This window comes from Choloepus didactylus, chromosome 6 (assembly GCF_015220235.1).
Source record: "Choloepus didactylus isolate mChoDid1 chromosome 6, mChoDid1.pri, whole genome shotgun sequence".
Lineage (NCBI taxonomy): Eukaryota > Metazoa > Chordata > Mammalia > Pilosa > Megalonychidae > Choloepus > Choloepus didactylus.
Genome location: NC_051312.1, coordinates 14,819,245 through 14,891,333, shown reverse-complemented (window position 1 = coordinate 14,891,333; position 72,089 = coordinate 14,819,245). Strand labels below are relative to the sequence as shown.

The 72,089-nt window shown below is 37.7% G+C and overlaps 2 protein-coding genes across 2 annotated transcripts; both read left to right on the top strand.

Moving 5' to 3' along the window:
* Window positions 1–14,811: 14,811 nt before the first annotated feature.
* MS4A12 (membrane spanning 4-domains A12) lies at window positions 14,812–32,167 on the top strand. Its single transcript, XM_037839443.1, has 6 exons — window positions 14,812–15,078; window positions 18,247–18,384; window positions 18,976–19,032; window positions 20,626–20,742; window positions 29,961–30,065; window positions 32,063–32,167. The coding sequence occupies exons 1-6, from the start codon at window positions 14,812–14,814 to the stop codon at window positions 32,165–32,167; spliced, it is 789 nt and encodes a 262-aa protein (XP_037695371.1).
* Window positions 32,168–41,296: 9,129 nt separating this feature from the next.
* MS4A13 (membrane spanning 4-domains A13) lies at window positions 41,297–70,530 on the top strand. The gene is made up of 7 exons (XM_037840736.1): window positions 41,297–42,794; window positions 44,752–44,892; window positions 48,187–48,243; window positions 49,209–49,328; window positions 53,599–53,694; window positions 69,946–70,013; window positions 70,396–70,530. The coding sequence occupies exons 1-6, from the start codon at window positions 42,741–42,743 to the stop codon at window positions 70,000–70,002; spliced, it is 525 nt and encodes a 174-aa protein (XP_037696664.1). The 5' UTR covers window positions 41,297–42,740; the 3' UTR covers window positions 70,003–70,013; window positions 70,396–70,530.
* The last annotated feature ends 1,559 nt before the right edge of the window (window positions 70,531–72,089 follow it).

Below are 72,089 nucleotides of genomic sequence, written 5' to 3'. Positions count from 1 at the left end.
AGTTAAACCTCAGAACTTATTCAGATACTACCAGTTGTTACATGCAGTCACTATGTTTTTGGTATGTGTGTATATAGTCCTATCGACTTACCACATGTAGAGAATCATGTAACCACCACCGCAATCAGAATTCAGAACAGTTCCACCACCCCCAAAAACCTGCTCCCTTAAGAAAATCAGAACTCTTCCATCACCACAGAAAAACTCCCCCGTGTCACCCCTTCACAGTCACAGCCTCACCCCTAACCTCTGAAAACCACTAATCTGTTCTCCATCATATGTTTTGTCATTTTAAGAACATTATATCCAAAGAAGATACACAAATGACCAAAAAAATACTTGAAAAGATGCTCAACATCATTAGCCATTAGGGAACCACAAATTAAAGCCACAATGAGATACCACTTCACACCCACCAAGAAGGCTATTTGTTAAAAAAAAAACAGAAAATAACAAGTGTTGACAAGGATGTGGGGAAATTGGAATGCTGGCGCATTGTTGGTGGGAATGTAAAATGGTGCAGCCATTGTGGAAAGCAAAATGATGGTTCCTCAAAACGTTAAACATAGAATTACCATTTGACCCTGCAATGCCTCTTCTAGGTACGTAACAAAAGACAGTAAAAACAGGGTCACAGGTACTTGCACACCAATGTTCGTAACAGCATTATTCAGAACAGTCAAATGCTGAAACAACCCAAATGTCTATCAACAAATGAATGGGTAAAGAAAATGTGGTACACACACACAATAGAATATTATTTGGCCATAAGAAAAGTGGAATAAACTTGAAAACATTGTGCTCAGTGAAACAAGTAAGACAACATAATGACAAAAATCATATGATAAGACTAACAAGAGATGACTAGAAATAGCAAATTCACAGAGGTTACCAGGGGAAGGGGGAGGATAGATGGGGGAAGAGAGAGTGTTTGTTTAAAAAAAAAAAAAAATATATATATATATATAAGAAAATAAAGACTATTCCACCTCCTTTTTATTAACACCCAGGGTACAAAGTGGCCCCAGCCTGGACCCAACTAGATCTCCCATTACAGGCTTAAAAAATGATTTCCTGGACAGAATTTTGCCACCTTATTTTTCACAGTGGTGTGTTTCTTGTGAATGGAAGCCAACTCCCTCTGTGCTGCTCACTTTTTTAAACCTTGATTTTCAGCCAGACTTTTCTTTTTTAATGTCCAGGATTACTTGCATGATTCAGTGAGGCTAAAGCTATAGAGAAGAACAAACTATAGGTGGGGCTCATGAGCACTTGAGCTCTGGATGACATTCCTCTCACACTCACCAAATCCCAGTCCCATGATTATTTACACAGCAAAGAGCAGGATTGTGATGCAAGAAGGAGAGGGCGGGAAGAGCGCGTGAGAACAGAGAACACTTTGACTATGTACCATACTACAGACACACTGAACACATCTGGCCTGTGAGAGTGAGGGCAGTAATATCTGTTATTAGTCAAGGAACCCTAGATCATGCTTCACCAACAAACCCAACTTTCTATAGCTTTACACAGTAAAAGAAAAAGGAAAGAAGAAGTAAAAGAAGGAGGAGGGGGAGATACAAATAGAATCATTTAGTACATAGTCTTTGAGGCTGGCATTTTTTACTCAACATAATGCTCTTGGGATCTATCATTTGGTGTACGTATCTATAGTTTTTCAGTTTTTATTGTTGAGTAGTATTACATGGAATGGGTAAAAAAAAAATTTACAGTTTTTTTTTTTAGCCCCCAATGCTGCTTCTACCAGGAGAGCCCAGTGATTCTCAACTTTTGGTGGGAGGACTTCCTTCAACTTGGCATAATTGTTACAAATGCAGAATTCCGAACCCCACTTCAGATCCACTCAATATGAATATCTGTGAGTAAGGCCTACTATTACAATATCTGTAGTTTTAAATATCTCAATGTAGACTGCAATATTGGATGTTTTTTACTTGCACTAAACTAGAAACCAATGCAGCCTCTATTTACACTAGGAATGATGATGGTTAACTGGCATTCTAATCAGGAAATTGACTCTCCAAAGGCAATTAGTATTATTGATGCACATCAGACCCTTTGCTAATTAGCCTGATGGAACGTCATGATTTTTATTTTGAAAATGAGTGGCTTATTACATAGCCCAGGAATGGTAGAAATCAGCTCTCACTGGCAAAATTAAAGGTATTCAAGACATTTTACAGATGTTCCTCACCATTGCATGACACAGTATAAGTAGCTAACAATGTCTGCAATCTTTATCCTTATGTATTAAACTTACACCAGTTCCCCTGTCCAGCCATGAACTTGAACTCTGACGATAGGATCTTTTCTTAGGAAACCTGCCTGCCCAATTGAACCTTTCATGCCAAGTAGTAGGAAAAGGAGCACCCAAGGGACCCAGGCCTTAGGGGTGTGGCCAATCACTTTCTGTCATGTTCACTCATCAGAACCTAGAACAGTAGCTGGCAGAGCTGGCCCTCAGTAAGTATTTAAATGTATTTAAATTTAAAAATACCCTCTTTTCTTTTTCACCTTCCTAGCACTAACCAGAATTACAGGACTAATTTAATCCTCAATGAAGGGAATTAAATAATTGGTCTTCAGCAGACAAACAACTTTCTTTTTATTCAAAACACTTGACCCCAAATAGACATTACTGTACAAGTATTGTTATAACATTCTGTCTTATTTTGCCAGGGCTGTTATGACAAATACCACACAATGGGTGGCTAAACAATAAGGATTTAGTGTCTCACAGTTTTGGAGACTGATGTCCAAAATCAAGTGTTCAACCAACCATGCTTTCATCTGGAGTCTGGCATTCATGTGCTGGCTTCCCGCAATCCTCAGGGTTCCAAGGCTTGCATTTCTGCCTCCATTCCATGGTGGTCTGTCTCCTTGGTCTCCTCTTGTGGTTTTCTCTGACTGTCTCCAAATTTCCTCTGACTTACAAAAACTCCAGTCATAGGAAGTAAAGCCTACCCTGACTCAATTTGGGCTCATCTAAATAGGACCTTAGAAGGTCTTATTCACAAAAGAATCCACACCTTAATTAATAATAACATCTTCTAAGGTCCTGTTTACAAACAGGTTAGGACTTGAACATGTCTTTTGTGGGGACATGATTCAATCCCCATCAGATTCTGTGGTGGTTTGGAGCTATGTACTCCAGAAAAACAGGTTTTAAACTTAATCCATTCCAATGGGTGTGAGGTTACTTCACTTAAGGTGCAGCCCAACTGAATCAGGATGGGTCTTAATCCTATTACTGGAGGCCTTACAGGGAAGGCCACAAAGAGAAAAAAAGCCACACAGGTTGCAGCCAGAAGCTGGAAGTCAACGGAACCCAGAGATGCCAGAAGAGGCCACCATTTGCATTTCCATATGACAGAAAAGCCAAGGACCATGGATCACTGGCAGCCAGCCCCAGAACCCCACACTCTTCTGGAAGAAAACATCACCTTGCTGACACTTTGGTTTTGGACTTTACCTAATCTCAAAACCATGAGCCAAAAATTTCCCATTGTTAAGCTGACCGATTGCATGGTATTTGCTTGAGCAGCCAGAAAAATTAAAACATACTGTCAACCTTTTGTTACTTACTTGGGTTGCATAGTATCAAGGGAAGGAAGATGCAGAAGGGTATGTTCTCTTGCCTCTTCAAAGTTCTAACATTAACTTCCTGATATCTCAAAAAAAAAATAAAAATAAAAATAAAAAAGCCTAATTGCTCAAAATAAGCAAGAAACTTAAAGAAGCAAAGATTAACCATGAAGGACATCTGGTGGTGAAATCTGTCACTCCTCTCACATCACAAAACCTCTCATTTGACACTTGTGGCCACTACTCAGGCTCAGACACCATACAAACCCAACCAGAGTTTCCAGGCCTTGTGAAAAGCCAAACCATGGAATCCCCCATGCGTTCATTCATGAATGCACTCCACCTCTGTTTGACTCTGCTCTTCCAGGATGGCCCATGTTGACCTACAGACTTGGTCAGGTCCAGTTCCCTGTAAGTGCCCTGCTGTAGCAAAAAGAGTACAGAGTTTGGACTCAGACACACCTGGACAGAAACCCTGGGCACTTCCTAACTACTTGACCTTGATCAGATTGCTCACCATGCTGAGACTCAGTTTCCCCAAATAAAATGTATAAAAATTGTATAAAATGGCAATTAACTCTACCATGGGATTATTGTAAGAATTAAATGAAAGCAATTTATGTCAAGCCAACTAGTGTCCAATAAATGGCACATGCTATTATATCTAAACCAATATTAAAATAATGTGGAGTATACTAGCATCCTTTACACACCAGCGATTGAGTTTCACATTTATCTTAGTTCCATGGACTTGCTAGGAAGCTTACACAGGCTGGCTGTCCCTCTCCTATCTTTATTCTGACCCACTGTATATGACTGGGCCTTGGTTTCTCTACTGAGCCCTCCAGCCTGGGTGACCTAACCCTCAGCATTCCCCTTCCCAGAAAACTGGATCTGGTGCCCTGTACCTCCAGCTGTAGGATGGGTCCTTCCTGGCAAATGTAGAGCTACGATGCTTGACATAGGCTGGTGCTACTCAGACTGTGGACCACATACCAATGTTGGAATACTACCTCTCTCTTTTATTGTTAACCAAATTTTAACCAATCCATGAAAATATAAATATAAATAACCAATCCATGAAAATGAGAGTGAATCATTTAGTGACTTCCACTTCTTTGAATAGGACATAGACCATTTCAGCTATAGCCAAGCTGTAGCAAGTTGCCTATGGTATGAGTTGCATATTGGCCAAGCTCTAGAGGACCCTGTTACAACACGTGATGTTTTAATTTTGGCTGGCCAACTGTAAACCCCCCAAAATATATAAAAATTTGAGAAAATGTAAACATCTTTAGAACCTATTATTCAGTGGGAAAAGAATATTTGAAATGGGCAGTGAGCTGTTTGTGTTTCCTCAAGATAAAAAGCCAATTTGGTCTCAACTTTTCAAAGATGCAAATATGACCAGACTTGCTTATTTGTATGACATCTTCAATAGTTTAAGATCTTATTGATTCCATGCAAAGAAGGACCGCAACATGTTTTGCAGTGACAGTTTAAAATAAATGTTAGAGCTTCTAAAAACAGATGTTTTTACAGGTAACAATGACCTGTAGTGAATTTAACAAGAACTAGCAAGGAGATAGTTGATGATTTAAGTATTACACATCTGTGAAAAGTTATTACCAATTACCTTAGGAATTTTATATTCCATCAAAAGAAGACCCACAAATTGGAAATTAATCTGTCCAGATGCCATTTTTAATCAAAAGAAAAAGTTATTCTATAACTTTTCAGGATAAATAGTTGGAACTGACTACTGATGGTTTGAAGATATGTTTTTAAAATACAGCATCACTGTCTTATTCGGGATAAAATTTTAAAATGAATATCCTGTGTTTGTGGAAATTATTTTAAAATTTCTTCTTTCATTCCTGTCAACATAACTCTGTGAGATTGGTTTCTCTTCTACAGATGCTATTAAAACAAAACATAGAAAAGTTTAAAAATACACTATCACCTACAAGTAGCATTGCCACCAATCCACTTCAGATTAGACAAATTAACAACCAAGAAACAAGTCCTTTGGCCCCATTATAAAAACTTTAAATAGTGGAACTTCAAATAATGACATATTCAAAGTGTGAGTAAAGACTTTTAACAAGAAAAATCATTATTTCCTTCGTAATTTTTTGTTTACAATTTTGAAAGGATGGCAAGTCAGAAGTATAACAGTGATTATATTAATTGCCTATCAAACAACGTTTTCAGTTTTGTAATTCTTTTCTATTTCCCCATGTTATGTTTGTTCAGATTAGCATTTATTACAACATAATTTTGTGCCTGCTGAGTGTAATAAAAAGTTGGACTTGAATTGCTATGACTTTCCTGTTTTATTTTTTCTAGTAAATCATTTTTATCATATTTTACAAAAGCATTGGCCCACATGCATTGGAACTTTTTAAAAAATGCTGGTAATCCTGCACAGATAGTTTGAGAAGTACTGAGTTGGAAGACCACGTCCTAGGGCCAGTGCCCCTGTTCCTTAACCTCCCACAGAACCAGCCCTGTGGAACCCCAGATCTGCAGAAAGGAACCCATAGGTCACACTTCTCTGGATCTGGCCCGAACTTTGGACTGCTGGCTGATCTCTTAGGAACCCCACTCCACAACTGGGCCAATTTCTCCAAGCCTGAAACCTTCTAAAACAATGATTTAATTAGGAAAGCTAACAAGAGAAGTATTGTCATGGTATTTAAGTTACAATAACAAGATACAATGGTTACAATAGATCATTCATAAGCAAACACCCATATACACACCCTAAAATTTCACTGCCTAAAGGAGCAAATCATTTTTTTCCAAATTATTTTTCCCATAGAAGTTCAGGCGATTGTATGTATGACTATCCTAGAAGAATAGAGATGTAAGTATTTTAAAAAATGGAACTATTTATCTGTTAATACATGAGACCAAGTAAAGTGATAAAAGTGATAACTCAGTGACAATATAAAGCCAAGGAGATGGGTCATTTATTTGTGACAGTAAGCTTGGAAGATTGAATCAGGCCCCCCACAAAGTCTGTCCTGTCAGTGTGAACTCATTTATAAATAGGGGCTCTGAAGATCCTATTACGGTGAGGTCAAACTGAATCAGGGTGGGCCTTAATCCAATATGACTCGAGTCCTTATGAGGAGAGGAATTCTAGACAGAGCCACAGATGACTGAGCAAGAGGAGAAGCCAGAGGAGGAGACAGACTGTCGTGTGATGGAGGTAGAAACTGAGCCACCACCAGAAGGCTACAGACTTTGGAGAAAGCATGGCCTGCAGATACCTTGAGTTCAGACCTCTCACCTCCAAAACTGAGACAACAAATTCCTGTTGTGTAAGCCAAACAGTCTGTGGTTTTTGTCATAGCCACATATGACATGTCATAGCCATGAATCAAACTAAGACAGCTATTCAGCAAGCAAAATTGGATGTAACTCTGTCCACAATTTTAGAGAAATGGAGGAAGGGAGTACTTTGATTTGACCAATAAATTAATACAGTTTCTGGAAACGACATGATCTTTGAAATTCTAGTGAAAAGTCATAGGAAAACCTTGCTGGTAAAAGGGAATTAACTTTTCTTTTTAAAAAGCACATTGGCCTCTGATTTAATACCAACAAGACATAAATCAGTAATTCATGCAGCAGCATTTCACTGTCCTTCTAAGAATCACAGATGTGAGTGAGAAAACAGTAAACAAAAGAAATATGGATTATAACAGAGTTGCCCTTGTTTACTAAGATAGGGAATCTGTTCACAGGTTTCCATCCAAAAATGTTGAAAAGAAATAGTTGCATGCTTAAGGGATTAAAGCTTACTTTTCTGTAGAAATTATCATAGTCCGAGAATGGCCCAATTTTCCAATAATGCTATGAAAAGCAGATGTTGCACTATAAAAAGTGGTACTTATGGAGCCTGATTCTTCAGTACTTACTAGCCCTTGTCTCAGAACTCAGAATTCTGAATATTGTGCTCTTTACTGGTTAAAGAGAGTTTTCTCTTTCTTTATAAAAAGGAAGCAAGCATTATTTCAAAAACTAACGTTTAAAGGTGACATCTGCCGTCTTTCTTTAATATTCAACTAAGTTTTATTAGTATGTACTGAAGACAGCAATACAAAAAAATTATGAAATTATGCCATATCTCCTGCTCTCCTGGAAGAGTTAAAGAAGTAAGAATTAAAAACAAATACTGCATGGAAGAATCACATCGGTAAAGCCACCAACCAACCCCATGGTTACGAGACCGGGAAGGAGAGAGAACACTTTAGCAGATTAAGAAAGATTAAGGTTAAGAAAGCCACTCGGAGAAAGAAGTGCACACTAGGACAAAGGCCAAGAAAGAAAACAATCTCCCCAAAGGGAAAAGAATGTAATCACCAATGTAAAGGAACAGAAGCAGGATGGCACTAATTTTAACTTAATAGAACATCAGGTCTTAAGCCTCTTTAATCATTATACTAGAAGCCCGATGTCCTCACCCTATATGGAATGGCTTTGTTCTAAAATCACGTATATATTTCCTTTTGTACTCCTGCCCCTCTGTGGAGCACTAACCCTCAAGAATGCTGCCACTGGAGACCCTCTCATTTTTCTTAAGTCCCAATAAATCTGTCTACTTCAGTGCCTGGCATGTTTTTTGGTCTCGTGGCAAAAATGACTCGTGTGCTTCACGAACTTGGTCTAGACCCAAAAAACAGTGATCACTTTCAACTTTCTCTTTCTTGGATAACATGAATCAGGTCAACCAGGTGGTAATTCACTGGACAGTCACCCTGATTCTGTGTTTTTTCCAAAAGGACATTGATTTCTTGTTACCTTATTTATTGTCATCCTTTGAGCAACGTTACTGCCTGAAATTGTCACTTTCTTAAACTCCTCCCATTAATACATTTTTATCATCTTTTCTTTTTCTATTTTAGAAAAAAATACATAGAATTTTAAACCACAAGAAAAAGAAAACCTTCAATAATACATAAGGAAAAAAAAACATGGAAGAGGAATCTGGACTCACCCCACTAATTCATTTGGCATACATTTAATGAATCATTGTGGGGTTGGGTGTGGGGGATAGATGTGGACCCCTGCCCCAAGCATCTCTGCCTTCAAGGTGCTTGTTTGTACCTGGTGAGACAGAGCTGAAAATAATTGGAATGCAATAGCACACATCCAAAAAAATGGAATAGCATGCAGCTATTAAGCACCTTAAAAGGATGATATTGACTATGCTTTAAAACTTCAACTTCTGTGTGAAACCAAAGGAAGAGATGTTTATTTGATGAAAAATCTTTATTTTCTGTACCATGCTATATAATTTAATTTGTATGGTCAGTTTATTCAAACACCATAATTACATGGAAACTTGAATAGGGAGTGAGATCTGGTTGGTTTGTACAGGTTAGTGTGAAGCTCCAAAAAAATCCCAGAGTAATTTGGGCAGAATAAAAAAGTATTTGAAAAGACCCCTTGAGGGGTTGGAGGAAAACGTAGAAATATTAAACTTCCCCACCTGGGGAACTACTGATATTCTCACAGCATTGGGGACTACCAGTTTAGTAGGCCAAGCCCTCAATCTTGGGGCTTGCCCTTATGAAGCTTGTTACTGCAAAGGGGAGGCTAAGCCTACTTAAATTGTGTCTAAGAGTCACCCCCAGAGAACCTCTTTTGTTGCTCAGATGTTGCCTTCTCTCTCTCTAAGCCAACTCAGCAGATGAACTCACTGCCCTCCCCCTTCATTGGGACATGACTCCCAAGGGTGTAAATCTCCCTGGCAATGAGGGACATGACTCCCAGGGATGAGTCCAGGCCTGGCCTCTTGGGATTAAGAAAGCCTTCTGGACCAAAGGGGGAAAGGAAATGAAATAAAATAAAGTTTCAGTGGCTGAGAGATTTCAAATGGAGTTGAGAGGTCATTCTGGAGGTTATTCTTATGCATTATATAGATATCCCTTTTTAGCTTTTAGTTTATTAGAATAACTAGAAGGAAATACCTGAAACTGTTGAACTGCAATCCAGTAGCCTTGATTCTTGAAGACAATTGTAAAACTATATAGCTTATATGGTATGACCATGTGATTGTGAAAACCTTGTGGTTCACACTCCCCTTATCCAGGGTATGGACAGATGAGTAGAAAAAATGGGGACAAAAAAGTAAATCATTAATAGGGGGATGAGGGGCATGGAAAGTTTTGAGTGTTCTTTTTACTTTTATTTTTATTCTTATTTTTATTTTTGTTACTTTTTGCAGTAATGAAAATGTTCAAAAATTGTTAGTGATGATGAATGCACAACTATGTGATGATACTGTGAAGAACTGATTGTACACTTTGGATGATTATATAGTATGTGACTATATTTCAATAAAATTGCAGGTAAAAAAAAAGAAGCACCATAAATACATTTATTGACATGAAAAGGTGTTTATAATACATTAAGTTAAAAAGCAGATTCCAAATATGTGCACAATATGATCCTAATTAGGTGATTTTACAAAACCATATGCCTATGTAAAATCCATTATTTACATACAAAAATTTAAAAATCTGTAAATGAAACTATTGTCCTTAATTATTGGGGGGGGGGGGTAGGAGTGTGGATGTTTTTCTCTTTTTTTATTATCTGCATTTCCCAATTTTTTTATCTAACTAAAAAGGCATTATAATGCAATATGATGTTGCACTAGTGAGTAGCACAACATGCAAAGTGGCTGAGAAAGTCTTGGGGGACATCAGGAAAAGTTTTCCAGTACAACAGAGAGGAAGCATAGCACATACTAAAATTTACGAACAGGCCTATATATCCATTTGGGGTGGAAGAGAGCCAATGACAAAAGGACTTTGGACCATATAAAAAAGAGATGGGATGGTTTAAAATGAGGAAGTAAAATGTACCTATAAAACTTGAGACCAGCACAGAGCTTGGAGCAGAGACAGAGAGAAGACACAGAGGTGCAAAAGGAACACGGTGGTAAGTCCATTAAACTATCTCCACTATCTCGTGACCTGAATCAATGGGCATAAAGAGTGGGGCTGCCCTATCTGTATGGGTTCTCTGCTGTGTTCCCTTTTCTAGTCTGGAGAGATGAAGCCAATTCTTGACTGTATGTTGAGATCAGTGGATTATCTATGTAAGGGAAAGCCAAACCAAGAGGAATGAAAAGAGGTGAAAAATGAAACAGGAGAGCAATTAAAAAAAAAAAAAAAAAAAAAAACAGGAACGTAAGGAAAAAGAATATCAGCTATTAACAGGTAAAAGTTACTGCAAGAAAAGAATCAATAATTAATGCTAAAAGTGATGACATAGTTGGTTCAAATGTATGTCAGTTTCATGAACATCAATCAACAGGAGGAGGCATTATCCACTGTAAGCATTTGATGTTAATGCAGCTACCACATGACTTTCATAGCACAGTTCTTATAGCATTTGGTTTTGTAATATATTTTAATCATGGTGCCTCTTTCTGGCAAGAAACAAAGGTGGGGAAAATCACACGTTATCACTAGGTCAGCATGTTTATTTGTGGAAAATTATATACCTGTATACCTGTAGGTGCACTGAATGATAGATACTATGGAAATGATTCAACATTTTGTTTCACTATATATTCAAAGACCATGATCATCAACATTCAATAGTCAGATTAATGGAGAAGGAAGATGGAAAGAAACTAGCAATTTCTATTTGAAACCAACTAATCAAAAGGCAAATTGTGAGCTCTTGTCTTATTACCATGGCCCTTTCCTTTTGATCTCATCAGACTTTTTTATTTTTTAATGTGTTCCTTGTGCTGAAAAAATGATTGTGGTTGCTCTAATTTTTAGATAAAAAAGATAACTACTGGTAAATATTTTGCCTATACCCAAGAGAAAAATTGTACTATGTCAATGGATGGAATCTACAAAGAGAGTTTCTTCATTGGGTTCCCTTTTCTTGTATCATTTCTAGGAATATCTTCATTTTAATCGGCTAATCATTTAGTTATTCTCCGAGCATTTTTCCCTCCCTTTGGACCAAACTATGCAACCAAAAAAGTTGCTTATACATTACGTCATTTTTAGTATAAATTAAAAGGACATAGATTGGCTAGACTCTTTACTCATTTTTTTTTAACTAGAACTTAATCCAGTAAATATGCATTCTGAGACCAGCCATAATCTTTACAGAATTGCTAAAATTCAAGGTTCTATATAAAACTCATATAGCTATATAAAACTATATATATAGCTATGGCTATATAAAACTCATAGCCCAGAAACTAAATAGTAGATATGAAATCAGAAATTGTTGATAAATAAATGCAAACTCTTGGGTTTTTCTTATCAAAATTTTCAATGAGACAAAAAGTTTTCCAGTGATCAACAGTAAAAGAAGGGGTAATGAGATCACATACATGCAGAAACATGGGACAAACATTTAATTGTATACTTTAAAAAAAACTCAAGAAAATTCTCATTCTGGCTAATTACTATACCCCGAGCCCCCATCTCTTATCTATTTACTCTTTGCATTGACCTCTTAAAATTCAATCTCTGCTACAAGCTTTCCTTTTGGCCACATCCACAGCTTAAATTGGGAAAGAAGACACTTTGGGCTCTTATAATAAAGTGATAGCTATCTTTCATTGAGCTCTTGCCATATACCAGGCACTGTTCCAAAGGCTTTATGGAATTACAATCATTTGATCTCCACACCTCCCCTATTTAATCTCATTCCACAGTTGAGACATGGGGACTAACAAGGATTTAGAGAGGTTAAGTAATTTGCTAAAGGCCCCAGAGTTACTAAAGTAGCAGACTGGGGATTAGAAAACAGGGCTTGTGCATAAATGGCCAAGGAAACCAGATCCTTGGGCTGCAACCTCATGTTCTTCAAGAATCACAGCCACAAAACTTTAATTTTCTTTGTTTAAAAACATTAACATTTGTTTCCTTTTTGAAAAAGTAATCGCTTTGTCATCAGAAATTTCAGAGACGTGTTTGTCCTCTGTCTGTTGAGCTTCCAACCTTTTGCAGTTGAATCTAGCATTTGGGCAGCTTAGAGTAGTGGTTGTGAATGTAGGTTTTGGATTCAGTTCTCTCATCTATGCAATGGGGATAATACTAGAACCTACCTCATGGGGCTTTGCAAAGACTAAGAGAGATAATGTCTCCCATCACTTAACATAGCTTATTATATTAAAAATGCATTTCTAAGAAGTTTGCATGGAATAATTCTTTACTACTCAAAGCAACCCTATAAGGAAACTACTCTTATTATCTACATTGTACAGACAAGAAACTAAGGCAAAGAGAGGTTAACAAACTTTCCAAAGATGCATAGCTGATTTTAGAGCCAGGATTCCATGATTTCATGCTCCTGATCACTACACTGCACAGCTCCTACTGGGCATAGAATAAGTGTTCAGTAAATGATAGCTCTCTAGACAGCCTACCTGAGGCTCACTACCCAAGAAGAGGCTTTGCTGGCTTAGTGTTTGAATCACTAAGAAACAAGTCTGGCTTACAAAGTCCTCGGCACAGCAGCAGAAGGCAGTAGTTTTGTCTTTGCGTAGTTGTAGGTGCATGGTCAATTCCCCATCACCAAAGTTGGCCTGGAAGACAAGCTCTTTAAGCATCCACAGTGAACAATTTTAGTAGGGAAACACTGGACCAACAGTCAAGAGCCCTATTTTCTATTCTTGGCTCCACGACACATTTTCTATGTAAACTTGAGAAAGCCATTTAATCTGCCCGAGCTTCAATTTCTCATCGGTAAACCAAGAGGAATGGGGAAGGATGATTGGAAAGACTCTCCAACCCCCAAATTTCAGAATTCTGTGAGTACATGGTCTGATAGAAGAAGCAAGGTAAATCTCCCAATCCAAAATAAATGTGCTTATGAATATGCCAGTGGTGAAATGCACCAGTCTGCTATTCAGACTTCATAACCGAGGGTGAGGGGGTTCATAGCTCATACTTTCTTGATATCCATGAAGTACAAGAAAATGGTTTGGGGAGAAGGGCTCAAAAAAGGGAATCTGGGACACTGAAGACCAACCTTTTAAGTGTCATGATTTTTGCAAGGGTCATTAGGGATTGCTGGCCATATTTAGTTATGATTGTTCATTTCCAACAAAATTTCCCTTGGCCACATTGGGCCTGAGAGTATCCTGAGACACTCTAAGCTTTTGGGGAATCTCAAGAGGATTTTTCTCAAAGAACAAGAGAATCAACTTAATGGGCCATACGTGAATTATTCACTTTTCAAGTTACTAACAAATAATTTTAAATCTTGGACTGCGTTACTTGCCATTCAGTTGTGTTCTTGGCCCTGTATTTGTCATCTATTTGATGCTGTAACAAACTACCACGAATTTAGTGGCCTAAAACAATACAAATGTATTATTTGACAGTTCTGTAAGTCAGAAGTCTAACACCAGTCTCACGAGGTTAAGGTCAAGCTGTCAGCAGGAACAGGTATGTTTTGCAGTATTCAGGACACAATGATATCATCCGAGCCAACAACCCACCCTGGAAACCTTGAAACCACATCCAATCCTTACTTTCCAGTGTTCTTTTCTGGAGATGGTAGGGGAGAATCCATTTCCTTGCTCTTTTCAACCTCCAGGGTTTCCCACATTCCTTGGCTCATGGCCCCCTTCCTCCATCTCCAAAGCCAGCAACATTCTATCTCTCTGACCCTACTTCCATCATCACATCTCTTTTCCTGATTCTCTTTTTCTGCCTCTCTCCTCCACTTTTAAGGATCCTTGTAATCCAAGAGGGCCCATTTGAATAATCTAGAATAATCTCCCTATTTTTAGGTCAGCTTATTAGCAATCCTAATTTTATCTGCATCCTTAATTCCCTTTGCTATTTAAAACAGAATTTTCACAGGTTCGGAGGATCAGGGCATGGACATCTTTATGGGGTCCATTACTACCTTCCTTCCTTCTGTTTCCTTCAGATGCAGTGAAATGGGGGAAGATAAATACATATTAATACCTCATAAAACCAAATAGGAATTGGAAGATAAATCTATCCCCATTTCCCCTCCTCTACTTCTTCAAACCACAGAACATTCCAAAGTCAAATGAGAATTGTGTTTATATTAGCTGTCATTACCCATTACCCGTTATTTGCTCACTTGCAAATAGCATTTAACAAAATTTTCTTCCATTTGTTTTGTGGGTAATTGTACCATTTTGGTATGTTTTGCAGTATTTAGGGCACGATGTTATCATCTGAGCCAACAATTCACTCTGGAAACCTTGAAACCACAGCCGATCCTTACTTACCAAACTACACTATGGTTCCTGAGCCACAACAACCTGACAGTTTAATAAACCCAGTAAGCCAAATTCAGAGCGGTCAGCCCCCTTTCATCATTACCTCAGGAATCATCACTAATGGTCAGCAGGGACAAGGAAATATACAAGTGGTAAACTCAGCTATAGAAACAAGTATGAAAGACTTCACAGAAGAGGCCAGGATACTAGGGGTAAGTCTACTTACTATTAGAACTTTAATTTCACATGTGGGAGGTTGTGTTGCACTTAAAAATTATAGGTGGAGGGAAGTTTATGATCATCATGACATACTGTCCAATCTTTCTACCTTTTAAGGTAGAAATAATTTGTCTGCAGACAGACTTGACCCTGAGTTAATTTTATTTTACATTAAGGCAAGACTCTAATGGGTGACAAAGGACCCCTCCCAGCAGGACAATGCAAAAATTTTGACATTATGGCAGCACCACTACTTCTAACTTGATCTCGCTTCTGCAAAGGACATTTTGGGCACCCTCAGTACTGTCTCTGGATTGGTTATATGCCTAGTATTTGCATACAGGTGAAGTCACACTAAAATAAGCAATGGCTGCCTCAAAATGGGAAGGAACTATAAATGGAAAGGATGGGAAAGGATGGGTATGAAAGAATTAGAGGCCATTCCATCTGCTGTGCCTCTCACCCCAGTGCCCTTGGACGTGTTATGACTTAACTGTCACCTACTAATGTAAAGGACACTTTGAACACGTATAATCTTGTACCTGTAGGTGTTGTGAAATACGCCCTACCTGCAGGTGAAGATCCCACCTGCCTAGGCAGAATCGTTAGTCTCTTTTCTGGGCCTCCCAGGTACTTCGTTCATACCACTAACTCCACCAAACTATATTAAACCTCTCACTTTTCCTTTGATCATTTGGTAAACTATTTTGCATGTCCATTAATTGCCAGGCACTCTTCTAACAATCTTACTACTTATTTCACGTTTTGATGCTTTAGGAAGGTAAAAATGAGCATCAATTGCCGTCCAGCAGTCAGATCCAAACTCTGGACAAAGAGGCAGCCCTTCAATCATTTAGGCAAAAAAGTATTTCAGACAGATCCTCTTCCTGCCAGATGAGGAAAGTAAATGACACACTAGGATCTCACGCAGCAGAACCCACACAGGTGTTGGGAATATCACAGTGAACAAAACAGACACAATATTTGCCCTCATGGAGCTTACAGCCTGGGTGGAGCGGGGGTGGGTGGGAGTCAAACTACACACATAATAAACAAGTAAACTGCTGAGTGTGTTAAAAGGTGATAAATGCTATGGAGGGAAATGACGTGTAAAAAGGACAGGAAGTACCAAGCAGTGAGGGGGTAATAATTTCAAGTTGATCAGGGTAGGCTGTCCTTAGAAAGTGACATTTAGGCAAAGATAAGAAGGAAACGAGAAGCAGGTCATGCAGGTATTGGGGGAGAATTTCGAGGAAGAGGGAACGCCTATGATAAAGGTCTTTAGATGAACATCACGGGAGGTGTCTGAAGAATAGGGAGGAGGCCAATAAAGGAGAACAGAATGAGCAAGGGAGGGAGTAGACGGTAGGAAGGCAGAGGGCCGATGGAGCCTGGAGAACACAGGCTCTGGCTTTACTGTGAGTAGAATGGGGAGCCTTAATGCATTCTGCCTGGGACTGAAGAGGTATGCAATAAAAGTATCTTAAAGCAATAAGTGCAGTTTTGATCTTTAAAAGCTCCAGATGGCAGAAGCTAATTCCTCTCCCTGAAGATTGAAAATCTCTGCCATTAGCAGTCTTCAGTCACCACCACAAAACAGGTGTCCTCACATTTTAGGGCGTGAAGCATCTGCACCAATCGACTCAGAACCTTAAAATGATTCTGCAGCAAAAAATACAGAGCAAGTTATACACCCAAATTACTAAGTCTGGCCTATAGACAGTTTTGACCAATAAATGGTTCAGCCAGTGCTATCCTAGGAGAAAGGAAGGTCAGTGTTAATTTAGGACCAAACTACTCTTCCTCAAGATGACAGCAAGGATGAGGATGGGGTGTTTGTACCAGATGATTGGATTGCTGTTTTGGAGAAGAGCTGAAAACCCAAATATATTAATGCTAATGCAGGACTTCAACTGAGGTCCATCGGCTGGCTAAATGAGGCCCATGACCCCTCTGAAATGATATGCAAAGGTGTAGTGTGTGTACATGTAGATATGCAAGAACTTTTTTTTTAAGGTGAGAAGGCTCATAGCTTTTATCAAAGTCTGAAGGACCTTCATTATTCAAAAAAAATCAGTATTAACCTCTGAGCATTATTAAATTCTTTTTTCTAATTTTAATTCAATTTCTAAAGATAGTCAGTAGCTATTTGTTGAAATAAACACAGCACTCACCATCAAAAAGTTTGCAGTCTTTCTAGAGAGAGAAGACATAAACTTAAGAAGAAACAAATTCTAAATCTACAATTGACTTTTAGTCCAATACACCAATAGTTATTTCTCACAAATACAGGTTTATTCAGGACTAATAAAGGGTACAAAGATGTAAACTGTGCATCCCCTGCTATGGTGACTATTTCCAAAAAAAATGTGCATCCCATTTTGGGGACTTTCTCTTTGCTGATAAGAAAACTTAGTTCCTACAATAATAAAAGATCAATATAAATGAGTACAAAACCATTTAACAAGGTGAGTGGTTTACAACATAAGATGCATCAGAAATGCATACAGTAAAAGGTAGCTTAATTTGACTGGTGTATTCGAGAAGACTCAATGGAGAAGGTAGGGTTGAGCCGAGCTCGGAACATGGACTCAGGAGTCGATTTTCTGCATTCGAGTCCCAGATCTGCCTTTTAGTAGCTGTGTGATCTTGGACATCTAATTTTTCTGCCTCTGATCCCCATCCAGTTGTTGGGAGGATTATATGAAATAATAAATGGAAAGTGCTTAGAGCAGTGCCAGTTAATGTCCAATAAATGCTGTTTTCTTCATGAATCTTTTCCTCCTAATTGGGGATACCCAAGAAGAGAATGGTCCATTGGGAAGACACAGCCACTGAAGCCACAGCAAAAGCACTTTTTTCTAGGAGTCTTTCAAAAGTTGCCAGGGGATGCTAATGTGTGCTAAACTAATAGCACTTTCTGAAGAGCTCTCCCTGGGCCACTGGTAACAAGCCTCTCCAAATACCTCAAACAAGGCCTCAGTTCCCGGGTTATCCTACTCTATGTCAAAATCTTACTGGCCTACCTCCTGCTCCAGAGGCATGCCTAAATGACTTAGCACAGTTGACAATAAATAAGCAGCATCAGTAGCAATGACAGTAATGTTTCACAGGTCTGAAAATGAAAAAGCAATTTTAAAATGACTGTTTTCTTTGTTCAGGCCATCCAGATCATAATTGGATTGATGCACATTGGCTTTGGAATTGTTTTGGGTTTAACGAGCATCAGTTATGGATTCGTTCGTGGTTTTGCCTCCTTCGCTTTTGTTGGCGGATATCCATTCTGGGGCGGCATCTCTGTGAGCAGACTGCAATCTCATCTCTCCATTCCAGTTTATAAAGCACAGAAATTCCCAAGTCTATACACAACCCATCCCTTGATAACCCAGCATCTGATCAGCCTGGAGAATTTAGAAAAATAACAACTCCGCTGGGGCATAAATAAGGGAGAATTTTTGTTCCCCATTTTAACTTGCAGCTTAAACCCATATACTGAAGTTTACTCTAATCAAGTAATCAGCAAGACAAAGTTTATTTTTAGCTCCCTATTACATTTTAGAGGGGTGTTGGGTGGATAGCAGAAGGTGATTGGGAACATGACTGAAAATATGCAATTGATCAGAAGAAGAGGTTGAGCAGAAAGCTTGGGAATCACCAGAACAAGAAAAGTAGGCAAAGCTTATATGAGTATAACAGTTCTTTATATATACAAGAAACTAGGGAGAAAAAAAAAAAAGATGATGTCAAGGACACATCCCTAAGAGTGACTCCAGAAAATCAATAAGTATGAGAAGAATTTTTGAGAGGGAAACTAAACGAATCTAGAGAGAAGTTCTCAGGAACAATCAGAGAACCCACAGTGTCACAAATAAATTTTTCTATTTCTACAGTTCATTGCTTCTGGCACTCTCTCTATAAAGGTGTCCAAGGACTTTTCACCTTGCCTGGTAAGTTATAATGTTTCTACTTTTAAAACCCCTTTATAGATCAGTTTATTTATTAGAGGAGGAAAGTTGAGAAGGTGGATTTGGAAAATCTAAGTGGGAGCATTTTTCCCAAAACATTTGTCAGTCGCCCTCACGGTGTATGCAGGAGGGTGAGAATTGGCCACACAGTTTGCCACTCGGAAATGGCAGAGCTCCACATCCTGACTCATTAACTCACAAGGGTAGGAACTCATAAAGATAAAGATTGTTTACACTTTTACCTAAAGGTTCCCTGGTTCAGTGGGGTCACATTGTATTAGGGACAACTCCACCAAAGAATGCAGGGTCCAGGAACCATCACCTATTGCCACTTCAGTAACGAAGTCCCCGCTGTTTGTTTGCCATTTCTCAGTTCTGCCTTGTATTTGCATGCTTGTATTGTGTCTATCTGCTATTCTCATTTAGATTGAGTTCTTGTTTTACAATATTTAAATCACCATTAAAAGCAGTACACAGGAACTTATAAAATAATCACTGAGATGGGGCTTTCAATTCACAGGTACAGAACCCCACCTTCTGCAATTTCATGGTCGACTTCTGAACCAGGATAAAGAAAATGATTTGTCTACAACTAGGGCCAACTAGAGCAGAGGTGGTTTTGAGATTCTATTTTTCTATTTGATCCAGCACAAGAGGAAAGAATGGGAAAATGGGAACATAGAATCTTGTTGCTTGTACTCTCCCTGACAAAACAAAACTAAAATAAAATAAAATTAGTCTAACCATGATTAACCACTCCCATTGTAATCCAAAAACAAAATAAAATATACTTTTTCTGCATCATTCATGGCTCCTTCCCTCTCACTGAGGTTGTCCAAGCATAGAACCTGTCCATTTGGAAAAGACAGCAATTGAAACTATAGCTAAATCAATTTTTCTAAGAGCCTTTTAGAGACCCTCAGTATACTCTATAGCATGCTGAAGAATTAACACATTATAAAGAACTCTACCTGCACTATCTCCAGGAAGCCTGCAGAGGCCTTGGTTACACAATCATTCTGGTGTAAGTCAAAATCTAATTGTAGAAACTGCGGAAAGTTTTGTGCACCTACCACAAAAGCCTAAAGAGTGCCTCCTTCTATATGTGGGGTTCTTTACCTGGTCCCTGGAAAGACTTCGGGGTTTCCATTAGTTCCTAAATTTACTGACAAAAAAATGTGCAGGAATGTTTTTTCCCATTTATAAAATTGGATGCGATGGTACTACCTCCGTGGGAGTTGTAAGAGGTAAATGAGATAATGAATTTTAAAAATTTAGCACAGTGCCTGTCCCAGAAAAATGCTCATTAAAAATGTGGTTGTTGTTTTATCACTTCTGGAAAGGGAATATAGTTGTTATTGTGTACAAGGATTTTAAACAGAATTATAGATGAGTTTCTACTTTGGATTATGATCAATAATACAAAATAGTTTCATGGTAACGACTCAGAAGAGCAGAGGGAAAAAAAAACACAAAATCATTTTGACTTCAAAATGTTTTCAAAATTTCAAAGATTAAGAATCATTGAATTCATTAATCTTATAAATGATTTATTTTTCCTTTTGCCCCCATTAGATAAAAGGCAGCCTGGGAATGAATATTGTCAGTGCTATCTTTGCGTTTATTGGAGTGATTCTGTTGCTGGTGGATATGAGCATCAATGGGCTACAAAGACAAGACACTTGGGCAGTGGTAAGTGTCCCATAATCAGCAGGGGCCTCTCCTCCTTCCACTCTCATGGGGTGGTTCTATTTTTTATCTCTTACTACTATACAGCAGCTCTAGTGGAAAATCTTTGTTTCTAATCCAGCCCTAGCCCAGTCATGTGGTCTCTGGAACTATAAAATAAAGTGAAAGAGCAGCCTCTACAGATGGCCTATTGGCCCATCCCACCACTAAACACACAAACAATAGGCCTCCCAGACTCCTAATAATACCCAGAAATTATTTTCCAAATGTCAAATTCTATTTAAATAAGACTGTCAAATTGTTAAGTAGCTTTTTTGTTTCTGAGGAAGAATGGGATAAGCAGAAAATGAGAAGGACAAGGATGTTTGTTTTTCATTAGTGAAACCCAAAGAATGGAGAAATTGCAAAATGAAGCACATGCCTACATACTCAGAATGGAACCATCCATTCATTGTCATTATACAGGCCAAGCTTGGTCTCTGACCAGGAGATCAGGAGGGAATGGATGGTCTGGGGGCCAGAATACAGATGGTAAGGGGTGGAGGAACAGGGTAGGAAATGAAGCTAGACTAGAGAGTACCATCTTACCTCTTGGGCCATGAAGAACAATTTGGTCTTCAAGAACAATTTGGTCTTCATTCTGAGAGAGACGGGAAGCCACCGAAGAGTTTTACAGAGAACCGGTGTGTGTTTTGAAAGGGATGCTCTGCTTGCAAGATAGAGAAAAGTTTATAAGGAGGCAAGAATAAATGAGTGGACCTCTTGGTAAATAAGATGAGTGTAGCAAGCATACAAAATTCATCCTCTACAATACCAATCAAAAAGAACAAAAATTACACAAAAACCAGGTTTTAACTGGGCATCCAAGGAGAGAAACAAATTATTCTGTTGTGACTCAAGGTGGAAGAATAAAGTACAGCTCCTTGCCCTGGCTCCACTTCCCAGAAACAAAACAGAGGAAAGAAGGAAAGCCAAAAAATACTGGGAATTTTCACAACACCCTCCAATCTGGATCTAAGAAGACTGAGGTGGAAAGATGTCAAACATAAGAAAAGATAAAGCAAATCCTGCATAGTAGAAACTCCTGTAGAGCTTCCAAGGAACTCAGGAGGAAAAAAAAAAAAAAAGATCACCAGAGTCAACACTTTCCAGGGCACTTTTCTACCATGGGGCCACAGCTGGCAAAGGAAACCTCCTCCTCTAAAAATTGGGGTTGAGGATTGAGGTGTATCTGGGGGATCCATGAGGGACCAGTGTGGAAGCTGGCCTAAATTTTGGCCCTCTGGGCAGCAGAGCTTCCAGCTTCCCAACAGTATCCACCTGGACATATAGAGCTAGATATGTTTTTATTTCCCCTTCTGTGTGTGGGCATTTCCTGGAGTGATAGGTGCCTGGGGACACAGCATGGACTCTTGCCTCAGTTTTAGCCCGCCCTGCAGCAGTGGCTTCTGGTCTCATGCCATCATCTACCATGATGGACAGACCCAGTGCACTTTTGCATTGATTGGGTTGCCTCTTTCTCTTTCTTGTGTTGCTTAGTCTGGCTGATTTCTAAGAGCCCAACACAGATGCTAGCCTTGGTTTCTCTCAGAAGCAGCATCTTCTCCCAAACACCAGCATCTACAGGGACATGAAAAGCCAGCGCACCTCTACCTTTTATCCTTCTTTTTTTTTCAATTGGTAGGCTTTGTTTTTGTTTTTCTTCGTCTATTTTATATTTCTAGGTCTGGCAAATCCCTGAGGGATGAGCAGGGATGGTGGTCTAGGTTTGGGCATCAAAAACAGAAGTTTCTGGCTTCCCACCAACATGTAAGAAGAGATTTAGAGAGGCAGTGCATATCGTTATTTTCTTCCTTGGTTTTTTTTTTCCTCCCTACTTTTTTGTGGAGGGGGTGTTGCGATTGTTTGTTAGTTTTTCTTTTCTGTTCTCTCTCTCTTTCTTTCCTTCCTGTATTTTTATTCTTGTTCATAATCGAACTGACTTAAGAGTAGGAGAACTAGATTTCCAGGGTGACCAAAATATAATACTCAGAATGGCCAAGTCTCAACAACAAAACAACAACAAAAAAAATCACAAAGTATAAAAGGAGATAGGAAAGTATGACCCAGTCACAGAGAAAAAAATAATTCATTGGAAAATATTCTGGAAGACACAATCTCTGGAATTACTAATTAATGATTTAGAACAATTCTCATGAATAGGATCAATGAACTAAAGGAAACATAGAAAAAGAACTAAATAGAATTGAGAAAACAACAAACAAAATGAAAATTTCAATAATGAGAATGAAATTATGAAGAAGAACCAAATGGAAATTCTGGAATTCAAAAGTACAATAAATGCAGTGAAAAATTCAACAGAGGGGTTCAAGAGTGGACTGGAGGAGGCAGAAGAAAGGATCAATGAACTCAAAAAGACAAAACACTTGAAATTAAGGAGTAGAAAGAAAAAAGATTGAAAAAAATAAACTGAGCCTGTAGAATCTGTGGGACACCATCAAGCATACCAATATATGCATCATAGGAGTCCCAGAAGGAGAAGTAAAAGAGAAAAGGCATGAAAAAAAAAAAAATAATTGACGAAATAATAGGAGAAAACTTCCCCAAACTGAAGAAAAATATGAATATCAAATCCATGCTTAATGAATGCCAAGCTGGATGAACCCAAACAGATCTACAATGACACATTATGATCAAACAGTCCAATGCCAAGGACAATGAAAAAATCTTTAAAACAGCAAGAGAGAAGTAAAGTGTTACATATACGAGATCCTTAATGAAATTACCATCTGAATTCTCAAGAGAAACCATAGAGGTCAGGAGGCAGTGGGTGCACATATTTAAAGTGCTTAAAGAAAAAAAATTGTTACTAGAGAAGAATATACTCAGTAAAGTTGTACTTCAAAAATGAGGGAGAAATCAAGTAATTTCTGGACAAACAAAAACTGAAGGAGTTCATTACCACTAGTTCTGCTTAAAGAAAATGCTAAAGGGAGTCCTCCATGTTGAAAGGAAAGGACAATAGACAGTCTTTCAAAACTGGAAGAAGAAATAAAGATCTCCAGTGTAAATAACAATAGGGGTAAAAATATATGGCTGTATGATTTTTCATTTGTAATGCTGTCTTTTGCTTTTTTATAAGGCTGAAAATTCAAATGTGTAAAACACAAGTGAAATCTTTGTTACTGGGCACACAGTGCATAAAGATGTAATTTGTGACATGAATATAAAAGGGAGGGATGGAAGGTTAGAGGTACTGTGTCATGTAGGCTACTAAAGTCACATTGGAATCAATGCAAACTAAATTGTAATAGATTTAGTATACTAAATGTAATACCCATGTCCACCATAAAGAAAATATTTCTTTAAATCTCCAAAAAAGGAATGCATAAGTGATTCAAATGGCTCATTCCAATGATCACAACAAAAAAGGAGGGGAGTAATGGGGGAAAGGAGAGACAAAAAGGTATGAGAACTACCAAAAGCAATTAGTTAAAAAAGCAGTAGTAAATTCTGCCTTATCAGTAATTTCCTTAAGTAGGAATGAATAAAACATTCCATTCAAAAGGCAGAGATTGACAGAACGTAAAAAGAAGCATAACCCATCCAAATGCTGTTTACAAGAGAATCACTTAGATACATAGATGCAATTAGGTTGAAAGAGAATGGATGGAAAAATTATTTCATGCAAATAGTAATCAATAGAGAGTGGGGTGCTTATACTAATATCAGACAAAAAAGACTTTAAGTCAAAAACCTTTTCAAGGGACAATGAAAGAAATTATTTATCAACAAAAGGATCAATTCAACAAGAGGATTTAACAATTATAAACATATATGCACCTAACAACATAGCACCAAAATATACGCAAATATTGACAGAAATGAAGGGAGAAATAGACAGTTCTACATTAAGAGTTGGAGATTGCAATACACCACTTTCAACAGTGGATAGAACATCTAAATAAAATATCAATAAGGAAACAGAGGACCAGAAAAGCACTATAAACCAACTAGATCTAAAAGATCTACATAGAACACTTCATCCAACAATGGAAGAATACACAATCTTTTCAAGTGCACATATTTTCTAGGATAAATCATATGTTAGGGCACAAAATAAGTCTAAATAAAAATATGAAAATAATAAAAAGCAACCTCTCTGACCAAAATGAAATGAAGCTAGAAAACAATCACAGTAGGAAAAATGAAAAATTCACAAATACATGGAAATTAAACAGCACACTCTTAAACAATCAATGGGTTAAAATAAGAAATTACAGAGGAAATTAGAAAAGACTTAGAGACAAATGAAAACAAAGGCACAACATACCAAAACTTACAGGACGCACCAGCGGCAGTCCTCAAAGAGATATTTATAGCTATGATGCTTATATCTAAAAAGAGGGGAAAGCTCAAATTGATAACCTAACTTTACATCTTGAGGAACAAGTAAAACAAGAGCATAGTAAACCCAAAGTTAGCAGAAGGGAAGAAATAATTAAGATCAGCGTGGAGATAATGAAGTAGAGAATAGAAAATCAATTGAGAGAATACAACAAAACCTTGGTTCTTTGAAAAATCAATAAAATTGACAAATCTTCAATTAAGCTGACAAAGAAAAAAGAGAAAAGATGCAAAAAACTAAAATCAGAAAGGAAAATGCTGATATCACAGACCTTACAGTAATAAAAAGGATTATAAGAGATTATTATGAAAAATTGTACACCAACAAACTAGATAATCTAGAAGAAATGGAAAAATAACTAAAAACACATCAATTACCCAAACTGACTCAAGAAGAAATAAAACACATGAACAAACCTGTAACAAGTACAGAGACTGAATCAATAATCAAAAACCTTCCAACAAAGCAAAGTCCAGGACCAGACGACTTCACTTGTGAATTCTACCAAAACATTAAAGAAGAATTAATACAAATCCTTCTCAAACACTTCCAAAGAATTCAAGAGGAAGGGCCACTTCCTAATTCATTCTAGTAAGCCAGTATCACTCTGATACCAAAGTCTAGTAAAGACATCACAAGAAAATTACAGACCAATTTCTGTGACAAATATAGATGCAAAAATCCTTTTAAAATATTAGCAAATAGAATCCAATGGCATGAAAAGAAAAAATATACACCGCAAGCAAGTGGAATGCATCCCAGGAGTGAAAGGGTGGTTCAACATATGAATATCAATCAATTCAATACAATATAAATAGAATGAAGGGAAAAAAATACATGATTTTCTCAATGGATGCAGAAAAGGCATTTCACAAAATCCAACACCCTTTCTTGATAAGAATACTCAGAAATGTAGGAAGAGAAGGAAATATTCTCAGCATGATAAAAACCCACAGCTACCATTATACGCAATGGTGAAGGACCTGAATCTTTACAACTAAGATCAGAAATAAGACAAGGATTCATGCTTTGCTGTTCAATATTGTGAGAGCAATTAGGCAAGAAAAAGACATGAAAGGTGTCCAAGTTGTAAAGGAAGAAGCAAACTATCTCCATTTGCAGCCAACACAATCTTATATATAGAAATCAGGAATCCACAAGAAAACTATTAGAGGTAATAAGTGAATTAAGCAATCTGGCAGGGTTCAAAATCAATAAATGTGTGCGCAACACATTGTGTTCCCATACACCAGCAATGAACAATCTGAAGAGGAAATTAAGAAAACAATTTTATTTACAACAGCATCTAAAAGAATATAAAATCTAGAAATAAATTTAACTAAGGATACAAAAGAACGGCATACAGAAAACTGCAAAACACTGTTGAGAGAAATTAAAGAAGACCTTAACAAATGGCAAGACATCCCATATGCATGGATTGGAAGAGTTAACATTGTTAATATGTCAGTATGTTAATATGTTAATATGCCAATACAAATTTAATGCAAACCTTATTAAAATCCAGCAGACTTTTTTCGGAAATGGAAAAACCAATCCTCAAATTTATATGTAACTATAAGAGGCCCTGAATAGTTCAAACAATCTTGAAATAGAAGAACACAGTTGGAAGGCTCACACTTCCCAATTTCAAATTGTATTACAAAGTAACAATAATCAAAACACTGGTACTGGCACAAACACAGTGTAATAGAATTGAAAGTCCAGAAATAGACACACACATCTATGGCCAGTTTATTTTTGACAAGGGTGCTAATACATGCAGTAAGGAAAGAATAGTCTCTTCAACAAATGGCATTGGGAAAACTGGATATCCACATGCAGAAGAATGAAGTTAGACCCATGTACCACACCATATACAAAAATCAACTCAAGATGGATCAAGGACCTAAATATAATAGCTAAAACTATAAAACTCTTAAAAGATAACATAGGGGCAAATCTTCATAATTTGGTGTTCTAGTTTGCTAATGCTCCCAGAATGCAAAACACCAGAAATGGACTGGCTTGTATAAAAGGGGGCTTATTTGGTTACACAGTTACAGTCTTAAGGCCATAAAGTGTCCATCAATAAAGGGTACCTTCACTGGAGAAAGGCCATTGGCATCCAGAAAACCTCTGTTAGCTGGGAAGGCATGTGGCTGGCGTCTGGTTGCTCTTAGGTTGCATTTCAAAATGGTGTTCTCCAAAATGTCTGCATCAGCTTCCAACGGCCATCTTCAAAATGTCTGTCTCAGCTCCAGCTCGTATGAGTACCTTCTGTCTGAGCTTATTTAGTGCTCCAGTAAAACTAAACAAGGCCCACGTTGAATGGGTGGGGCCACGCCTCCATGGAGATTATCCAATCAGACTTATCACCCACAGTTGGGTGGGTCACATCTCCAGGGACACTGAACCAATAGGCTCCAACCCAATCCACACTAATATGACTGCCCTCACAAGAATACATTAAAGAATATGGCTTTTTTGGGGGACATAAATATAAGCCGGCATACTTGGTATTCAGCAATGGATTCTGAGATATGACACCAAAAACACGAGCAATGAAAGAAACAATAGATAAATTTGATTTCATGAAAATTAAAAACTTTTGTGCATCGACAGAAATTATCAGGAAGTGAAAACAACCCACTGCATGGGGGAAAATAGTTGCAAACCATATATCAGATAAGGGTTTAATATCCCAAGAACATCTAGAACTCAACAACAAAAAGCCAAACAACCCAATTTAAAAGAGGGCAAAGAACTTGAACAGACATTTCTCCAAAGAAGATATGCAGATGTCCAATAAACACATGAAAAGATGCTCAGAATCATTAGAACCACAAATTAAAACCACAAGAGATACCACTTCATGCCCACAAAGATGGCTATTATTTTAAAAATGGAAAACAACAACTGTTGGAGAGAATGTGGAGAAATTGGAACTCTAGTGCATTGTTGGTGGGAATATAAAAAGGTACAGACACCATGGAAAGCAATATGGCACTTTCTCAAAAATTTAAAAACAAAATTACCATTTGACCCAGCAATCCCACTTCTAGGTATATACCCAAAGACAGTGAAAACAGGATTGCAAACAGATACTTGTACACCAGTGTTTATAGCAGCATTATTCACAATAGCCAAAAGCCATTACAACCCAAATGTCCATCAGAAAATGAATGGATAAACAAAATGTGGTACATACACACAATGGAATATTAACCAGCTATAAGGAAAAATGAAGTTATGAGACTTCACCGAAGAACCTTGAAAACACATTCAATGCAACAGGCAAGACGCATGAAGACAAAAATTGTATATCACCTATAAGAGATGACTATAAATAGCAAATTCACAGAGAGAAAGCAGATTATAATTTACAGGGCAAAGGGGGATGAGGAAATGGGAAGGGGAAGTGTTTAAAAAAAAAAAATCAGTGGTTGTCACGGTTAGGTGGTTGGGGTGTAGAAAAGGGATGAATAGGTGGGGCACGGTGTTTTTACAGCAGTGTAACTATTCTGTATGATACCATACTGGTAGATACATGACATTACACAGTTATCAAAGTCCATAGAAGTATATACACAAAGAGTGAACCTTAATGTAAACTATGGACTTCAGTTACTAATGATGGATCAATATTGGTTCTTCATAACAAGTGTACCACACTAATGAAAAAAAAAGTAATAAAAATTTTTAAAACAATAGCACATTCAATATGTTGAATTCTTGTGCAAGTATAATGGTATAAAAATAATCAGAAAATACTCTCAGTAAAACAACATGTGGGTGCTGCAAAAAAACACATTAATGTGATTGCCATCCTTACATGAGTTGAATTAAATCAAAGAACTCAGAAAGGCAGAGGGGGCACTAAACTATGTAAATATTCAACTAAGACTAGATAACTGGGGAAATTATAGCTGTAGAACTGAATATAAATGTTAAAATGTTTCACTCAAAAAAGTAAATAATATAATTATCAAAAACTGGGAGGTAAAGATGAGGGAGACACAAAATAAGAGTGCTAATCATCTCATTTTTCATAATGAACAGTCATTTAATACTGTCTAAAATTGCAGCCTGAAGGTTTAAAAATTAATTCATGGATTTCACAAACTTTTTTTAATTTTGGAAGAACCTTATAAAAGCTGTTACTTTCTATGAAAAAACATCTGAAGATAGAAATTCCTTTAATTTGACTTGACTTCTTTTCTTCTTTTAAATTTAAATAAAGTAAAAATACTTTTATTTCAAAATAGGAAGCATATTATGATTTCAATATTAGAGAATGATTTTTCTCTTTCTCAATCCCTCTTGCTCTACTCTCCCATTTTCCCTCTCTTGCTAACTCTGTATGTATCCATTTCCCTATACATAGAGATACAGAGTAACAGGCACCAAATGTTGATGTTATTTTGAGGGGATGACATTTGAGATAATCGTTTTTTTCTTCTATATTGCTTAGTTTTTTAATATGCATGTAAAATCTTTATAAAAACAAGAAAGCCAATACAAAGAAAAAAATCTACCTCCTTTATGTTTCTAAATGAAATAGCCTGTTTGCCAAAAAAAAATCTACCTCCTTTACATTTCTAAATGAAATCGCCTGCTTGCCAGAAGCAATTTTTTAAAAAACCCAGAATAAATTTGCATTCCCCTTAAGTAAGCATACATTGATGACAGAGTAATTGACCATGGAATTAGTTGCATATGAACAATAGCACATTTGATGAGCCAATAACTTTTTGAAGCCTTGTGAGGCTGTCTTGATTAGCCAGAATTTCAGGATGCTTATTCCTGATTTCAGCTGTCTGGGAGAGGAATTTCAGGCATGCTGGCGATCTTCTCCCTCTTGGAGCTCTGCATAACTTGTATCACAGCCCATTTTGCCAACCAAGCCAACATGAACAGGGTAAGTTGGGCCTCTTCTCGGTAAAATAATCTGAATACGTGTTGGATAAAAACATACTTAAGTGTCTGCTAAATTCCGCTGTGTGCCTGCTGGAGCACAATTTGTCCTTGACTCTTATGGGATCAAAAAGGACTGAACAAGATTGTGGTAACAATATTGCTCATTTTTATTAATTTATTTTATTGTTGTGACATATATATCATAAATTTTGCCATTTTAAACATTTTAGGTATACAATTCAGTGGCATGAATCACATTTACAATGAGCTACCATTACCACCATCCATTACCAAACTTTTCCATCACCCAAAACAGAAACTTTGTACCCATTAAGCAATAACTCCCTATCTACCACCAGCATCCCCTGATAAACTCTAATCTACTTTTCTCATTATAAACTGCATATTCTAGATATTTCATATAACTTGAATCAAACTTTGTCCTTTTGTGCCTAGCTTATTTCACTTAACATAATGTTTTCAAGGTTCATCCATGTTGTAGCACATATCAGTATGTTACTCCTTTTTACAGCTGGATAATATTCCATTGTATATATATATACCACATTTTGTTTATCCATTCATCTGCCAATAGACACCTGGGTTGTTTCCACGTTTTATCTATTGTGAATAATGCTGCTATGAACACTAGTGTACACATCTATATTTGAGACACTGCTTTCAATTCTTTTTGAGTGTATACCTAGGAGTGGAATTGCTGGGTCATATAATAATTCTTTCACTTTTTGAGGAACTGCCAAACTGTTTTCCATGGCAGCTACACTATTTTACATTCCCACCGGGAATGCATAAAGGTTCCAATTTCTCTACATCTTCTCCGACACTTGTTATTTTCCATTTTTTTAACCAAGCCATTCTAGTGGGTGAGAAATGGCATCTCACTGTGGATTTGATTTGCACTTCCCTCATGGCTAATGATAATGTTGAGAATCTTTTTATGGGTTTATCAGCCATTTATATGTCATCTTTCAAGAAATGTCTATTCAAGTCCTTCATTCATTTTTAATTGGACTGTTTGTATTTTTGTTGTTGAACTGTAGTTCTCTATATATTCTGGACATTAAACCCTTATCAGGCATATGATTTGCAGGGAATTTCTCCCATTCTGTAGGCTGTCTTTTAACTTCCTTGATAATGACCTTTGATGCACAAAAGTTTTTAATTTTGAAGTTCAATTTATCTATTTTGAGTCTTTCATTGCTTATGCTTTTGGTGTCCTAGCTAAGAATCCACTGTCAAACGCAAGGTTATGAAGATTTTCCCCTATGTTTTCTTCTTAATGTTTTATGGTTTTAGCTCTTACCTTTAGGTCACTGATCTGTTTTGAGCTAATTTTTGTATATGGTGTGAGGAGGGGGTCCAACTTCATTCTTTTGCATGTCGATATCCAGTTTTCTCAACACAATTTATTGAAGAGGCTATCCCTCCCCCCACCCCCATTTAATGCTCTTGGCACCCTTGTCAAAAATCACTTGGCCATAGATGTGTAGGTTCATTTCTGGACTCTCAATTCTATTCAATTGGTGTATATATCTATCCTTATGCAAGCACCATATGGTTTTGATTACTGTGGAGTTGTAGCAAGTCTTGAAATCAGGAAGTGTGACACCTCCAACTTTGTTCTTCTTTTTCCAGATTGTTTAGGCAATTCAGTACCCCCTTGTGACTCCGTATGAATTTAGGATTGGATTTCCATTTCTGCAAAAAGCCTGCTGAAAGTGTGAATCTATAAGTTGCTTTGGATAGTACTGACCTGTTAAAAATATTAAGTCTTCCAATCAATGCACATGAGATGTCTTTTTATCTATGTAGGCCCTCTTCAAATTCTTTAAGCAATGTTTTGTAGCTTTCAGTGTACAAGTCTTCCACATACTTCAGTAAACTTATTCCCAGATATTTTATTCCTTTACATGCTAGCATAAATGGAAATGTTTCCTTCATTTCCTAATATTGCTTGTTTTTATTCATTCTTTCCAGTCTGTCCTGATTATTCCAACTACGTGTGGAACCAACCCCTTGATCCCAGCATCTTCCTCAACTCCAAGAAACATCGGCCAGCCAGCTTATGATCCTAAGTATTAAAAGAAAAAGGAACATCAGTCCAATCTTGTAGAGTAAAACTACTCTGCAGAAACTTCTTAAAAAGCTAGCTTCTTCTGTCCACACTGATGGTTGATCTGTGAAGTCTGTGTTTGATGATGACTGTAGCTCCCTGACGCTATTTTGTCTACACGCTACTATCATCCACTGCCAAATGGGAAGAACCAGAAGACTGAAAAATGACTCTGCAACTCTCTTAAAGTTAGAAAATTTCCTGCTCATGTTTCCTTTTTCTCAATAAAATACTATTAGAAACATCAACTTTTGGGGTTTTTTTTAAGTTCATTTTGGTTTTATATTAATATTAGAGCAGTCTGTGTTTGGTCTGACAAAACACTGTGACGCAGACTGACAAAATTCTTTTGATGATGATTTGCAGGATGTCCAAATCACTGGAGTTCCCTTATTCATCCCCTCCTCTTCTTTCTATTCAGAAAGCAAATGCCAACTTGCTTAGTCGGTTCATTAACATCATCAAACATCTTGCTTCTTGGATATCTACAAAACTTTTCTGCTTGCAGAGTATTTTCACATTCATTAAACTCATTTATGATGGGGCAATAGCATGACAAGGATGGTGCATTCAGAGGTTTTCATTTTGTTGCCTCTTGGTTTTTTGTATTTTGGGCTTTTTTTCAAAGTGGAGGAAATGTGTGAATGTCTAGAAGCCAATGGGAAGAATCCAGGTGAGAGGAAGATGTTTTATATATCAGAGAGAAGGGATGAATGATAGTGTAAGTTTCAAAAGATCAAAAAGGCACAGATGGAGAGCTTGTTCTAAGTCATGAAGAAGGGTGGTTTCTCTATGCAACAAAAGGGAAGAAAAAATATCAGTGCAGCTATTGATATGTTGGAAGTAACAGTAGTGAGTACATGAGGAGGTTCCAATATGAGGGCTTCTGTCGTCCCTGTCAAAGTGGAAGTAAGGCCATGCCCAAGGTGGTGGGGATGTGGGGCATGATGAAGTCAGAATTTGAACAGAATGGGTAATGGAAAGTCATGGAAATGGACAATAAGCTGATGAGAGAAACAGAGGAGGCTTGCCAATCTCTACTCAGGGCATGTTGAAGGGTGGTCCCAAATGTATAGTAGGAAAAAGCTGTGCCAGCAGGGCTCAGCTGCTTAGATGCGGACTCAGAAAAAGTACCTATATGATTTCATCCACGGTTAAGGTTTTGCTGCAAGGGATGAAAAAAAGTGCAGAGGGGCAAGAAACCTTAGGACCTTATTGTTAAAAGTATTATTAAAGTGATGGACTGTAGTCTCTAAACTGGATAAGTAGAGAAATGAAGGTAAAAAAGAACAGATGGATTGAGCCAAAATTGAGATCGATAGCACACATTTCTCCAACAGATTTGTTGTGAAGATCAATGAGATAATATTACCTGAATATAGTTTGAAGGCAGCAGCATACTGCCCATTTTTGAAGCTTTAAAAGTATTAAAGAGGCCAGAGGGAAAAAAAAATAGGGGAAGGGCAGGCACAAGTACCCCCTCATGTACTAACTACTATTACTTCAAACTGATCCATAGCTGCACTGATTACACCATCAGGGAAAAGACAGATGAGAAAAGGATTTTTGCTACCCAGAAAGCAGGTGTAATGTGTCAGGTGAGAGTCACATAGTTTCAAGGTTCTTGGGCTGCCTGGACCCCAAGTATTTAGCAACCTGAGTGATCAAGAATGCTGTATCCTTCACCATGAGGCTCAGCAAATAAGCAAAAACGAAGACATGTACTCCATAGGCTGAAGGGCTGGGAACTAAATGGTGACTCAAAAATGTCTAGAGGGGTGGTATATCCTATAGCCATGCATCCAAAAGAAACCAACATAAAAATAACCCCTACTTTAGGAAATAAAAGGACTTCTGGCAAAGGTGATTTTTAAAATAAATTTCTATAAAGCATATTCTATTTTTCAATTTTCTTTCATAATAGTAATAATGATAATAGCAAATACTTAGCCCATTCTATGTGCCAGGCATATTCCAAGCAGTTACACAGATGAACACATTTGATGCTCACAACAAACCCTCTAAGGTAAGTACTATTATCAGCATCATTTTAGATGAGAAAACTGAAGCAAGGAAGTTATGGAACTTGCCCTAAGACATGGAGCTTTGACACTAGTGCTCCTAACCACTAGTTCACCTATTCTCACTGCTTCAATTAGATGTGGATTTTAGCCCCAAGACAATCAAAGTAAACTTGTAGTGAATTCAGCAGGAACTGCCTCACTTCCTGCTGGGAGAGTAGAACGCTACTCCTTTCAATACCTGCTTCCTGAAAGCTCCTCTGCTCCCCCACAGTTGATCCAGGACATAAATCTTTTAATCACACCCGGGAATCCCCAAACTCAATATTTACAGTGTCAATTCCTTTGCTCCCTCACTTATCTTTTTGCTGAATAATCAAACGATGCTACCAGAGTAAAAATTTTATTTAGGCTCAAGCTTTTCAGAATATGAAAAACCAGAACCCCTATTTAGCAATTTTAACAATGCTGCAAGCATACAATTCGTATATATTGGGTTCATTTCATTTAAAACAATGCAATTCTATTTTTAACTGGGAACAATATTCATTCATTCATTCAAGAAATATTTATTGAGTGAGTGCCTACTCTGTACAGGGAACTATTCTGTATGTTTGAGAAAAACAGATAGTCTGTTCCTTGAAAATTCGTATTATCTAAGTGTTATACTTTCTGGTAAAATACCTGTAAAAAATAAAATCAAATATATGTGATTTTAAAGTTTAAATCTTCTACGCTTTCTAAAAGAGTACTTGTGGTCTGACACCTGAGAAATACTATGTCTCAGCATAGCATTCACATGATTGTTACTAATATGTTATTATTTAAAGGCCTTATACTATGTTTACTCCAGAATATTTTTTTAAGCTTGGTGTGTTAGTTAGGGTTAAAGGATAGATATGTATGTATGCGTGGGTATAAGTGTGTATATATATGTATATGTGTTTAATATATGTAAATATTAAGAGATTTATTATAGGAATTGGCTCACACAACCAAAGGATTGGCAAGTCCTAATTCCACAAGGCAGCCTGCAAGTTGGGAACTGAATGGTGACATTGAATTCCCCAGAAGCTGGGGGAAATAGAGATAGAAATTCTGACTGCTGAAACCTTTAGTTCTTCCTTTAAGGATTCCAACAGATTGGAGGAGGAGATTCCTCTCATTGCTGAAGGCAATCCCCTTTGTTGATTGCAGACGTAATCAGCTGCAGATGCAATCAACTGACTAATGATTTAAATCCACAAAATACCCTGATAGTAACTACCAGGCCAGTGCTTGCTTGACCACACAACTGGACACCATAACCTAACCAGACTGACACATGAAATTAACTATCACTCTTGGTTAGTCATTCATTTGCTCAAAAAAGATTATTATGCTGCTCCTTTGTAACCAAACTCTGTGGTAGGCTTTTGACATAAAAGTCAGGCTTTTACATTTATTTTAATTGGGGAATACAAAGTAGGATGGAGAGGGACTTTAAATGCTAGTGCAGTCACATCTTTTTCACATACAAATTATTAATGCTGGATTTGAGAACAAAGACTTTGTCCAAGAAATATGACTTAAGCCAGACAAAAAATACCCAAGTGCATCCTATATGTTGTCTCTTCCTTCCTCAAAAGAAACCCTGCCATTATTAGATCTCTAGGGCGTCTTTCAATTCTAAATTCTAAGGCTTTTAGAGAAGGTCAGTACTTCATTATGAAGTAACATGAGCTCAGGAGATATCATTCCAGAGTCCATAAACATATTTTAGATATATAATATCATTGATTCATGCCTGGCCTACACACCATTTTTGAAAGCTCTCTTTTCCAGAGCAGGACCCTCTAATAATCAATTTCAATTGTCCTCTTTTTCCATGTAGCGGATGCTAGCCAAGGGCAGCCTGAGTTTGGAAGAGGGGTGGGGTTTGGGTTGCAGAGGGCTCCTGCGACATCTATTTTTGGGAGGTGATATGCAGCAGGGAAAGGACCTTGCAGGAAGTTTTGAGTTAAGGTTATCTGGAGCATGAGATGAAAGACCAGGAAATAGAAAGAAAGCATGGAGCCCAGCGGACCTGAGACTGGGACTGCACCCCTTGGAGAAAAGGTATTCTCATCTGTGCAAGGACTATAATCAGGCTCCTGCTCTGTACGGAGGACTGAAGAAAATGCAACACTGTTTGAACACCTCCAGGATTCCAGGGCTTGGGGAGCAACAGGGAGACAGCATCTGGAACAAGGCAGCCTTCTCCCAGAGAAGCAGTAGCAACGCCTGAGAAAGTGGCTGCCCATATATGTAGCTGAAGCTCTGCAGAGGCCTGCTGGAGAAAAAATGTGAAAATTCTCGGGACTCCCAGAAAATACTTTGAGACAGGGGATTCACAGAGAACTGAGGCCGTGCTTGAACAAACAGGGGAGAGGCAAAACTGGTCATAAGGGTAGCCTGTCCTTCTATCTCCCACAGGTTGAAAAGGTCTTGGACATCTGTTTTCCCCTTAAAACTGGCGGATTTGTGCTTTACTCCCTTCACTTTGCATTTAAAACAACCTCCCTCCCTCCCTCCAGGCTATTCCTTACAAAACAATTTATGAAATTTAGTTGTGCTCTCTTCCTCCTAAATTCCCCATTCCCCACTTCTCAATCCCCTGGCTTCACTCTAAAAACAAATGGCTGTTTAGTGAATTGTACCAGCTCAAGAGTACTCAGCTGGCTTCATGGGATCTTTCTCCACACATCTAGCAAGGAGGAACCTCTGCCTCAATGACTACCTGCACCCAGTCTCTATCCAATTCAGGCCTCACTCATGACCTGACTTTAGTCTTCACAACTTCTACTCTCCCAAAGAAACTGCCAAAAATCCCTTCATATATTCATATGATGCTTCATTGTCTAGTTCAGGACCTAATTTTACAGATAAGAAAACAAATTCAGAGAGCAGTGGAGTACACAGGGTCACAGAGTCAGCAGTGAAGCTGAGAACCATCCCTAGACCTCGTGATTTCAACAGTCCTCTTTATGCAATTCCACACTAGTCACAAGCCACAGCCCTTCCAGAAGGAGGCTCAGAGAAAGCAAAAGGGTTCAGGTTCTGGAGCTCGATAACCAGAGCTTGAATCTCAGCCCTAATATTTATAAGCTGTGTGAACCTGGGTAAGACCTTAACCTCCCCCAGCCTCAATATTCTCTTGGCAAAATGAGGCTGTGAGGTTTAAATTAGGTAAGCCATGTAAAGCACTCAGCATGTTGTATGGACATAGTAAACGCATAAAAGTGAAATGCAAAATATTTTTAAACTATTACTGTCTGTAGCATTTTATTGAACAATCATATTTAAGTGATAACAGTGACTAAGTGAAAACTTTACTGCATATGCATATATGTGTGTGTATATACATAGATACATATTGTAGTTGAGTTTTAATTTCTTGATTTCTGAGGTGGCCAAGAAAAGCATTTGACCACTAGATGGCAGTACCACACAAGCTGTTTATTAGGGGCCATGCTTTGCTAGGTTTGTGGAGGAGAAGCCCCTCAGGGCAGGCTATCTTGCAGAGGCTGAGGCAGAAGGGAGCCACCAGAGAGGGAAGAGAAGGGAAAGGAGGGGTGGGGTGGGGTGCTTATGTGTCTACACAATTTCTTAACACCAGTACAATGAGGAAAGGGGCTAAAGCAACTTGGGTCCTCAGAACTGCAGTTCCATCTTATCTATGGCCAGAAGATTTGAGCACTGTTTTGTGGAGTACCCAAAGCAGGTCGGTCCCAAATGGCTAAAAATTGCTTACTACAGGCTGCTGCTGTAAACAAGTAATCAGCACATGGAGCCAACACCCAGAGACCATCTTTGGCTCTTTTACAAAATACACATACATCTACATTATACTTTATATAAATATATATGTGCATGTGTCTGTGTGTGCATGCATATATATGTAGTTTAAAATATAGATCTTACGCTTCTACAATGAACTTAATTGCTTACCTTCCTCAGTGTTATACAGATTTATTTCTGTCTTTCTTACACACACATTCGTATTTACACAGAGGAAGCATCTATTTTCTCCTTTCTATAAGTAAAATGACATCCCTCCCAGCATCTGGACAAGGTATTTTATGAGGGCTTGCTACCACCAGCAATACAATGCAATGTAATGATGCCCAATAATGGTTTTAACAACATTGCTATCAGGCATGGCGGTCCCAGTACATTTCTTCTTAATGACTTCTGTACCCTGGGAACCAAGTCCAGGGAAATAAACAACATGAGCTTCATGGAGAAATTTTTAGGAAGGTGAAGGACTAAAACCAAGTCAAACTGATGTCAAACCATGGCCAGCTGCTTCTTCAGCTTTTGAGGACCAAAGGATAAAGATTAAAATGACGTGAATTCTGAATTTACAAATCCAGGGTTTAGGGATAGAGAAAACCAAGGTTGGTTTACTAATCTGTAATATTATCACAGGAACTAAGACATGCCAAGGAATTTTGCCTGTCTCACAGTTTGTCTGTCTCTTCTTTTTGCCTATGTTCATGTTGAATACTGTTTCAGCCCCTGTCCAAGAAAATCATTAAATCCAAGATAATTTCCAGATGCTTTCATTTAAACCTTAAATGAAGGAAAAGATATGCCACTATTCTCTCTAAATCAGCCCAGCAGTATTGGCAGCAAGCTATAGCAGGACTCTGTCTCATCAGCACTGACTCTTGTTTCCACTAAATCCATAACCTGAGGTTGAAGACAGGTTCAGGTGAGTTCCTCTTGCCATAGCACACAGAATTCTTAACATTGTCAGATCCCTCTAAGCTCATGGACAGGTAAATCACAAAAGAATGATACCTAATGTTAGGAATTAAAATGCTGTATTGCTTAAGAAAAAAAACGAATACCCATAATGATACAAAATTTCAGGCTTTAGAAGAGCCTGGGCGCATTTTTTTCCTTTTAATTGGAGACAAAATGTTCAATTTTTGAGTATGGAAGCTAGCTAGGCAGCTACAGATAAAGAGATTGCATTTAGAGTTGATTTTCAGGCTATAAAATGATTATAAATGATCTTGATGGCTTTGAGACAGATTCATAATTTAGCTTTTGCAAAGAGGAGTGTAATTTCTTCATAAAAGATTTTTATTCTTACTATAATTTTATAATTGTATGGGGTGAAATGTCTTTATAAAAGAAAGATCTGTCTCACTAACGTGTTACTCTCTGGCTATCATTCACTATACAGATGCATTGCAAGCCAGAATTTTAAGTTTTCCAAAATACCAATTTAAATTTTCCAGGAATAAATGAGCGCTCATAACATTCAGTAGCTGCAGGAATGTCTGCTTTCTACATACTTGAATGCCTCAGGAAGTCATGATAGTTGGAGAGCAGTATTTGCCAGTTAATTTATGATTACATTGTTTGCTTGAGGTTGTTTTTTTTCCTCATCCACAGTCCCAGATCTGAATCTTCTATTTCTTCTAGCTGCCACCTCTACTTCTTTACGCATCTCATCATAAACATTGTTATTAACTACGGTCCACATCAAATGGCAAATGAACGCCAGAAACCCACCTCAGCAAGTGGATCCAAAAGCCATTCTGAAGTCTTGTTAAATACCGTCTTCATTCATTTCCTTTTTTTTTTTTTTCTGTTACTTATGTTAAAAAAAAAAAAAAAAAAAAAAAGTGAGTCATTGACTCAGCTACAAGCCTTTTTCAATGCACATCTTCTAAAGCGCATTTGTGGCCAAAATGCTTCTCTGGGTAGGGAGAGGTGGAGGGAGAAAGACTGATTCTCATTAGTAATCCTGGTCACTCTGCAGCAGGTGTGGATAAGACATGCACTTAAAGGGGAAATAATTAAACGCGAGGATTGGAGCAGCCATTTCTGCACACATCAAATGGTTGTGGAAGGGCTGTCCGACCACATCGCAGGGAGGGCGCTGGAGAGTCTGCGCAGACGCCCCCTCCCGCCGTACACGTCAGTACTCGGAGCCTGCGCGCAGGCGCACTAGGCTCACGTCCCTGCCGTTGGAGGCCTGCGCGACCCGAGGAGCTTAAGGGCCGTCTGGGTCCTGGGCTTAGGGCGACGTTAGTGATGGCCTCTCGGCGGGGTCTGGAGACCTGGTGCTGAGGGCGCGGCCGGCTGGGATCTGCCTCTGCAGCCAGCGAGGCCCTGGCGCTGGCCTCAGGACCCGGACGGGTGTTGGACGAGCGTCCCGAGGGACAGGGTGACCGGCACTTAGCCTGGGCCTGGGCCTACGTTTGAGAGGGTGAAACGCGATCCTCTGGACCCTGAACGAGTAAAATGCGGGGTAACGATGTCGCTTTGCTCACGGAATTTGTTAAGTTTCAAGAGCATAAAGGGACATGGAGACTGAATATGGTGCCAGCCCCTCCCCCCTTATCTCCCCCCTTCCTTTGCAGCGGCCCTCGGCCTGCCCCAGCCACCAGCCTCCTCTGTCCCAGTCTAGGCCGGGCCCTGGATACGCAGAAATGAATTCCTTGACTTCTGGGAGCTCACACTGAGTCCGGAGCCAGACTGAGCATCAGAAGCTCAAATACATAATGGGGGGATTATGCACAGAATGTTAGGGGAGCATGAAGAGGGGTCTCTAACACTTGAGTCAGAGGGGGCTTCCCAAGGAAAGTTATTACTGGAACTGTGAGGGCTGAAACCAGGGGAGTGGGGGTCTGAGGCTAGGAAGGTGGGCAGGGAGCAGCAGCTGGTGAAGGCCCTTAAATGCCCTACTAAAGAATTTGATCTTTACAACGAAGGCAGAGAGGGGCTGCATCCCTGCTAAAGATGCCAAAAATGGAGACGTGGTTTCTAGACATGAACTCTTGTGGTTGTTCCAGAATTTCTATGTAAGGCAGGCTCTGGGAGTGGGTGGCAGCCAGATCAAGATAAGGGCTAGGAGCCTTGTTCTGCACCTGTTTTTGGATTAGTGATCAGATTGCCAGAAAATAAAAACAAATAGTTATTTTTAATTTTTTTTTTTTTTTTTTTTTTTTTTACAAAAATGGGTTACTTCCCTGGATTGTAGACAAATACAGAGTGTTTTTTTTTTTAAATAATTCCAACTGTCAGGGATTCCAGTAATATGTTGTAGATTTCTTAGTTTCTTCCTTCAATCAGTCAAGCTGAGATCTTAAAACATTTTCTTTTCAGATTAGTATTTTTCAGAATACCTCATCTGGGGTGGTTTTGGTGGGGGGCTTATGGAGATTACAGTGATACTGAATATTCCACTCTCAAAGTCACTTCATGGTGCTTCTTCTATTAGCTGTCAGTAAGAAAAAACTTTTTCTATACACTTATAAGGGCTTACTGTTTTTATTATTTTCCTGTTAATTTGAAACATGACAAGTAATAGCAATCAGCAAATAGCTTTCCTCATTATTCTACATGAATTCTATAATTCCAAGGCTATTATTTCATCATGACAGAGTGATTAATCTTGATTGCCTAGAGGTCTTAACCCTTTCTGTGGTATTCCCCAAAGTTGCTGGTGAAATACATAAAGCTTACTATTTATACTTCAGTTACTACATTGTTTCTCTTTTGTTATTACTAGCTCTGGTGTTCTAACCTAGTTTTTCTGTCTCAATGCTTTCTAGCATTAAGAGACATTCAGAAAATCAATTTAAGAAACACAAAAGACAAAATAATCAAGGCATGGATTTTTAGGGTGAAAACAAGGTGAGGTCATTTAGTCAAAACCTCTCCTGTCTGAAAAGAACAAGGCTCCAAAGATTTTATGATCAGTTAGCCAAGTCATATGATTGATTTACACATGCCATAGTAGAAGATGTAGAACAATGTAATTTCAGATCCATAAGGAGGTACAGTACTGCAAGGGGGGTGCAATTATCAGCCAGGTTTTAATTTTAATTTAAGTAAGATGATCTAAACACCAGTGATAAATGCAGGAATAAGTGGGAAGGAAAGGGATAGAAAAAACGTTTAGGAGTGAGGAAGCAACTTTCATAAGTTATCTGATAGAAGAAAAGTTTCCTTGATATAGAGAGAACTAGGTAGTAGGTATGGATTAGAAAAAATTCACAAGCCCATATTTTTGGTAAGTTTAAGAACTTGGTTTTAGGAAATGCTAATATGGCATTTTGAATTGCATGAAATTGATTATGAATTGCAAATGAATTATTGAATACTTTACTGAAAATCTCTTAACACTCTTCCCTAGGTTTACTTTATACTTTGTCATCTAGAGACAGTGTTTATTTCTCAGAGGAAATATCTGTAACATACCGATATTTTTTAGTCATAGAGAATTTTAAGTTACCAAAGCTTTTATTCAAAACAGGTGGATGAAAGTTGATGCCTCTAAGAATTAAGGCATGCAAAGAAGAAAGCTATCACTTCTGAGCTTGGGAAGGTGGTCACCAACAATAAGGAAAGAATCTAACTTACTTAATATCTTCTAAGCAAATCATATATATATGTCTTGTATTGTTTTGTAGAAGTTTGCTAGTAACGGTATCACCAAAAGTTAGAGACAGAATCATCTGGAGGAAATGCCAACAGTATGGCTCCAGATATGAATCTAAAAATCTCTGTAGCAGATGGTCTTGCTTTAGGGGTAAGTAAGACTTCTCTTTGACTAAATTTAAATAGGAGTATTCTTGGATCTGGAGAGGGGCATATTTGTTTAAGTCAAAAGGGTAAACTTTTTTTTTTTTAATGTTGATTGTCTTCTACAATTTTTACTGATTTAGTGCCCCTTCATAAACAAATATGAGCTTGGATGTAGGAGTACTAACTGAACCAACACACACAAGGTAATGGAGAAAGCCAAAGAATCAAAAAAAGAATTGATTTTTTTATAAACTCAAATCTGCCACAGATCTCCTAATTACTGTACTGATGTCTATGCATAGGATGTTTATAAGTTTGTCACTTCTATTAAGTTAAAAAGCACTTTAGGTTACAGACAGTTTAGCTAATTCTCCTAGTAAGCACCAAGGAATCATGAGAATTAGGCTCTTTCACCTCTAAAGGGGAGAGCATTTTTCTGCTCAGTTTGAACTGTGTGGACCCATTATCTAAATCTCCTCCCTAACTGTTGAGCAGAAGTTCTTAACTTTCGAGGGGTCACAGTCCTTTGGGCCTAGGATGAAAGCCTGGAATCTTCTCCACAGAATAGTATACATATGCAGAAGCCTCTGCAGCCCATTTTGGGGAGTTTATGACCTCCTGGAACCCATTCATTTGCTTTAGAATAAGAACAAGTAAGAAAACCCATCTTGTGCTTCTCCATGCTTTCTTCCTTGTAGAGTTCTTTATAGGCTTTGATTACTTGGATATTCCATAGTTATTTTATTATATAAAATAACCGCCAATCATATAAAAGGACACTATTTTTCAAGTCCAGTCAGTCACTCCTTTCAATAGTTGGGAAAGTCGCATGGAATTAATGTTCTTGATACTTATATGCTGATACAGGAGGTAGGTACTGGGTGCCTGCTCAGTGCCACGCACCATATTACAGGCAAATGATACAACAATAAGAAAACCAGAGGTAAGACCTTCATGAATTTGTCAGTCTAGTGGGGAATTACCCTCTGAAAATAGTAGCATTCTTCCAAATTTGATGCCAAGGGAAGCTTAAATTCTAAATCTATAAAAATAAATGAGTGTTACCTAAAAAAAATTTTTTTTTAGTTTTTCTATGCAAAAATCTTTAAAATGTATCTTTAAAATTATACAGTTGGATTTATGTGTTTTATAGACTTGCTTTACAAGGAGCTAGAATTTTTTAATGTAAAACACTAAATAGCTTCCTATTAAAGTTTATATGAAAATGAAAATAATGTGCCCACTGCCATTTTTAAAGAGTAATTAAGAATACCATTCAGTATATGAAGCATCAGTTCACACATCAATTCAGAACCAAACTTACTGGGACTGCAATTATCTTCATACAAATTAAAGATGAGTAATAATTTCCCTTATCTTAACCCTATCCAATGGGAACACCTTGTACAAGCAAGTCCATCTTGGATGTCCTTTGTATCTCTGTGTTGTACATATCTGTGTGTATGTACCTCACTCCAACCTAACGCTACCATGCTTCTGGGAGAGTCCTTCATAAGATTCAAAAAGTGATTCAAGCTTAATAGATTACAAAAGTAAGAGAAGGTGTTGGATACACTGCTTCCTGCATCCAAGTGGATCAGTACCATATTTTTCTCAAGCGTCCTCAGTATTCTCCTTTCACACCATTACTTACTTGATGGGTGGGAGGATAGACAGTGGTAGCATCAGGCTGTCAACTTTCTTAGGGCAGAATTGGCCAGAACTGCTGTTTTTGAACAGTATGTTGCTCTAAGTATGGCTGATTCCTATTTGGGAAACTTCAGTTCTTCCTGGTAAGGGCCTTCTTTCTGGGCTAACCAGTCCAGAAAATTCATGGTTAATTGCATTGCTATTGTACTTTTATCTTTTGCAAAGGTGTTAAAAATTTCTATGGTTAACACTTATTGGAACTGTGTTATAAATTACTTGGTGTTAAGACTAATAGCATTCTCTTCTCACAGGCTATCCAGATTATGCTTGGCCTTTTTCATGTTATGATGTGGTATCTCCTATTGGTTTTATACATGGGACAAGCTAAAGGAGTCTTTGGGGCATATGAACCTATAACTTACAAAGCAGGATGTGCTTTATGGGGAGCTTTTGTGAGTAGAATACATTTATATTGATTCAGTCATTCAGTAAATAATGTGTCAGATAGTAGAAGGTAGGAAACAGGTTCTAAACAAAGTTTTCAAGTTAATTATGTAACAAAATCATATGTTGGTAATTTATTCAAAATCAAATTCCTTTTTTCAACAAACATTTTTTGAGCACTTTGAATTTACCAGTGCTATTTCAAGAGCCATGGATACCAGAATGGATACATAATGACAATCGTAGGTTGGATTGTCCCTCCGTATGTGAAAGACAGAATCTTAACCATGAAAACTATTAATTCTCAAATTAAGAATCTCCACTTTAGCCACCTTACAGAATGAGTTCATGCTCACACATTTTCTAAATTTGTCAGTGCCTCTTTTGTGGTTTCTAGGCAGTCATAAGGTAGGAGAATAACTTGGAGAGTGTGGCATCTTGGAAGCCAAATGAAGAAAGTGTTACAAGGAATAGGAAAAGATCAACTACATAAAATTCTGTTGTTATATCAAGTAAGATGGGAACTGAGAACAGAATTAGCAATATGGAAGCTAGTAGTGAGACTGACAAGTAGTTTCAGTGTAAGGATTGGAGCAAAAACCTGATTAGAGTTCGTTTAAGAGATAATGAGAGAGAAAGAATTGGAGATGGCAAGTAAAGACAAATACAGACAACTCGTTCAAGTACTTTGCTGCAATGTGGTATAAGAAATGGGATGGTAGCTGGCAGAAAGTTGGATCAAGAGAGGGTTTTCTTATATGTTTCAGTCAGTTAGAAGAAATAACATATCTGTTGATGGAACTGAGCCAAGAGAGAAAATCTTTGATATGAGACAAGTACTGGGGCAATTGTTGGAGCCATGTACCTGTGTAGGCAGGAGATGATGAATTTTAGGTTGGCCATACCTAGGCACATGGACAGTTCATATCTAGCATTGATTCTCAACTAGGGGTTGATTTTGCTCCCCAGAGGACATTTCTGGAAACATGATTTTTACAGCTGAGTTTGGGGTGCTACTTGCATCTAGTGAACAGAGGCTTAAAATGCTGCTAAACACTCTAAAATGCACGGGACAGCACCCACAACAAAGAATTTTCTAGCCCTAATGTAATAGTATCAAGGTATATAATAGGAAGGAAAAACAGATTAACAGAGAGAAAGTACAAGTTTTGATGGTGGGTAGAGGTACATTGGAACTTTGTAGAAGTTTTCTTCTGATGGCTTCAGATAACTCATGGAATTATGAAGTAAGATCATGAGCTGAGAGTGAAGATAGGAGAGAGGACTGGTTTTTTGAAGAAAGAGGATATAAAATAGTCATCTAAGAAAAGTGAGAGAGTACATGAATTATGGAAAAATGGATTAATTTCTGTACGGCATTAAGGGCTCATGGGTTCAGAAACATGATTGTATAGCAAGATGGGTCGAAATGGTTGTGTCTTTTTCAGGCCATGTTCAGCTAGCTACATGGGTGTTGTCACAAAGTAGGGGGAAAACTACATTTACTCAGGATTTTGGCTTAAGCAAGCAACTGTATTAAAACAAGAAGAACAAAGGAGTTGAGAGTGTATATAAGTGAATCTATGTAATGATTGACCATGGAATTTAAACTGCCAAAGGAAGGAAGAATACAATAGGAGGTAAGGGTCTCAGATTATAGGTCCAGATGGGATCAAAAGTTTGTTAGAGTTGGAGGACTAGAGGACGTGAGCCAGAAGGACAGCAGGTGGTGGTCAGAGTGGGGTACTTGAAATTGAAATTTGGAAGGTATTTTAGTTATTGTCAAAGACAAGGCCAAGAGCATAAATATGGGAGTGAGTCACTAAGATAGGGAGGTAGAGTCAAAGCATTGGAGGAGAGAACTTCAAAGAACCACAGCCCAGGCTGTTGGAAGGACCATTTATGTGTGTATTGAAATCACCAAGGATTAAGTGGTATTAGAGAGAGAATCAGAGACACAAGAATTCAAATCAACTAGAAAGAGAAGAGCAGCCACGGAGTCAGTAGATGACTTCAACCTTGTAGGAAAGTGGATCATAGAATCTGATGACATTTGATTCAAAGCTGGAGGAGAGAGAATGGTTAGAAGTAACAATAAGGAACAAGAAGACTGCTTAACCCACTCTTAGGATCAATGGTAATGGGGGCTGTAGGAGACAAAATGGCCACCACTTGAGAGGGCTCTAGAGGAAGCAGTGGCCTCTGGGATATGCCCTGCATCTATACACTGGCCCACAAGTTTCACAGCACTGCCTTGAGAAAAAAATAGAACAATAGTGAATTTTCAGGCCAAAATCAAGATAAATGATGAGTGTCCTTAAGTGTTTAATCTTTTGTGTTATAAAAACATGATTTTTGCTCAGACAATAAATTATCTAAAATTTCAATTAAATGTAACCCAATATGAAACTTCTCATTTAGGTCATAAACTTTGATAGGGATTTTTAAAATCACAAGATATTCTCACTCTGTTCTGAGCTATTTCTTACTTTCACTGTGTACCGCCTTAGAAATCTCAGCTTTTGTTGTAGAATGAAATGCTGAGTATGTAGATGTAGGATATCCTTGTGGTGTTTCTGAACTTTAGGTTTGGCCTTCTTATAGGTGGTGTGTAGTATAAACGCCATTTTTCTACAAATTAGCCTTTGACTTGGACCTTTGACAAAGCAACTAAAATAGATAAGACAAAAGGAATATTTCTAAGTAATTGGACAACCCACTTTAAAACAATGTGTCATACTTTTGCATTTCTTGGAAATAGACAAAATAACCTGGCATGGAAACTAAAAAAACAAAAGCAAAGACACGAATAGCCCGTTACCTTACTAATGGCTACTCTCAGTTAAGAGATATATTATATACATACACAATTTGGAATAGGACCACTCTATGTATATGTGGATATGTAATTATAATCAGTGGCATCATCTCATTAGGAAGTTTCAGGAGTAAAGATCAAATGAGTTCAAAGAACATGCACACATAGCAGCAAATTTCATCCAATTCAGGACTGCTTAGGCCATCTTGGGCATATCCCATAAGCTGAATTCTGCCCACTGTCCTCAATGTATGTCTGTTACTAGTGGCCCTACTGTCTACCTTTCAATTCTTTGCTGCATCATGGAAATTTTCTCCTGGCCCCTTCTACTAAAACTAAAAATAGGGAAATTTCTTTATATTTTGTTACTATATTATTACTGTCATAAAATATAATGGACTTAGAAGAGAGAATTGCTAAAAATACATTTTAAGTTGACAAGCATTATCAATGAGTATTTATAAATATATGTTTTTATATCCAGTTTATCCTTTCAGGAATCTTCATAATAAAAGTAGCAAGGTATCCAAGTCAAAATTCGGTAAGTTGAAATGTTTGGAGTATCTCTGGAAATCACTTGTGACAAAGCTAAACATTGGGCTTTAGTGAAAAAGTAGTGAATATCTAAACAATGAAGGAATCTACCCTACCTGTAAAATAAATGAAAGAATTAAGTGAAAATCCAGGGACACATATTTTAATGTGGACAAACAGCCTATATTAGTTAGAATTGTGGTTGTTTTGCATAAAAGTTTCTCAATTTAAGTAAAGGTGTTTTGTTTTGTTTTTGTGTTCTACCTTCTTTTAACACTGTATGTGCTTTTCTATTAGAAAAATTTAATAGGACCTAATGTCTTTTTATATAGATATAATACTCCTGTAAAAGTTCATTTTTTGAACTATCCAGTTTGGGAATAAGATTACATCTTATAACAAAATCGGCAGATCTGCCCAGAATAAAGGTCCATCTATGTATAGGAGTTATATGAAAGAAAAAAATCTTAGAATCTTAGAACTAAAAGAAATCTTCGAAATTAATTAGCCTAATCTAATAATTTTACAGATTAAAAACCTGATATCCAAATACATTGATGGATTTCCCTAGATAATGAAAATCCAGGACCAAACCTCATTGACTCCCATTTGGTTTTATTTCCATAAGGAATAGTTTTCCATCTTTTTTTTTTTGCAGTGGTACCCTTTTTGTTGATACCATATCTTACAGGTTTTCTTCCAGTTGTCTCAGAATACTGTAAAACAATATTTTTGAGCCCAAATGGAAGATTGATATGTATGAGTCTGATGGTATTTCAGTTGTTCTTCCATTTCACTGGGTTTTGTGTAAACCAGCAAAAGATTTTACTCTAATGGCAAATGTATTAACACTTCTAAAACTTCAGAAACTAGATCAAAGTTTTAACCTGATAACTTTTTCAGGAGTACATAGTATTTAACCAACGTGGTTTATTCTGAATATAATACATTTACCCTGTTTCTTCTTTTCAGATTTCAAATGCTTTGATCCTGTGCGTTATTTGCATGGTTGCTTCAGTTGTTGCATTATGTCTAACAATAATTGAATTATCTCACTTTAGATCTCTGTCATATAGGAATTATGGGCAAGCGGTAAGTAACCAATTCTGTAGGAACATCGTAATTTCAAAATGATTCTTTTCAGTGGTTTGGAAGTAGATAAGGCTTATGTTGGTCCTCAGGAAACTCTGATTTCATGATGAGCTCTTTATTTAAAGTTTTAATTCAAAAATAATTCTAAGTTTTTTTGTAAATGTGAATAGTATGTTTGAATCATTGACTTACCCAATTAAAATAAAACAAGTAAAAAATTTCAAGTCTTCAGCCATATGTATAGATGGCATTAGGCATGGGTTCACTGATAAGTCACTCAAGAAAGGTATAATCCTGGGCCACAAAACCGTTCCCAAAATCAACAGAAGAATTCTGCTATTGACACATACAGTTCAAGCCGTAGACACCTACTAACTGTCAGTTTAACATAGAGCTTTTCATGTACAGTCTGTTTTCGTGTCTCACATGAATTTTAAGTCCACAAATGCTAGCTAACTATACATATACCTGTCTTATTTCCATTTAATTGAATATCCAATCACATACTTTGTACCACAGAAATAAGTGTATTTCTTTTTAAGACAGTTGACATTCTCCAGTAAATGTGAGCACCTTTACTGATTGTGTTAGCTTTAAAAATTCAGAATCACAGAATATTCTTGCTGCAAAAGACTTTAGCAATTCTTATAAAAATCTTCCATTAAAAATGAGGAATGATTGGAGTAGAACTTCTCTTTGTCATTTGCCAACAAAACAAATAACAATTTCAGTAATGAGTAGAAGAATCATTGTAGGTGAGGAATAAACCTCCTGTGCTCCCCTACACACTCCCTTCCCCTCCCTGCAGTAAGTTATAAAGGACCAGCGGTGGAAGAAATCCAAGAATGGAGTGTAAAAGCCTGGAGGACACTGGAAAATGAGAGAAGATGCAATAATACCTCAAAATAGACTCTGTGTGTAACTAATTATGTATTGATTAAAATAAACCTGTACCAGATCTTCCCTAAAAATTGTAAGAAAATTCTGCAGTTGCCCTGGAGATTCAGTCGAGGACTCTTCAATATTAATGTGGAGGCAGAGAATAGGGAGGGAGGAATATGTCAAGTTATTTTAACTTACTGCTCATTCATAAGCTTGCAGTCATCAGTTTAAAATATGACATAATTGCCAAGACTTGCCATTTGCAATCATATTATAAACCATTGCAAACTGTATTCATCTGATCTGAATTAATTAATTAATTAATTAATAATGATCAGTTTCACAATCTCCCCAACTCACAAGTTTCAGCTTTGTTTACTGTGACTAGTTACAAGAAATGAATTTGTATATTAGACCTACATCTCTAACCCACCATCTTTTCCCAGTAGTACTTTAGAATTATATATCTACATTTGCTAAAACAGCCAACATTTTACAAGATTTTCCATATGCCAACTTTTCTAATACAAGCCAGTGACTAGGCTAAATCCTTAAACTCATCAAGTTATCATTGCTCGCAGATAGGTTCAGCTATCCCCAAAAAGGTACACCTCTGAAATATGCTTCTCATGTTGCAAAGTGGTTAAGAGTATAGACTCCAGAACCAGACTGCCTTTATTCAAATACTATTCCCAATACTCACTGTCTGTATGACTCCTTGGACAAGTTGCTTTATTTCCCTATTCCTTAATTTCCCTATCCTTAAAATGGGGAAAATGCTAATTCATGCCTCTTAGTTAACTGCTCTGTTCTGCCTTCCAAACTCGTGGCCTGTTGCTCTAAAGGCCAGATTCACTCTCCTACTTAAATATGCTTCTGTCATCTCAAACTCAACAGATACTAAATGGAAATTACTTACCACCTCAGAAGGAAGTGCTGTACTGCTAGATTGCCTTCTTTCAGTCTCCTAGGCTCAAAACCTTGATGTAAACCTTAACCCCTCTCTTTCCATTGTCTTTCAAATTACCAAGTACTGTTTATTCTTTATTATTTCTTAATTAGGGCTTTCCTGGTTGTGATGGGAAATACAACCCAAATTAACTTAAGCAGAAAAGGGGCTTACTGACTCAGGCTGGGCCCAGAGGCTCAAATCATGTGTCAAGAACTCAGTCCCTATCTCTTTGCTATTTTCCTAATTGAGCCCCTTATCTGGGAGCCATCTTGTCACTTCCAGGAGAGAGTTTGTCTGAGAATAACACCAGCCCAGATACATTAAGGAAGGTGGGCAAAATAACTTGACAGCTGAGATCACAAGTACTTTCCAGCTAAAAGAGTATATGTGTTTCTACCAACAAAATTAAATCAAAATTATTTATGTTGGCGTTTCAAACCCTCTACAATCTTTTACTTTTTTTCCTGATACTATCCTACATAAATGAACACTATACTTCAGTTCAACTTGTTTTATCATTATCTCAAAACAGTTCTTGTTCATTCTTGCATTTGGCTTTTTGGTCACAGTAAGAAACTGCTTAACATAGGTCATTATGATGTATATTTTATCTTTATGATTAATTCTATTTTATGTCTTCATGACCACACTTTTAATTCATGCTACTAAATTCCTTCTGGAGTAAAATAATTTACAAAGAAACAAGTACAGAAAAAATTTAAAGCTACCTAGAATGCTGTATCCACCACTTCACTATTCTCAGTCTTACTCTTCTTTCAAAGGCCCTGTTTCTTTATGATGGCTTCTTGGATGTGAATGGTGTTCCAGTTTGCTAAAGCCACCAGCATGCAAAACACCAGAAATGGATTGGCTTTTATAAAAGAGATTTATTAGATTACAAGTTTACAGTTTTAAGGCCATAAAAGTGTCCAAAATTAAGACATCAACAATAGGATACCTTCCCCGAAGAAAGGCCGATGGCATCCAGAACACCTCTGTCAGCTGGGAAGGCACATGACTGGTGTCTGCTGGTCCTTTGTTCCCGGATTCTGGTTTCAAAATGGCTTTCTCCAAAATGTGTTGGGCTTCTGTTTCTCTTAGCTTCTCTTTCTCATCTCCTGTGCATCCTTGCTTATTCACCCAGGATATTTCTCTTTAAGTCTCTGGGGATCCTCTCTTAGCTTCTCTGGGGCAAACTCTGGGCTTCATCTCTTAGCTGAGCATCTCCAAATGTCTTTCTGTCTATATCTCCAAGTACCTCAGTCTGTTTCTGCCCCTGAGCTCTCTTAAGGACTCCAGTAAACTAATCAAGACCCAACTTGACTAGACAGGGTCACACCTCCATGGAAATAATCTAATCAAAAGATCCCACCCATAATAAGTCTGCACCCACCAGAGTGGATAAAAAGAACTTCATCTTTCCTGGGGTACACAACAGTCTCAAACCAGCACAAATGGCTTACAGCACAAGTGGCCCCTATAATTACAGAGCATATTTTTATCCATTTTAACATATTTGACTTTATCATATGTACCTTAGATTATCTTTCTGTCTTTTCTTCTAATTATAAACTCAGTAAAGCAGAAATTTATGGATCATTCCATTCTTACTATCTAGTTCCTCCCACTTGATAGTGTCCTGCATATGAAAGATGTTAAATAAACCAAAGAAGAAGGAGGAAGGAAAGAAAATGAAGGAGAATTATGATGTTATTCTTCCTAGGTCTGAAAATCATTCTTGTCTTTTCACAGCCATTACAAAAATCACATTTATTTTCAGGTTACACACTAATGTCATTTGTATAACTCACCAATCAGATGTGATAGTTGCGAATATCTTTCCAATAGCAACAGAAGGGATTTGTTCTATTTATCCCAAATGTTAGTCACCTTTTGCCTTCAGACAGTAGGTGAACAGTGTAATGCTGTTCCTTGAACTCTTCTGGAATATACTCATCCCTCATATGATACTACAGCAATTTATATCACCATATATATAAATTTAAGTACTTTTATAATTAATAGTAGCTGTTTCAATAGATGAGGATTGCCTGATGAATTAAAAAATCTCTTGGTGCCATCTTATCATTAGAAACAGGAAAGTCAAATCTTATTGATTGAAGAGTTTGGATAGTGAACTGTGCCAGGGACTCTGTGAGGAAAATAATAAGAATAAAGAGTGGTAAGAAGTAAGACAAGAATGCTGAGTACTGAAGAGCAAATCTAGATGCTTCAGATGATGAATTAAGAGAATGAAAAGTAAAGCAGAAGACAAACGAGTGAAAATGTCTAGGGAGATAAAATGGTGAAAGATGTTTATCTACTTTTCCTATTTTCCTTCTTTTCCTTGACTCTTATACTAAAACTTCCATCAGTGAATGTGATTTCACTTATTAAAGATAATAATGCAAGATTTCTCCCTATTTTTTGTTTCAGAAAGTTGGTAGGGAAATTTCACGTATTTTAATGCTCTCCTACCCATTGGAATTTTCTATTGTATTAATATACTCGATCCTGATCTACATGGGTTTGGTAAGTGTTCATCTACTCTCTGGCAAATTAAAAGAGATGTTCAATTCTAAGCAAGCACACTCTATGAGGGTATGAAGTATATTGAAACAATATATTTAGAACCAATAAAAGTGGAATGTGGTGATGTTAACCTTTAATTTTTTATTTTATTTTTATTGTTTATAAAATTACTAAAGTATTACTTGAAACAATAAAAAAGTTTAAAAAGTATAGAGTAGACTCGGAGGGGCAAGATGGCGGCATAGAGAAGAGTGGAAGCTAAGTAGTCCCCCTGGAACAACAAAAAACCAGAAACAACTAGTAAATAATCCAGAATAACTGCAGGGGGACAAACAAGACCAACTACTCATCATACAGCAACCTGAGTTGGGAGGAATGCGCGAGAACACAGCATAAAATCTGTAAGTAAAACCTGCGGAACCAAGTCGTGGGACCCCCTCCCCCATAGCCCGAGCTGCAAAGCCTCGTGGTGCCAGAGAGAAGCTCTCTCCCAGCAAGCGAATATAGCTCAGCTGAGCTTCAACTGGCATTTTAAGTAGTGAGTGTGAACTGCTCACTACAGGTATGCATCCCCAAAAAACAGACAGAGGCTTTGGGTGACGACTGACCTGGGAGAGCTGGAGGGTCACCTTGGACTGGATCTGAAGGGGACTATCTGTTTCTTTTTTGGCTCAGTGGAGAAAGCCCCAGTCATTTTCAGTTTCCAGGGCTGTGAAGCAGAGAAGGGTGGAGACAGCACAAGCAGAGAGAGGGACCATTGAAATGCTAATGACCTCCACCTGGGAGCTCTGTATTCTCTAGGAGGAAAGGGGTGGGGCCCTTTCCATTCAGAACCAGACCCCAGAGCCTGGGGGAACACGGCCACACCTCCTCACACCAGTCAAGAATTATAGGCTGACAGGCACCACTTGCTGGGCAGAAAAGCACAGTGACCTGAGGCATCAAAGGGTGGAGCAATTTTCTAACACACACCCGCAGGGAAACCAGATACTGAATATTTCTTCCCTCTGGGACCTGAGCCTGTTCTGGTCTGGGAAAACCTGATTGGGGTAACCAAGGAAACCATGCCTAGACAACAGAAAATTACAGTCTACACTAAGAAAAACAAAGTTATGGCCAAGTCAAAGGAACAAACGTACCCTTCAACTGAGATACAGGAATTTAAACAACTAATGCTAAATCAAATCAAAAAGTTTAGAGAAGATATTGCAAAAGAGATAGAGGCTGTAAAGGAAGCACTGGGCATGTATACAGCAGAAATCAAAAGTTCAAAACAGCTAGTAGAATCTATGGAAATGAAAGTCACAACACGAGATGAAAGACACGATGGAAACATACAACAGCAGATCTCAAGAGGCAGAAGAAGACACTCAGGAACTGGAGAACAAAACACCTGAAAGCCTACATGCAAAGGAGCAGATGGAGAAAAGAATGAAAAAATATGAGCAACGTCTCCGGAAACTTAAGGATGAAAGAAAGTACAATAATGTACGTATCATTGGTGTCCCAGAAGGAGAAGAGAAGGGAAAGGGGGCAGAAGCAATAATAGAGGAAATAATTAATGAAAATTTCCCATCTCTTATGAAAGACATAAAATTACAGATCCAAGAAGCGCAGCGTACTCCAAACAGAAGAGATATGAATGGACCTACGCCAAGACACTTAATAATCAGATTATCAAATGTCAAAGACAAAGAGAATCCTGAAAGCAGCAAGAGAAAAGCAATCCATTACATACAAAGGAAGCTTAATAAGACTATGTGCAGATCTCTCAGCACAAACCATGGAGGCAAGAAGGAAGTGGTGTGATATATTTAAGATACTGAAAGAGAAAAACCGCCAACCAAGAATCCTGTATCCAGCAAAGCTGTCCTTCAAATATGAGGGAGAGCTCAAAATATTTTCTAACAAACAGACAATGAGAGACTTTGTGAACAAGACACCTGTCCTACAGGAAATACTAAAGGGAGCACTACACAGTGATAGAAGACAGGAGTGCATGGTTTGGAACACAATTTGGGGAGATGGTAGCACAACAATGTAAGTACACTGAACAAAGGTAACTATGAATACGGTTGAGAGAGGAAGGTGGGAGCATGTGAGACACCACAAGAAAGGAGGAAAGATAAAGACTGGGACTGTGTAACTTGGTGAAATCTAGAGTATTCAACAATTGTGATAAAATGTACAAATATGTTCTTTTATGAGGGAGAACAAGTAAATGTCAAACTTGCAAGGTGTTAAAAATGGGGAGGCACTGGGGGACGGATGCAATCAGCATAAACTAGAGACTGTAACTAATAGAATCATTGTATTATGCTTCCTTTAATGTAACAAAGGTGATATACCAAGGTGAATGCAGATAAGAGGGGGGATAGGGGAGGCATGTTAGACACTTGACATTGGTGGTATTGTCTGATTCTTTATTCTACTTTGATTTAAGGTTATTTTTCCTTTTGCTGCTTCCTAGCTGTCTTTTTTTTTTCCTCTTTCTTTTGCCTCTCTACCTTCTTTGACTCTCCCTCCTGTCTTGTGGAAGAAATGTAGATGCTCTTATATAGATAATGGTGAAGGTGGTGAACACATAAATGTATGACCATGCAGAAAACCATCGATTATTTACTTGGGATGGAATGTATGGTGAGTGAACAAAACCATATTAAAAAACAATGGGTTGGTGACAAAACCTCAAGGGCAATATACTGAGTGAAATAAGCCAGACACATTAGGACAATTATTGCAGGGTCTCACTGATAGGAACTAATTATAATATGTAAACTCATAGATATGAAATATAAGGTACCAAGATATAGGACGAGGCTGAAGAATGGGAAATGGTTGCTTAGTATGAGCAGAATGTTCAATTAGGATGAACTTAAATGTTTGAAAATGAACAGGGGTGTTGGTAGCAAGATGTGAGAATAACTAACAGCACCGAGTGGTGTGTGAATGAGGTGGAAAGGGGAAGCTCAGAGTCATATATGTCACCAGAAGGAAAGTTGGAGGTCAAAAGATGGGAATGTATAAAACTGAATCCTATGGTGGACAATGTCCATGATCAACTGTACAAATACTAGAAATCACTTCCATGAACCAGAACAAATGTATGACAATACAATTAGAAGTTAATAATAGAGGGGCATATAGGGAAGAACTATATACCTATTACAAACTATATACTACAGTTAGTAGTATTTCAACATTTTTTCATAAACAGTAACAAATGTACTATATCAATACTACGAGTCAACAATTGAGAGGGGTTGGTTAGGGATAGGGGAGGATTAGAGTTTCCTTTTCTTTTTTTTTTTTTTTTTTTTTTTTCATCTTTCACTTTATTTCTTGTCTGGAGTAATGAAAAGTTTCTAAAAATTGAACAAAAATTAAGTGTGATGGATGCACAGCTGTATGAGGGTACCCAGGGGCAAGTGATTGTACACTTTGGATCTTTGGATAATTGTATGGTATCTGAACAATATCAATAAAAATGAAAAAAAAAAGTATAGAGTAAAAAGTAATTGCCCCTTCATACCCATTGTAATTGCCCTTTCATACTCACATAACCCAATCGACACAAAAACACAAACACACGGTTTTGTTTTTAATTAATTGTGTGATCATATTGTTTTGCCCTATGCATTTTTCTCAACTCGCATAAACAACTTCTGTTACATAACATCTAAACAATGCTTTTTAATAGATGCATTATTTTCCTTCGTCTTTATTTTAACAGTCCCTTATTACTGCATATTTGGGTCTGTTTCTCGTTTTTCTAAATTTTAAACAATGCTGCAGTGAACATCCCAATATGTGTATCTTTATGTGCCCAGCTAGTATTTCTGTAGGTAGTTAATGCCTAGAAATGTAATTGCAGGGTCAGTTAATATCATCCCAAAATACTGTAACAATTCACAATACTAACAGAAGTTTATGAGAATTATTATTTTTTCACAAGCTTGAAAATAAACTAGGTAGCTAACATTCATTCTTTCTTTCACAGATATTTATTGAAGGCATACTATTTCTAGGCATTGTAATAAGTACTAAGGGTGCAAAGCTGAACAATGACAATGTCCCTACCCTCAAGAAGCTTGCATTCCAGTGGTGAAACAGACAGTAAACAAACAAGTATGCACACACACGCACACATATATATGTCAAGAAGTAGAAAATACTATGTAGAAAATAAAGCAGAGTTAGGAAATAAGGCAAAAGCTATTTTACATAGGATGGTCAGGGAAGACCACTCTGAGTGGTTCCTAATTAGAGTGCAGGAATAACTGGGAGAAGAGTGTTCCAAGAATAGGGAATAGGGTGAGAGATTCATAATGCCTGAGTGAGGACATGACAAATCGTATCCCTAAAAGAAATGGTAAAACCAGACCAAATTGTCAATAAACCACTTAAGGACTCTGGAAATTGACCAAATGCATACAACAAATTAAGAAGCATTTACTTAAGAAAATCTATTGAATCTCAGTAAGAATTGTGGATGTCTGTGGCATTTTAGCCCTGGCTGCTCCCATTCCCACCACCCCCCCCCCCCAGCTCCATTGTGAAGTCTACCTGGGTGAGTCAGACTGTGAGGATCAGCACCCTTACTGATGAAGGGGACTGATTTTATTTGTAGCAGAGCACAGAAAGTTTCACGACCAGGTGTGTTATTAAAAACAATAGTGAGGTGGGGAAAGATGGCGGACTGGTGAGCTGTATGTTTTAGTTACTCCTCCAGGAAAGTAGGTAGAAAGCCAGTAACTGCATGGACTGCACACCACAGAGCAATCCGACCTTGGGCATACTTCATACAACACTCATGAAAACGTGGAACTGCTGAGATCAGCGAAATCTGTAAGTTTTTGCGGCCAGGGGACCCGCGCCCCTCCCTGCCAGGCTCAGTCCCGTGGGAGGAGGGGCTGTCAGTTCCGGGAAGGAGAAGGGAGAACTGCAGTGGCAGCCCTTATCGGAAACTCATTCTACTGATCCAAACTCCAACCATAGATAGACTGAGACCAGACACCAGAGAATCTGAGAGCAGCCAGCCCAGCAGAGAGGAGACAGGCATAGAAAAAAAAAACAACACGAAAAACTCCAAAATAAAAGCGGAGGATTTTTGGAGTTCTGGTGAACATAGAAAGGGGAAGGGCAGAGCTCAGGCCCTGAGGCGCATATGCAAATCCCGAAGAAAAGCTGATCTCTCTGCCCTGTGGACCTTTCCTTAATGGCCCTAATTGCTTTGTCTCTTAGCATTTCAATAACCCATTAGATCTCTGAGGAGGGCCCTTTTTTTTTAATCCTTTTTTCTTTTTCTAAAACAATTACTCTAAGAAGCCCAATACAGAAAGCTTCAAAGACTTGCAATTTGGGCAGGTCAAGACAAGAGCAGAACTAAGAGAGCTCTGAGACAAAAGGCAATAATCCAGTGGCTGAGAAAATTCACTAAACACCACAACTTCCCAAGAAAAGGGGGGTGTCCGCTCACAGCCATCATCCTGGTGGACAGGAAACACTCCTGCCCATTGCCAGCCCCATAGCCCAGAGCTGCCCCAGACAACCCAGTGTGACGGAAGTGCTTCAAATAACAGGCACACACCACAAAACTGGGTGTGGACATTAGCCTTCCCTGCAACCTCAGCTGATTGTCCCAGAGTTGGGAAGGTGGAGCAGTGTGAATTAACAAAGCCCCATTCAGCCATCATTTCAGCAGACTGGGAGCCTCCCTACACAGCCCAGCAGCCCAGAACTGCCCTGGGGGAATGGCACTCACCTGTGACATAGCACAGTCATCCCTCAACAGAGGACCTGGGGTGCACAGCCTGGAAGAGGGGCCCACTTGCAAGTCTCAGGAGCCATACGCCAATACCAAGGACTAGTGGGTCAGTGGCAGAGACAAACTGTGGCAGGACTGAACTGAAGGATTAGACTATTGCAGCAGCTTTAAAACTCTAGGATCACCAGAGAGATTTGATTGTTAGGGCCACCCCCCCCTCCCTGACTACCCAGAAACACTCCCCATATACAGAGCGGGCAACACCAACTACACACGCAAGCTTCGTACACCAATTGGACCCCACAAGACTCACTCCCCCACTCACCAAAAAGGCTAAGCAGGGGAGAACTGGCTTGTGGAGAACAGGTGGCTCGTGGACGCCACCTGCTGGTTAGTTAGAGAAAGTGTACTCCATAAAGCTGTAGATCTGATAAATTAGAGATAAGGACTTCAATTGGTCTACAAATCCTAAAAGAACCCTATCAAGTTCAGCAAATGCCACGAGGCCAAAAACAACAGAAAATTATAAAGCATATGAAAAAAACAGACGATATGAATAACCCAAGCCCAAGTACCCAAATCAGAAGATCAGAAGAGACACAGCACCTAGAGCAGCTACTCAAAGAACTAAAGATGAACAATGAGACGATAGTATGGGATACAAAGGAAATCAAGAAGACCCTAGAAGAGCATAAAGAAGACATTGCAAGACTAAATAAAAAAATGGATGATCTTATGGAAATTAAAGAAACTGTTGACCAAATTAAAAAGATTCTGGACACTCATAGTACAAGACTAGAGGAAGTTGAACAACGAATCAGTGACCTGGAAGATGACAGAATGGAAATTGAAAGCATAAAAGAAAGAATGGGGAAAAAAAATGAAAAAATCGAAATGGACCTCAGCAATATGATAGATAATATGAAACATCCGAATATAAGACTCATTGGTGTCCCAGAAGGGGAAGAAAAGGGTAAAGGTGTAGGAAGAGTATTCAAAGAAATTGTTGGGGAAAACTTCCCAAATCTTCTAAACAACATAAATACACAAATCATAAATGCTCAGTGAACTCCAAATAGAATAAATCCAAATAAACCCACTCCGAGACATATACTGATCACACTGTCAAACACAGAAGAGAAGGAGCAAGTTCTGAAAGCAGCAAGAGAAAAGCAATTCACCACATACAAAGGAAACAGCATAAGACTAAGTAGTGACTACTCAGCAGCCACCATGCAAGCGAGAAGGCAGTGGCACGATATATTTAAAATTCTGAGTGAGAAAAATTTCCAGCCAAGAATACTTTATCCAGCAAAGCTCTCCTTCAAATTTGAGGGAGAGCTTAAATTTTTCACAGACAAACAAATGCTGAGAGAATTTGCTAACAAGAGACCAACCCTACTGGAGATACTAAAGGGGACCCTGCAGACAGAGAAACAAAGAAAGGACAGAGAGACTTGGAGAAAGGTTCAGTACTAAAGAGATTCGGTATGGGTACAATAAAGGATATTAATAGAGAGAGGGGAAAAATATATATGACAAACATAAACCAAAGGATAAGATGGCCGATTCAAGAAATGCCTTCACGGTTATAACGTTGAATGTAAATGGATTAAACTCCCCAATTAAAAGATATAGATTCGCAGAATGGATCAAAAAAAATGAACCATCAATATGTTGCATACAAGAGACTCATCTTAGACACAGGGACACAAAGAAACTGAAAGTGAAAGGATGGAAAAAAATATTTCATGCAAGCTACAGCCAAAAGAAAGCAGGTGTAGCAATATTAATCTCAGATAAAATAGACTTCCAATGCAGGGATGTTTTGAGAGACAAAGAAGGCCACTGCATACTAATAAAAGGGGCAATTCAGCTAGAAGAAATAACAATCGTAAATGTCTATGCACCCAAACAAGGTGCCACAAAATACATGAGAGAAACACTGGCAAAACTGAAGGAAGCAATTGATGTTTCCACAATAATTGTGGGAGACTTCAACACATCACTCTCTCCTATAGATAGATCAACCAGACCGAAGACCAATAAGGAAATTGAAAACCTAAACAATCTGATAAATGAATTAGATTTAACAGACATATACAGGACATTACATCCCAAATCACCAGGATACACATACTTTTCTAGTGCTCATGGAACTTTCTCCAGAATAGATCATATGCTGGGACATAAAACAAGCCTCAATAAATTTAAAAAGATTGAAATTATTCAAAGCACATTCTCTGACCACAATGGAATACAATTAGAAGTCAATAACCATCAGAGACTTAGAAAATTCACAAATACCTGGAGGTTAAACAACACACTCCTAAACAATCAGTGGGTTAAAGAAGAAATAGCAAGAGAAATTGCGAAATATATAGAGACAAATGAAAATGAGAACACAACATACCAAAACCTATGGGATGCAGCAAAAGCAGTGCTAAGGGGGAAATTTATAGCACTAAATGCATATATTAAAAAGGAAGAAAGAGCCAAAATCAAAGAACTAATGGATCAACTGAAGAAGCTAGAAAATGAACAGCAAACCAATCCTAAACCAAGTACAAGAAAAGAAATAACAAGGATTAAAGCAGAAATAAATGACATAGAGAACAAAAAAACAATAGAGAGGATAAATATCACCAAAAGTTGGTTCTTTGAGAAGATCAACAAGATTGACAAGCCCCTAGCTAGACTGACAAAATCAAAAAGAGAGAAGACCCATATAAACAAAATAATGAATGAAAATGGTGACATAACTGCCGATCCTGAAGAAATTAAAAAAATTATAAGAGGATGTTATGAACAACTGTATGGCAACAAACTGGATAATGTAGAGGAAATGGACAATTTCCTGGAAACATATGAACAACCTAGACTGACCAGAGAAGAAATAGAAGACCTCAACCAACCCATCACAAGCAAAGAGATCCAATCAGTCATCAAAAATCTTCCCACAAATAAATGCCCAAGGCCAGATGGCTTCACAGGGGAATTCTACCAAACTTTCCAGAAACAACTGACACCAATCTTACTCAAACTCTTTCAAAACATTGAAGAAAATGGAACACTACCTAACTCATTTTATGAAGCTAACATCAATCTAATACCCAAACCAGGCAAAGATGCTACAAAAAAGGAAAACTACCGGCCAATCTCCCTAGTGAATATAGATGCAAAAATCCTCAACACAATACTTGCAAATCGAATCCAAAGTCACATTAAAAAAATCTTACACCATGACCAAGTGGGGTTCATTCCAGGCATGCAAGGATGGTTCAACATAAGAAAATCAATCAATGTATTACAACACATTAACAAGTCAAAAGGGAAAAATCAATTGATCATCTCAATAGATGCTGAAAAAGCATTTGACAAAATCCAACATCCATTTTTGATAAAAACACTTCAAAAGGTAGGAATTGAAGGAAACTTCCTCAACATGATAAAGAGCATATATGAAAAACCCACAGCCAGTATAGTACTCAATGGTGAGAGACTGAAAGCCTTCCCTCTAAGATCAGGAACAAGACAAGGATGCCCACTGTCACCACTGTTATTCAACATTGTGCTGGAAGTGCTAGCCAGGGCAATCCGGCAAGACAAAGAAATAAAAGGCATCCAAATTGGAAAAGAAGAAGTAAAACTGTCATTGTTTGCAGATGATATGATCTTATATCTAGAAAACCCTGAGAAATCGACGATACATCTACTAGAGCTAGTAAACAAGTTTAGCAAAGTAGCGGGATACAAGATTAATGCACATAAGTCAGTAATGTTTCTATATACTAGAAATGAACAAACTGAAGAGACACTCAAGAAAAAGATACCATTTTCAATAGCAACTAAAAAAATCAAGTACCTAGGAATAAACTTAACCAAAGATGTAAAAGACCTATACAAAGAAAACTACATAACTCTACTAAAAGAAATAGAAGGGGACCTTGAAAGATGGAAAAATATTCCATGTTCATGGATAGGAAGGCTAAATGTCATTAAGATGTCAATTCTACCCAAACTCATCTACAGATTCAATGCAATCCCAATCAAAATTCCAACAACCTACTTTGCAGACTTGGAAAAGCTAGTTATCAAATTTATTTGGAAAGGGAAGATGCCTCAAATTGCTAAAGACACTCTAAAAAAGAAAAACGAAGTGGGAGGACTTACACTCCCTGACTTTGAAGCTTATTATAAAGCCACAGTTGCCAAAACAGCATGGTACTGGCACAAAGACAGACATATAGATCAATGGAATCGAATTGAGAATTCGGAGATAGACCCTCAGATCTATGGCCGACTGATCTTTGATAAGGCCCCCAAAGTCACTGAACTGAGTCATAATGGTCTTTTCAACAAATGGGGCTGGGAGAGTTGGATATCCATATCCAAAAGAATGAAAGAGGACCCCTACCTCACACCCTACACAAAAATTAACTCAAAATGGACCAAAGATCTCAATATAAAAGAAAGTATCATAAAACTCCTAGAAGATAATGTAGGGAAACATCTTCAAGACCTTGTATTAGGCGGCCACTTCCTAGACTTTACACCCAAAGCACAAGCAACAAAAGAGAAAATAGATAAATGGGAACTCCTCAAGCTTAGAAGTTTCTGCACCTCAAAGGAATTTCTCAAAAAGGTAAAGAGGCAGCCAACTCAATGGGAAAAAATTTTTGGAAACCATGTATCTGACAAAAGACTGATATTTTGCATATATAAAGAAATCCTACAACTCAATGACAATAGTACAGTCGGCCCAATTATAAAATGGGCAAAAGATATGAAAAGACAGTTCTCTGAAGAGGAAATACAAATGGCCAAGAAACACATGAAAAAATGTTCAGCTTCACTAGCTATTAGAGAGATGCAAATTAAGACCACAATGAGATACCATCTAACACTGGTTAGAATGGCTGCCATTAAACAAACAGGAAACTACAAATGCTGGAGGGGATGTGGAGAAATTGGAACTCTTATTCATTGTTGGTGGGACTGTATAATGGTTCAGCCACTCTGGAAGTCAGTCTGGCAGTTCCTTAGAAAACTAGATATAGAGTTACCATTCGATCCAGCGATTGCACTTCTCGGTATATACCCGGAAGATCGGAAAGCAGTGACACGAACAGATATCCTCACGCCAATGTTCATAGCAGCATTATTCACAATTGCCAAGAGATGGAAACAACCCAAATGTCCTTCAACAGATGAGGGGATAAATAAAATGTGGTATATACAAACGATGGAATACTACACGGCAGTAAGAAGGAACGATCTCGTGAAACATATGACAACATGGATGAACCTTGAAGACATAATGCTGAGCAAAATAAGCCAGGCACAAAAAGAGAAATATTATATGCTACCACTAATGTGAACTTTGAAAAATGTAAAACAAATGGTTTATAATGTAGAATGTAGGGGAACTAGCAATAGAGAGCAATTAAGGAAGGGGGAACAATAATCCAAGAAGAACAGATAAGCTATTTAACGTTCTGGGGATGCCCAGGAATGACTATGGTCTGTTAATTTCTGATGGATATAGTAGGAACAAGTTCACAGAAATGTTGCTATATTATGTAACTTTCTTGGGGTAAATTAGGAACATGTTGGAAGTAAGTCAGTTATCTTAGGTTAGTTGTCTTTTTCTTACTCCCTTGTTATGGTCTCTTTGAAATGTTCTTTTATTGTATGTTTGTTTTCTTTTTAACTTTTTTTTCATACAGTTGATTTAAAAAAGAAGGGAAAGTTAAAAAAAAGAAAAACAAGGGGAAAAAAAGATGTAGTGCCCCCTTGAGGAGCCTGTGGAGAATGCAGGGGTATTCGCCTACCCCACCTCAATGGTTGCTAACATGACCACAGATATAGGGGGCTGGTGGTTTGATGGGTTGAGCCCTCTACCATAGGTTTTACCCTTGGGAAGACGGTTGCTGCAAAGGAAAGGCTAGACCTCCCTATGGTTGTGCCTAAGAGCCTCCTTCCGAATGCCTCTGTTGCTCAGATGTGGCCCTGTCTCTCTGGCTAAGCCAACTTGAAAGGTGAAATCACTGCCCTCCCCCCTACGTGGGATCAGACACCCAGGGGAGTGAATCTCCCTGGCAATGTGGAATATGACTCCCGGGGAGGAATGTAGACCTGGCATCGTGGGACGGAGAACATCTTCTTGACCAAAAGGGGGATGTGAAAGGAAATGAAATAAGCTTCAGTGGCAGAGAGATTCCAAAAGGAGCCGAGAGGTCACTCTGCTGGGTACTCTTATGCACACTTTAGACAACCCTTTTTAGGTTCTAAAGAATTGGGGTAGCTGGTGGTGGATACCTGAAACTATCAAACTACAACCCAGAACCCATGAATCTTGAAGACAGTTGTATAAAAATGTAGCTTATGAGGGGTGACAATGGGATTGGGAAAGCCATAAGGACCACACTCCCCTTTGTCTAGTTTATGGATGGATGAGTAGAAAAATAGGGGAAGGAAACAAACAGACAAAGGTACCCAGTGTTCTTTTTTACTTCAATTGCTCTTTTTCACTCTAATTATTATTCTTGTTATTTTTGTATGTGTGCTAATGAAGGTGTCAGGGATTGATTTAGGTGATGAATGTACAACTATGTAATGGTACTGTAAACAATCGAAAGTACGATTTGTTTTGTATGACTGCGTGGTATGTGAATATATCTCAATAAAATGAAGATAAAAAAAAACAAAAAAAAACAATAGTGATCTCAGTGGTGAAAAGTCAGGAAAGGCCAACAGCACACATAGCCTGACTGTGATTCGGTGCTAGTTGGGGCAAGAAATTTATCAGCAGCCAACCAGAAATTTAACAAGGAAATCCAGAGGATAAGGCAAAGAAGGCCTTGATAATATCCTACTTATCCCTAGTGGTCTGGAAGGTTGTACACATGTGTGAGTTTATGTATACACCAAGGAGTCTAGAAAGGTCCCCAGTAAGCTATTCATCTCTGGCTAAATGAGAGGCCTTGCCAACACAAAGTAAAAGTAAGGTCAAACTTTTAAACTGCCTAAACTTCGAGTACATGTCTCAAGCTACACCGATGTATTGGCAAAGGGTTGAAGTCTTGCTGGCTTAACATGTTTAAGCACAACCTCTGACCAATCATAGGCTGACCACTTATGCTGACAAAATGTTTGGAAACCTAGGAAGCCAGGCTTAAAAATAAAAAGGAAGACTAAAAACAGGAAAAAATGAGCCTATATATCAAAGGCAACACAATGCAAGGGAAACAGATTCCACACAATTGGTATAAACAAGTCAGTTTGGGGAAAAAAAAACAATAACAACTACCTCTTAGTAGGGGAGTTGGGGGAGGGAACAATCAAAATCCAAAGTTGCTATATTATCTGAAATTTCCAGATTCAACAAAAAAAAAGTATGGCCTGTGCAAAGAAATTGGAAAGAATGATTCATTCACTTGAAAAATACAGTCAATAGAGATAGTCTTTTGAGTGAGGAGATAAAAAATGTTGGACTTCACAAATATTTCAAAGAACTAAAGGAAACCATGTTTAAATAATTAAAGGAAAGGATGGCAACAATGACTCCTCAAGTGAGAACAGCAATAAAATAGAGATAGACATTATAAAAAAGAAACAAATGAAAATCCTTGAGTTGAAAAGTATAATATATGAGGGGAAAAACTCACGAGAAAGGCTCAATAACAGATTTGAGCTGACAGAAGACAAGATAAGCAAACAAGAAAATAGAACAATAAAGATCATCCAGTCTGAAGAAGAGAAAGAAAGAAAATGAAGAAAAATGAACAGAGCCTCAGAGACCTTTGGGACATATGTACATATGAGAGTTCCATAAAAGGGGTAGTGAGGAGCAGAAAAAAATTGTAGAAATATTGGCCAAAAGCCTCCCAAATTTCATGAAAAATATTAATCTAGACATTTAAGAATCTATCTCCAGGTAGAATAAACACAAAGAGATACACACCTAGACATATCAGAATCAAACTGATGCAAAAAAGAGAAAACCTTGAAAGTGGAAGAAACAAAATGACTCTGTATACAAGGGAACCACGATAAGGTTAACAGAAGACTTCTCCTCAGAAACAACTGAAGCCAGAAGATAGTGGGATGGCATATTAAAGGGGGGGGGGGGGATCTGCCAAACAAGAATTCTGTGTCTGTGGTGATTTGAAGTTGTATGTACCCCAGAAAAGCATGTTCTTAAATTGAATGTATTTTTGTGGATGTGAACCCATTGTAAGTAGGACCTTTTGATTAGATTACTTCGGTTAAAGTGTGGCCTAGCCCATTAAGAATGAGTCTTAATCCTATTACTGGAGTCCTTTATAAGCAGAATGAAATTCAGACAGTGAGAGAATGCCACAGGAAGTAAGAAGCTGAAATCAAGAAAAAACCCAGAAGAGAACAGAGAAGCCAGGAGAGGCCACCATGTGCACTGCCATGTGACAAGCGAAGGACCAAGAGTCACCAGCCCCAAAATGCCACAGTTTTTGGGGAGAATTGAAGACGCCATGAATTGGACTTTCTTTTAGCCTCAAAACCATTAGCAAATAAATTTCCATTGTTTAACCCAACCATTTCATGATATTTCTTGAGCAGCCTAGTAAACTAAAACAATATCCATTAAAACTGTCTTCAGAAGTTGAAATAAAGACATGCATGGATGAACAAAGATGAAGAATGTAATTAATAGTACTTCCTTACAAGAAATACTAATGGAAGTTACTTTACACTTAAAGGAAGTAACATCAGATGGAACTCAAATACACACAAAAAAGTGAAGAACAACTGTAAATATAAGTGTGTAGATAATTATAAAGCACAGCATAAATATATCCATCGTGTTTTCTTCTCAGTGGACTTAAAAGACAGTTGCATAAATTGCCCTGGGCCTACCCAGACAAACCGGGATAACTTCTTAAAAAGGTAAACTGATTAGCATCCTTAATTCCATCTGCTACAACTACTCAACCCTGCCTTATAGCACAAAAGCAGGCATTTTTTTATTTACATAAATAACTGGGCATGGCTTTGTTCCAATAGAACTTTATTTATAAAGATAAGAATTAGGCCAGGTTTGGCCCACATGTCACAGACTGCCTGCCAATCTCTTCTCTATGGATATATAGTTTCTCCTAAATTTTTAAAAGAGATCAGATTACATAAAGCAATAATTGCAACACTGTATTTTGAGTATATATTATATATACCATTGAGTGTATATTATATATTTACATGTATTATATGTTGAGTATATATTACATATTTAGATGTAATATATTTGAAAATAGTACAATGGAAGAGAGAAGGAATAGAGCTATATGTAAGAAAGATGCCATATTTTACTGAAATTAAATTAGTATTAATTGAAGTAGATTGGGGTAAATTAAGATGCATATTGTAATCCCTAGAGCAACATCTAAGAAAACTAAAATACAGTAAAAAGTGGACAAAAGAATTAAAATGGTATATAGAAAGTATCTCTTCAATTAAAAAAGAGGAACACAAAAGACTTGAGACTCCTAGAAAACCAATAAAAAAAAGTCAGATATAAATCCAACTATTTCAATAATAACATTAAAATAAAACTACATTAAACTACTATTATGTATCTATAAAAATGACTAAATTTCAAAATACTGATAATTCCAAATGCTGGCAAGGACTATGGATAAAAGAAATCTATCACACACTCCTGGTAGGAGTATAAATTATTTCAACCACTTTGAAAACCTTTTGAACATTTTCTACTAAAGGTGAAGATGTGCATATCCTGTGATGAGTAATTTTAATCTTTGGTATATACATAACAGAAATGTCTGCACCTATGTACCAAGATATAGAAATAGTTATAGCAGTATTATTTATAAAGGCCCCAAAGTGGAAACAACCCAAATGAGTTAATGGTGAATAAATTGAAGTATATTCTACCAACAGATTTCTACATAACAATTGAAATGAACTATAACTACACTTAACTTGGATTATCTCACTAATATAAAAAAGTATGAAAAGGCAGATTCAAAATAATACATACTTTACACCATTCACATGAATTTTGAAACCAGGCAAAAATAAAGCTAGGCTAGAATATTTAAGAATGCATGCTTAGTTGGTAAAACTAGAAAGAAAAGTAAGGTTTAATTACCTAAAAGTCAAGATAGAGGTTTCCTTAAGAGGGAAAGAATAGGTAATAATTGGGAGATGTCATGAGAAGGGAATTCTGGAATGGTGGCATCTGTTCATGTTCAAGAAAAACATGGGTTTTTTTTATTATAAAATTCTATAAATATGCTAAAGTTGAAAGTGATTCAATAGGAATTAAAAGAGTGGGTTGAGGTGGGGAGTGAAGACAAATGGCATTTTAACATTTTACCCTGTAAACATCAATATTGCCTATATTATTTTAAAAAAATGTATTTATTACTTATATGAGTTTAAGAAAATGACGTGATTTGTAAGAGATTAATTTTTTTTTCCAGAGTCCACGTAATGAAGATGCTCTAACACCTGCAGAAGAAGCTGAGAGCACTTTTTGAAAACTTGAAATGTAAGATTTTTCCTGGTGCTGATACCTGATATGGGCCCTAATGTTATCTCTGTATAACAAAGCTGCTACAAAGCCCAGAGATTTAGTGCAAAAGAAAATACAAAAAAAAAGTTGGATTTTTTTCCTCAGTATTCAAGAAATGTCCCTGCACATATTTTTCTAGGCTCCAAGGAGAGAGCTTTTTCCTATTTAAATATGAAATTACTAAGAGGAAGAATTTGTTATCTAGATGTCCTAAGTAGCTGTCAACTCTCTATAATGAAGCTTTTGTAAGAGACAACAAAAAAAGATTTGTGATTTTCTTTAGAGCACATGCTATAAATATCTGGAGTGTGATTTTATAGAATTCTTGGGAAACTTGAAATAATTTATGTCCCTACAGGTAAAGAGCACATTTCACAGTCTGAGCTTTTTATACCTGAACTAGCTTCTACTGAGAAAAGAGTGAATCAAAAAGGCCTCCGATTCATATTCCCTTCAGTGTTCATCTTTGGCCTCTCCTTGCCTCATTAAAGTTCCTTCCTCCCTGAAAGTCTCTGCTGTCTTTCTTCCCCCTTCATTCCCCTTGCTTCTTATTCCCTGTCATTGCTTAGATCATCTGTTCAGTAGCTTCTCAAAGCAAACTAACTGCCTTTCCACAATAAGGAGAATTTCCTGGGGTATCTGTTCTGAATTCAGATTCACCCTCCACTCCTGTATGGAACATTACTTCAGAAAGCCTTGGGTCAGTAGCACTAATCATGTCAGTGGGTACATGTAGCTCTCTTTTAAGAGGTCTGTTGCTTGTTGGTTTGTTTTCTACCTTTGTCTTTCAAGATGCTTTATCAGTTGTAATCTAATACTGTAAATTAAGATTGCTTCCTTCTAAAAAGTCCAATGCCTAGTTCATTTATTTCAGTTCAACTCACATTGAGTGTGTACTATTTGCCAGTGGATATATTAAACCCTGGAGTATTAAAGAATAATAAGGCACCTGTTCTAGGGGAGAGAAAAAACAGGTAACAAAACAAGACTATGCAGTGTGATGCAAGCATTAACAGAGGTAAGAAAAAATAGATGTAGCACAGAAGAGAGAATGATCCTGTTGGGAAATAAGAGAGCCTACAGTATTAGTGAAGGATATGCTCTCTGAGAAGGTGATTAATAGGAATTTACCAAGCAAATTGGAAGGTGGGGAGGGTGTTTCAAATAGAAGAATTAGCTCATGCAAAAGAATCAATTAAAATATAAGAACTATAACTTGCTGACAGTAGGGAGTCATTGAAGAGTTCTAAGTAGGGAGATTATCGACTCAGGTTTACATTTGTGGACAAGTGTGAAATAAAGGGGAATGCATTGGAAAGAATAAATTTGAGAAGAGCAGCTGGAGACTGGAAGAGAATAATGGATAACCATCACAATTATTCAAACAAGAAATGAAAAAGAGGAAGTTTTAAATTTGTTGACTGATTAAATGTAAGCTACGAATGTTAAGAATCTAAAGTAAGCCCAAAGTTTCTGGATTGGGTGACAGCTGCAGTGATACAAAATGTTGAAGACAGCGGGATTGAGGACTGATCAATTCAATTTTGGATAAGTTGAGTTTGAGATAACTACGGGATGTCCATTAAGCAGTTCAAAATACATATCTGGAGGTTAGGAGAAGGGTTAACCAGAGAGATGGATTTGGTTGGTAATTAAAGTATGGAAATGGGAGGATTTCCATTTCCAGCAATTCAGGGCTAGCTTTTTGAAGCCCAAGACTCCTACAAAGAACAATAAAGCAAGGCAAAATTTTTAAAAATTTGTCTTTAAAGTTGAAGATTTAGAATTTAAGGGAGCTAAGATTACAGAGATGAAGCCAAAAAGTGATCCTGACTTTTGGCACAGCTTTCCCCCAAGAGAAAATCATACTCATCAGATGAGGTTAAGCTAAGCAGAAACTCCAGTATTCTCACAGGGTTTCAAAAATAGTAACTGGAGTTCAGGCTCACCAAGTGGTAAGAAGTTTGTAAACACCCAGGACTTTTGGAAGGGCTATATCCTAGCAGTAAAGGTGAGCAAAAATGGGCAATACTTCTAATATACTAATGCCCA

Excerpts from the sequence above, each read along its gene's own strand:
- MS4A12 (XM_037839443.1), top strand. The coding sequence starts at position 14,812 with ATGTTATCATCTGAGCCAACAATTCACTCTGGAAACCTTGAAACCACA. Across the intron at positions 15,079-18,246 it reads AAGAGGCCAGGATACTAGGG|GCCATCCAGATCATAATTGG; the intron begins GTAAGTCTACTT and ends TTCTTTGTTCAG. Across the intron at positions 30,066-32,062 it reads ACCAAGCCAACATGAACAGG|TCTGTCCTGATTATTCCAAC; the intron begins GTAAGTTGGGCC and ends CATTCTTTCCAG.
- MS4A13 (XM_037840736.1), top strand. The coding sequence starts at position 42,741 with ATGGCTCCAGATATGAATCTAAAAATCTCTGTAGCAGATGGTCTTGCT. Across the intron at positions 44,893-48,186 it reads GTGCTTTATGGGGAGCTTTT|TTTATCCTTTCAGGAATCTT; the intron begins GTGAGTAGAATA and ends TTTTATATCCAG. Across the intron at positions 48,244-49,208 it reads GGTATCCAAGTCAAAATTCG|ATTTCAAATGCTTTGATCCT; the intron begins GTAAGTTGAAAT and ends TCTTCTTTTCAG.